This window comes from Bubalus kerabau, chromosome 4, assembly GCF_029407905.1.
Source record: "Bubalus kerabau isolate K-KA32 ecotype Philippines breed swamp buffalo chromosome 4, PCC_UOA_SB_1v2, whole genome shotgun sequence".
NCBI classification, from domain to species: domain Eukaryota; kingdom Metazoa; phylum Chordata; class Mammalia; order Artiodactyla; family Bovidae; genus Bubalus; species Bubalus kerabau.
Window position 1 is genome coordinate 154,733,363 of NC_073627.1, and position 72,089 is coordinate 154,805,451.

Genomic DNA, 72,089 nt, shown 5'->3' on the forward strand with positions numbered 1-72,089 from the left:
TCTTCTGGACCTGGGAATTGAACCCGCGTCTCCTGCACTGCAGGCAGATTCTTTACCACTGAGCCAGCAGGGAAGCCCTGACTGAATTTAGGAGTTGCTTATATTATTTATATATTCTTTCCATTGTCAGATATATGCATTGCAAATATCTTCTTCCATTTGGTATCCTGATCTTTTTCTGTCTTATAGTGGTTTTTTTGGACATAATTTTTGAACTTCAGTTCAGTTCAGTTCAGTCGCTCAGTCGTGTCCGACTCTTTGTGACCCCATGAATCTCAGCACACCAGGCCTCCCTATCCATCACCAACTCCCGGAGTTCACTCAGACTCATGTCCATCGAATCGGTGATGCCATCCAGCCATCTCATCCTCTGTTGTCCCCTTCTCCTCCTGCCCCCAATCCCTCCCAGCATCAGAGTCTTTTCCAATGAGTCAACTCTTCGCATGAGGTGGCCAAAGTACTGGACTTTCAGCTTCAACATCATTCCTTCCAAAGAAATCCCAGGGCTGATCTCCTTCAGAATGGGCTGGTTGGATCTCCTTCCAGTCTAAGGGACTCTCAAGAGTCTTCTCCAACACCACAGTTCAAAAGCATCAATTCTTAGGCGCTCAGCTTTCTTCACAGTCCAACTCTCACATCCATACATGACCACTGGAAAAACTATAGCCCTGACTAGACGGACCTTCATTGAATTTAAGATATTAAGATATTTCAATTGGTCATTTTTTTCCTTAGAGTTACTATTTTTTGTGTGTGTCCTTAATAAGAAATCTTAACCTAAGTTCATTAAAATGAATTATTTTTTGCCTTTTATATTGAGAACAGCAATCCATCTCTAATTGCTTTTCTTTATGTGTGAGGCAGGGATTAAGATTTAATATTTTTCATATTGGTACTTACATGGCCCAGGATGATTTATTGGAAAGGCTCTTCTTCACCTCATTGCAGTATCATAAACATGAGTCTGCTTCTGAACTCTGCTTTTCCCTTTGGTGAGTTTGTAATCCTTGCAATAATACCACATTTTTGTTACTTCTTTTAATTAAATTTGTAAGATTTAATTGGTTTTGTAAAAGATCTTGATAAATAATAGTGTAAGTTTTGTCCTTTAAGTAGAAATGCAACAGGATCTATAAGTAAACTATTATAATTAAATAATAGCAAAGTAAAATCTCTGCATATAAGGTCATATATAAAAATATGTTTTATCACATCAGCAATAAACAAATTGAAAACAAATTTTAATAAGTATTTTTTCATCATTGTGATTTCAAAATAATCAAATACATAGTAATAAATCTAAAAAAAAAGTTATGCAAGATCTCTCCCCTGAAAAATTTAAAACACTCTTGAGAGAAACTGAAGAAAGTATATATGTGGAAGAAAGTACAGAATTAGTGGATTGAAAGACTCACTGTTTTAAAGATGTCTGTTCTCGCCAAAGCTGAGGTATATGGTATACTCTTAAAAAACTCCGAAAGTTTGTTTGACTGTGTATATATGCACACGTGGAACTTGATAAGCTATAATTGTAAAGTTTATATGGAAATACAAAGGGCAAAAAATAAAAGATTTATTTGAAAATTATTTACTTTTTAAAAAATTCATTCTTTTAAGGTTTATGTTTATTTCATGTTACATTTTATGCTTTGTTTTTGTGATTTTTTTTCTTCTTTGTTATTGTTATATTATTTTATAATATTTATTATAGATCTTATTATAGATTTTAATATCTTGTAATCTAAGTGCCTATAACCTGAAAGATTGAGAGACTTCAATGAAATTGTCTGGATCAGTTCCATATAAACACCTCCTTGTTTTTGTTTTTTTGCTAGATTATGGGGTAGTTTTTTCACAGTGATATCAGGGTTTTAAATTCTGTTTTTTTTTCTGTTGGAATTTTATGTCTCTTTTGAGGACAATCATGTTAACATTTTCTCCCAGAAATTTAGCCATTTATCTAAATTTTTAAATGTGCTTGCACCTATATTTACTCATTAAATTTTTATTATTCTTGAATTTTATTTCTGAGGTTTCTCAGTTTTTTTTTTTTTTTTCAAATTTGGTGATATTTGCCTCCTCAGTTAAGTAAACTGTGATTATCTTAAAATTTCTTTCTTTTTTGGATGTAGGTTCTGAACTGCACTGTTCTTTGGAGGAAACAGTTTTGTGCTGGTGCCTTGATGATCTTACAGGTGTATATTCACAAAGACCACATAAGCAAAGATTGACCCACGGTTGGTAGGAGTCCAGACAGAACATTTTGTGAGCGTACGAGAACATAAGAGGATGGGAGCCTTGTAAGTTGCTTCTATAAATCCATTTCTCATGTTTCCTGGTCTATGAAGAGGCTGGCATGACATAGTTTCTTACTGCCAGCTGGGTCCTGACAAGGGTCAGCCTCTGCCTTGTTGACCTCAGATTACAGCTGCATGCTGTAAAACTGACTAGTAAAGCATGTCTTTGGTTCCTCAGCAACAGAGACTCTCATCCCCTTACTGTCATCTGACTCGTTTCCATGCAGCCCTGTGCAAGGGCTAGGAAGCAGCATCTGGCTCACCTTTGCTTTCACTGTCAATGTGAGAAATAAACAGCTTGAACCTAAAAAAGGGCTTGTTTCTTTATCAGATGAATCCATCAAGCTTGGCCTTGCCTTGTGTATGATATGTTTTACTCTTTTTCAATATATAAGTTTTATGTTTTGTTTTTTTTTTTAATTTAATTTTATTTTTAAACTTTACAAAATTGTATTAGTTTTGCCAAATATCAAAATGAATCCACCACAGGTATACATGTGTTCCCCATCCTGAACCCTCCTCCCACCTCCTTCCCCATACCATCCCTCTGGGTCGTCCCAGTGCACCAGCCCCAAGCATCCAGTATCGTGCATCGAACCTGGACTGGCAACTCTTTTCATACATGATATTTTACATGTTTCAATGCCATTCTCCCAAATCTTCCCACCCTCTCCCTCTCCCATAGAGTCCATAAGACTGTTCTATACATCAGTGTCTCTTTTGCTGTCTCGTACACAGGGTTATTGTTACCATCTTTCTAAATTCCATATATATGTGTTAGTATACTGTATTGGTGTTTTTCTTTCTGGCTTACTTCACTCTGTATAATAGGCTCCAGTTTTAAACTTTTGTTTTTCTTGACTTCTTTCTGTTTCTTTTGTTTAAACATTTTGAGTTATACTTAAGGTTGAATTTTGTTAGTCTCCTTCATCTCATAAGAAAGTTCTTAGCTATAAAAGTGTTTTAAGAATTTTCTTCTGAGCACAGTTTTAGCATATCTTGTAAGATTTAATGTTTTATTTTCTTTATAATTGTTTTCTAGATTTTTATGTCTTTCTTGACTCAACTTTTACCTATTCAAAAATACCTAACCATTCTTTATTCATTTTGTGTGATTGCTTTCTGGTTATTTCACAGATCAGAGAATGTAATTTGTATAGTTAAGATTCCCTTCATTTGATTTTATTGGATTTTTCTTTGTGATCTACATGGTTCAATTTTGTCACTATTTCATGAATGCTGGAAACACACTCATTAGTTTCTTCAGAATGTCTGTCTTCTCATTTGTTTGTGTCTGTTGGACACAAAGTCTGACAGTTAACGATCTCCCCAACTCTCTTACTGTTGTGTTTAAATTCATCTCTCCTTCATTTCTTGTCCCTGAGGATTTTTATAAGAGTGACTTTATTACTGAGCATAACTTTTGTCATGATTCCTTGTCTTAACAGCTTCTGCCTTCAGTCCAAGCTTATTTGATTTTAATATCACAAACCCTACCTCTGTTTTTCTTGGGATTTTCTACTATGTGTTCCTAGATCCTTTTGTTTATAAACTTTGGTAGAACTGCCAGCAAGAAATAACATACTGTTGGATATTGATTTATTTCCTCTGTGGCATTAATTGACTTTACTTCCCTTACATATAAACATACAGGCATAATTTTACACACAGGAATAAGCTTCATGAACAACTGTGATTCATTAATTATCTCCTCTGCATTTTTGGTCTGGTTCTTCCCTTCCCCTGATCTTTCCCTTCCTTCCAGTTCAGGTCCTTCTTTCATGCAGAGAAACCATGATGATAGGTACTGTTTATCTTCTGATTTCCCCCATGCTGCACACACACATCATCCTTGTTTACCTCTGTGTCTGTGAATATATCTGCATTTACACGCCTGGTCCCCTGCACACCCACTTCAAAATTCATATCTTACTTAGCCTCTGCATGTCTCCTGCATTTGTGTGCTGGCATCTCTGAATTCCATATTTCACTTTTTCCCCTTTAATTTCCTAAAGTCTTAGGAAACTTAAACATTTCTAAAAAAAAAAATTAAAAATTTTACCCACTTTTAAAAATTGGTTTCCATCGGATGATTACTCTAAATGACTTTGTCTACCATGTTTGGAAACTAGAAGTTCTACTTTGAATTTAGCTTCATTTTTTATTAGTTTTTGTAAAATTGGTATGTCTATGAAAAGAATTATTATCCTTTCCTCTTGTTCATTTCTTATTTTTGAGTCTCCAGCAACATTATATGGTTTCTGTATATTTCCTCTAGGAGTGACTGGTTTGATCTCCTTGCAGTCCAAGGGACTCTCAAGAGTCTCCTCCAACACCACAGTTAAAAATCATCAATTCTTCAGTGCTCAGCCTTCTTTATAGTCCAACTCTCACATCCATACATGACTACTGCAAAAAACATAGCTTTGACTAGACGGACCCTTGTCAGTAAAGTAATGTCTCTGCTTTTTAATATACTGTCTAGTGGTAAAGTACCCGCTTGCCAATGCAGGAAACAGAAGAAACACAGGTTTGATCCCTGGGTTGGGAAAATTCCCTGGAGGAGGGCACAGCAACCCACTGCAGTACTGTTGCCTGGAGAATCTCATGGACAGAGGAGCCTAGTGGGCCAAAGTCCATAGGGTTTCACAGAGTCACACATGACTGAAATGACCTAGCATACCTGCACATCTGAACTTAGAATTTAGTTATATTTTCATATATGAGATTTTCCTATTTTACAATATTAATGTAACATATATATGGTCTTAATATCTCTTCTGATTTTGTTTCCTTTTTTTCCCCTATCTTTTGCTATTTAGCCTTATCTGTAATTTTAGGATTGTTTTATGTATGTGTACATGTGGGTCCATCTGTTAGCGATGTGGAATTCATAGATTCTGCTTTTGGGTTTTGTAGTGGTTCTTTTTTTAATTCTTTATATCACACTTAGCCCTCTGCTCCTGAATTTAGAACTCTTACAGAGCATCTGTTGCCTCTGTTATGACTAAGAGACAATTACCACTCTCCCACTTCCTCTCTCTTCCCTCCACCTCCAGACTTTTCTTGGTTTTCCACTTATTTTTAGTCCTTTTGGTGGTTCCTTTCACAACTCCAAGTAAAATTCAGAGGTTCCTTTTCTTGACTTACCCACTCAGTGCTGCAACAGATGAAGAAATGGCTGCCCTTACATTGTCTTCTTCCTGCTAAGATCCTGCTGATTTTGGAGTGAGTTTTACTTTTTTGAGGTTCTTCAAATATACCTTCTGGAACCAATTTGTCTTCAGAATATTGTCTAAACTTCTACTGAAATATTTTCCTCTTCACTGCCACTCCATTTACTGGTATTTCTTTCATCATTTGGATATTCATATTCAAGTTGTTGTGTTGTTTTTTTTTTAACCAACAATGGGCTATGCTAATATACTCCTGATCTATTTCCTAACATGAGCTCTTCCACCTCATGACATATATTTAAGCTACAGCTTCTTTTATGTGATTTCCTGTGTCCAAGCTTCTTTCCTGCAGCATATAACATGAAAATGCTTTTGTTGCTTTCTGAGGGAGATCCAAGGCAGGTTGCTGCCTTGTCTCTGTCCTTATCTGTTATTTGTTTTGTTACATCAAGAATGGATGAAGAATGGTTTTCTTTTTTTTAATATAAATTTATTTATTTTAATTGAAGGTTAATTACTTTACACTAATCTCAGCTGTTTTCTGTATCTACGTAGATAATTTTGTGCTAGTTTTGGAGTGTAATAGCTTTCCTTTTAGGTTTGCAGACTTTTTTTGTTTTTTTCCAAGTTCAGGAAAATATTTTCTATTATATCTTTGAATGCACTACATTTTTTCTCTGAAGGGGTCCTGTGTATGGACAACTATGATCTTGTGTTAAATGTGTCTGCACTCCATCTTATGTTATCTCCCCTTCAACTGCATTCATCGGCCTGCCTTTTCCCTTCTGTACTCATAGAGAAGGTCTCAGATGTTTCCTGTTAATGAGTAACTTGGCTTTACCACAATTTGTTCTGTTGTGTGGGTGTGCCAGTCACTCAGTCGTATCTGACTCTTTGCTTCCCCATGGACCATAGACTGCCAGGCTCCTCTGTCCATGGAATTCCCCAGGCAAGAATACTGGAGTGAGTAATCATTTCCTTCTCCACGGGATATTCCTAACCCAGGGGTTGAACTTGTGTTTCCTGCATTTCAGGCAGATTCTATACCATCTGAACCATATATATATATATATATATATATATATATATATAATCCAATGGAATTCCCAAACCAACTTTTTTGCCAACTCAGTGTATACTTTTTCAGATTCTTTTCCATTATAGGTTAATTTAAAATATTGAAAATATTGAGTATAGTTCCTTGTGCTCTACAGGAGGTCCTTGTTGGTTACCTATTTTATATAAAATAGTCTGTATATGTTAATCCAAAAAAAATTTATCCCTCTCCACCTCTCTCCCATTTGGTAGCCATAAGTTTGCTTTCTGTGTCTGAGGATCTGTTTCTGTTTTGTATATAAGTTCATTTGTGTTATTATTTTTTAGATTCCACAAATAAGTGATATTACATGGTGTTTGTCTTTATCTATCTAGCTAACCTCAGTATGGTAATCTCTAAGTCTTTTCATGTTGTTGCAAATGATATTATTTCATTCTTTTTATGGCTGAGTAATATTCCATTGATGCTTTTGAACTGTGGTGTTGGAGAAGACTCTTGAGAGTCCCTTGGACTGCAAGGAGATCCAACCAGTCCATCCTAAAGGAGATCAGTCCTGGGTATTCTTTGGAAGGACTGATGCTAAAGCTGAAACTCCAATACTTTGGCCACCTCATGCAAAGAGTTGACTCATTGGAAAAGACTCTGATGCTGGGAAGGATTGGGGGCAGGAGGAGAAGCGGACGACAGAGGATGAGATGGCTGGATGGCATCACCAACTCAATGGACACGAGCTTGAGTGAACTCCTGTAGTTGGTGATGGACAGGGAGGCCTGACATGCTGCAATTCATGGTGTCGCAAAGAGTCGGACACAACTGAGTGACTGAACTGAACTGAATATTCCATTGTATATATGTACCACGTCATGTTTATCCATTCATCTGTTGATGGACACTTAGGTTGTTTCCATGTGTTGGCTATTTTAAGTAGTGCTACTATGAACATTGTCGTGAATGTATCTTTTTCAGTTAGGGTTTTCATCTTCTGGATATATGCCTAAGAGTAGGGTTGCAGGATCATATGGTAGCTCTATTTTTAATTTTTTTAAGGAACCTCCGAATTGTGCTCTGAGGCTTCCCTGGTGGCTCAGTGGAGGCTTTCCTGGAGTAGGAAATGACAATCAATGCTAGTAGCCTTGCCTGTAAAATTCTATAGACAGAAGAGCCTTGTGGTCTGTAGCTCATGGGGTTGCAGAGTTGGACACAACTGAGCACACTGGCATGCATGCTATGTCTCATAGTGGCTGCACCATTTATTTATTTATTTAGTACTATATTTATGTAGGTCTAAACAGAACCATTCAACTTCAGATTCTTCGGCATTACTGGTTAGGGCATAGACTTGGATTACTGTGATATTGAATCATTTGTCTCAGAAACGAATAGAGATCGTTCTGTTGTTTTTGAGATTGTACCCAAGTACTGCATTTTGGACTCTCTTGTTGACTATGAGGGCTACTCAATTTATTCTAAGGGATTCTTGTCCACATTAGTAGATATAATGGTCATCTGTGTTAAATTCACACATTGCAGTGCATTTTAGTTCACTGATTCCTAAAATGTCAATGTTCACTCTTGCCATCTCCTGTTTGACCACTTCCAATTTACCTTGATTAATGGACCTAATATTCCAGGTTCCTATTCAACATTGTTCTTTACAGCATTGGACTTTACTTCCATCAGCACGCATATTCACAACTGGGTGTTGTTTTGGCTTTGGCGCTATCTCTTCATTCTTTCTGGAGTTATTTCTCCACTGATCTCCATTAGCATATTGGGCACCTAACGACCTGGGGAGTTCATCTTTCAGCATCCTATCTTTCTGCCTTTTTTTAAAATTGTTCATGGGGTTCTCAAGACAAGAATACTTAAGGGTTTGCTATTCCCTTCCCTAGTATCATTCAGTTAGACAAGGCTGTGGTCCATGTGATCAGTTCGATTAGTTTTCTGTGATTGTGGTTTTCATTCTGTGTGCCCTCGGTTGGATGAGAATAAGGGGCTTATGGAAGCTTCCTGATGGGAAAGACTAAAGGGGAAACTGGGTCTTATTCTGATGGATGGGGCCATACTCAGTTCAGTTCATTTCAGTCGCCGAGTCATGTACGACTCTTTGCAACCCCATGGATTGCAGCATGCCAGGCCTCCCTGTCCATCACCAACTCCAGGAGTTCACCCAGACTCATGTCCATTGAGTTTGTGATGCCATCCAGCCATTTCATCCTCTGTCGTCACCTTCTCCTCCTGCCCCCAATCCCTCCCAGCATCAGGGTCTTTTCCAATGACTCAACTCTTTGCATGAGGTGGCCTAAGTATTGGAGTTTCAGCTGCAACATCAGTCCTTCCAATGAATATTCAGGACTGAACTCCTTTAGGATGGACTGGTTAGATCTCCTTGCAGTCCAAGGGACTCTCAAGAGTCTTCTCCAACATCATAGTTCAAAAGCATCACTTCTTCGGTGCTCAGCTTTCTTCACAGTCCAACTCTCACAACCATAAATGACCACTAGAAAAACCATAGCCTTGACTAGACGGACCTTGTTGGCAAAGTAATGTCTCTGTTTTTTAATATGCTATCTAGGTTGGTTATAACTTTTACTCCAAAGAGTAAACATCTTTTAATTTCATGGCTGCAGACACCATCTGCAGTGATTTTGGAGCCCCCAAAAATGAAGTCTGACACTGTTTCCTCAACTATTTAGCAAGACGTGATGGGACCGGATGCCATGATCTTAGTTTTCTGAATGTTGAGCTTTAAGCCAACTTTATCACTCTCCTCTTTCACTTTTATCAAGAGGCTTTTTAGTTCTTCTTCACTTTCTGCAATATCTGCATATCTGAGGTTACTGATATTTCTCCCAGCAATCTTGATTCCAGCTTGTGCTACCTTCAACCCAGCGTTTCTCATGATGTACTCTAGATATAAGTTAAATAAGCAGGGTAACAATATACTGTACTTGCTGTACTCCTTTTCCTATTTGGAACCAGTCTGTTGTTCCATGTCCAGTTCTAACTGTTGCTTCCTGAGCTGCATACAGGTTTCTTAAGAGGCAGGTCAGGTGGTTTGGTATTTCCATCTCTTTTAGAATTTTCCACAGTTTATAGTGATCCACACAGTCAAAGGTTTTGGCGTAGTCAATATAGCAGAAACAAATGATTTTCTGGAACTTTCTTGCTTTTTCCATGATCCAGCGGATGTTGGCAATTTGGTCTCTGGTTCCTCTGCCTTTTCTAAAACCAGCTTGAACATCAGGAAGTTCATGGTTCACATATTGCTGAAGTCCAGCTTGGAGAATTTTAGGATTACTTTACTAGCGTGTGAGATGAGTGCAATTGTGCCCTACTTTGAGCATTATTTGGCATTGCCTTTCCTTGGGGTTGGAATGAAAACTGACCTTTTCCAGTCCTTTGGCCATTGCTGAGTTTTCCAAATTTGCTGGCATATTGAGTGCAGCACTTCCACAGCATCATCTTTCAGGGTTTGAAATAGCTCAACTGGAATTCCATCACCTCCACTAGCTTTGTTTGTAGTGATGCTTTCTAAGGCCCACTTGACTTCATATTCCAGGATGTCTGGCTCTAGGTCAGTGATCACACCATTGTGATTATCTGGGTCATGACGATCATTTTGTACAGTTCTTCTGTGTATTCTTGCCACCACTTCTTAATATCTTCTCCTTCTGTTAGGTCCATACCATTTCTGTCCTTTATCGAGCCCATCTTTGCACGAAATGTTCCCTTAGTATCTCTAATTTTCTTGAAGAGATCTCTAGTCTTTCCCATTCTGTTGTTTTCCTTTATTTCCTTGCATTGTTCACTGAGGAAGACTTTCTTATCTCTCCTTGCTATTCTTTGGAACTCTGCATTCAGATGTTTATATCTATTTCCTTTCCTCCTTTGCTTTTCTCTTCCCTTCTTTTCACAGCTATTTGAAAGGCCTCCTCAGACAGCCATTTTGCTTTTTTGCATTTCTTTTCCGTGGAGATGGTCTTGATCCCTGTCTTCTGTACAATATCACCAACCTCCATCCGTAGTTCATCAGGTACCCTATCAGATCTAGTCCCTTAAATCCATTTCTCACTTCCACTGTATAATCATAAGGGATTTGATTTAGGTCATACCTGAATGGTCTAGTGGTTTTCCCTACTTTCTTCAATTTAAGTTTGAATTTGGCAATAAGAAGTTCATGATCTGAGCCACGGTCAGCTCCTGGTCTTGTTTTTGCTGACTGTATAGAGCTTCTCCATCTTTGGCTGCAAAGAATATAATCAATGTGATTTTGGTGTTGACCATCTGGTGATGTCCATATGTAGAGTCTTCTCTTGTATTGTCAGAAGAGGGTGTTTGCTATGACCAGTGCGTTCTCTTAGAAAAACTCTATTAGCTTTTGCCCTGCTTCATTCAGTACTCCAAGGCCTATTTGGCCTGTTACTCAAGGTGTTTCTTGACTTCCTACTTTTGCATTCTAGTCCCCTATGATGAACAGGACATCTTTTTTGGGTGTGAGTCCTAGAAGGTCTTGTAGGTCTTCATAGAACCATTTGACTTCAGCTTCTTTGCTTTACTGGTTGGGGCATAGGCTTGGATTACTGTGATATTGAATGGTTTGCCTTGGAATTGAGCAGAGATCATTCTATCGTTTTTGAGATTGCATCCAAGTACTGCATTTCAGACTCTTTTGTTGACCATGATGGCTACTCCGTTTCTTCTAAGGGATTCCTTCCCACCATAGTAGATATAATGGTCAGTTCAGTTCAGTTCAGTCGCTCAGTTGTGTCCGACTCTTTGCGACCCCATGAATCACAGCACGCCAGGCCTCCCTGGCCATCACCAACTCCCAGAGTTCACTCAAACTCACGTCCATCGAGTCAGTGATGCCATCCAGCCATCTCATCCTCTGTCATCCCCTTCTCCTCCTGCCCCCATTCCCTCCCAGCATCAGAGTCTTTTCCAATGAGTCAACCCTTTGCATGAGGTGGCCAAAGTACTGGAGTTTCAGCCTTAACATCATTCCTTCCAAAGGAATCCCAGGGCTGATCTCCTTCAGAATGGACTGGTTGGATCTCCTTGCAGTCCAAGGGACTCTCAAGAGTCTTCTCCAACACCACAGTTCAAAAGCATCAATTCTTCGACATTTAGCTTTCTTCACAGTCCAACTCTCACAACTATACATGACCACTGGAAAAACCATAGCCTTGACTAGACAGACCTTTGTTGGCAAAGTACCATCTCTGCTTTTCAATATGCAATCTATGTTGGTCATAACTTTTCTTCCAAGGAGTAAGCATCTTTTAATTTCATGGCTGCAGTCACCATCTGCAGTGATTTTGGAGTGCAAAAAATTAAAGTCTGACATTGTTTCCACTGTTTCCCCATCTATTTACCATGAAGTGATGGGACCGGATGCCATGATGTTCGTTTTCTGAATGTTGAGTTTAAAGCCAACTTTTTCACTCTCCTCTTTCACCTTCAACAAGAGGCTTTTGAGTTCCTCTTCATTTTCTGCCATAAGGGTGGTGTCATCTGCATAGCTGAGGTTATTTATATTTCTCCCAGCAATCTTGATTCCAGCTTGTGCTTCTTCCAGCCCAGAGTTTCTCATGATATACTCTGCATATAAGTTAAATAAGCAGGGTGACAATATATAACCTTGACGTACTCCTTTTCCTATTTGGAACCAGTCTGTTGTTCCATGTCCAGTTCTAACTGTTGCTTCCCGACCTGCATACAGATTTCTCAAGAGGCAGGTCAGGTGGTCTGGTATTCCCATCTCTTGAAGAATTTTCCACAGTTTATTGTGATCCACATAGTCAAAGGCTTTGGAATAGTCAATAAAGCAGAAATAGCTGTTTTTTCTGGAACTCTCTTGCTTTTTCCATGATCCAGCAGATGTTGGCAATTTGGTCTCTGGTTCCTCTGCCTTTTCTAAAACCAGCTTGAACATCAGGAAGTTCACAGTTCACATATTGCTAAAGCGTGGCTTGGAGAATTTTGAGCATTACTTTACTAGCGTGTGAGATGAGTTCAATTGTGGGGGTAGTTTGAGCATTCTTTGGCATTGCCTTTCTTTGGGATTGGAATGAAAACTGACCTTTTTCCAGTCCTGTGGCCACTGCTGAGTTTTCCAAATTTGCTGGCATATTGAGTGCAGCACTTTCACAGCATCATCTTTCAGGATTTGAAATAGCTCAAATATAATGGTCATCTGAGTTAAATTCACCCATTCCAGTCCATTTTAGTTCACTGATTCCTAGAATGTCGATGTTCACTCTTGCTATCTCCTGTTTGACCACTTCTAATTTGCCCTGATTCATGGACCTAACATTCCAGGTTCCTATGCAATATTGTCTTTACAGCATTGGACCTTGCTTCTATCACCAGTCACATCCAAAATGTGGATGTATGTCATGGCTGTATATTGTTGCCCTGCTTATTTAACTTATATGCAGAGTACATCATGAGAAACTCTGGTCTGGATGAAGCACAAGCTAGAATCAAGATTTCCAGGAGAAATATTAATAACCCCAGATATGCAGACAACACCACCCTTATGACAGAAAGCAAAGAAGAACTAAAGAGCCTCTTGATGAAAGTGAAAGAGGTAAATGAAAAAGTAGGCTTAAGCTCAACATTCAAGAAACTAAGATCATGGCATCTTGTCCCATCACTTCATGGCAAATAGGTGGGGAATCACTGGAAACAATGAGAGAGTTTATTTTTGGGGGCTCCAAAATCACTGAAGATGGTGAATGCAGCCATGAAATTAAAAGATGCTTGCTCCTTGTAAGAAAAGCTATGACTAACCTTGACAGCATATTAAAAAGCAGAGACATTACTTTGCCAACAAAAGTCCATCTAGTCAAAGCTATGGTTTTTTCATAGTCATGTATGGATGTGAGAGTTGGACTATAATGAAAGCTGAGTGCTGAAAATTTGATGCTTTTGAACTGTGGTATTGGAAAAGACTCTTGACAGTCTCTTGGCCTGCAAGGAGATCAAACCAGTCTATCCTAAAGGAAATCAGTCCTGACTATTCACTCGAAAGACTGATCCTGAAGCTGAAACTCCAGTACTTTGGCCACCAAATTCGAAGAACTGACTCATTGGAAAGACCCTGATTCTGAGAAAGATTGAGGGCAGGAGGAGAAGAGGATGACAGAGGATGAGACTGTTGGAGAGCATCACTGATCCAATGGACGTAAGTTTGAGTAAACTCTGGAAGTTGTTGATGGACTGGGAGGCCTGGCATGCTGCCAGGTCTCAAAGGTTTGGACAACACTGAATGACTGAACTGAACTGAATGATATTTATGTAAATACCATTTTTTTTTTCATCTTGTATGTGCTTGAAGTGTGTAGTCTGTCTTGATCATCTTTCTGTCTTATGTAGTTGAAACAGATTTTCTTAGATAACTTTCCCCTCCCCTCTGAGACCTGCTTTTGTTTCTCATGGAGCTCTAGTTTTCCCTGAGGTTGTACTGACTCTCTGGGTTTCTGTATCAGGGGGGGACAGTGTGCTTGGCCTGGGCTGTGGTGACTTTCCTGCTGCTCACTTGAGTACTATGCATCCAGCTTCCTTCATCCTGTCAGGGGGAAGAATTCCCTTCAGAATTCCCCTCTCCCAGAAGAGAGGTCTGAAGTTCTTCTGCTTCTGATAGCTGTTTCTCCTTGGTGCTGGCTCTCTCTGGAGACAGAGAGGCTGCTAGGTTGTATTTATACCCAGTTCCCCTACTTCTGCAGCATTCTTTCAGATCCACTTGGAGTAGAAGCCTGAAAAGATATTTGGAAGTGGGTCTGAGTCCCCTTAAAGAAGCCTGCAGGGAGTGGAGAGGTTTTACATGATCTTCTTCTAGTTTTCTTCTCCCATTTCCCACTGACTTAGATTGTTTTCCTATATATTTTCTCTTTGACTAATTGCTGCTTAATTTTTGGAGTTAGTTTCCTCTGCTTTTGTGTTTTCACTCCTCTGCTCTGGGGAAAAATGGCAGTGACTGGGGGAAGTTTTCCCTGGGTGGACATTTTCTAGTGATTTCTCAGCCCTGCCCAAACCACACTTACTTGACATTTCTCTCCTTGCATTATACATAATCCTCCCTCAACCTCTCACACATAATTATGCATTTAACCTTTCCTCTCTAATGTTTCCTTCACATGCAGGGTGGGGACTGTGGTAAGACATTATGCCACCCTGAGGGGCTCCCTGGAAGTTTCTATCTCTGTGATAGGACAGCAGCCCTTTTGGTTGTTACACTGTGGGTGTGGGGTTGTTTTTTTCCACCATTCAATATTTTAGGTTTCCTGGAATATAGGCTTTGGTTTCTCTCTTTACTCTGTAATTTTAAACTGTAATTCCTGAAATTTGGCTTTTTGAGGGTGACCAAGATGGCATCTCTCACCAGAAGACTTAATTATAGGTCACAACCCAGCACAGCTGTGGTGTTGGAGAAGACTCTTGAGAGTCCCTTGGACTGCATGGAGATTCAACCAGTCCATCCTAAAGGAAATCAGCCCTGAATATTCATTGGAAGGACTAATGCTGAAGCTGAAACTCCAATACTTTGGCCACCTGATACAAAGAAGTGACTAATTTGAAAAGACCCATATGCTGGGAAAGATTGAAGACCCGTATGCTGGGAGGAGAAGGTGACGACAGAGGATGAGATGTTTGGGTGGCATCACCAACTCAATGGACATGAGTTTGAATAAACTCTGGGTGTTGGTGATGGACATGGAGGCCTGGTGTGCTGCAGTCCATGGGGTCACAAAGAGTTGGGCATGACTAAGTGACTGAACTGGACCCATCACACATTTGTCAGAAGCCCATGTGATTTTGGTGAGAATATATAAGAGACTTATTACTCACACGTTGTTCAATTCATTTAAACCTTGCAGCTGTTAGATTGTCAAAAATACTTAAATAATATGTTTTAAGAGAAAATAAAATCAGAGGACCCTTTGGAAGGGTGAGCCATGGTTCTGGAAACCATGCCATGGAAGACAAAAAAGCCACTAACCTAAAAATCTGGAAAGATCAGTAGATAAATCAACAACTGTAAAGTGTCCAGGTGTAACGCAAAGGTAACAAGGGAGGAGCTGCAGTGAATTATAACATACATGGTACACCTAAATCATTCATAATATGGTCATTTATATTCACTGTTGCAGGCCGAAGTTGGAAGGAGTACTCTTCATGCTCTGGGTTAGAGAACGTGTACTGGCTTAATGCATCTAACAAACTCTAGTATGACCAGTTAAATTATGGAGCCATATACAGTGCACACATATCTAATATAACCTATAATGTTATCTATGTTATTACACATAAGCACAAATTTACCCTTTCTTCCTCATAAATCATTCATTTAGGTTTGTATCTTTTAGTTGATTGATAATCAAGAGCCAATTTTCTATCTGCTCCTATGACGGGCTATTGTTTTTCCTCTTAAAACCCTATCAGGGATAATTCAAGATTTTGGAATGGGTACATAGAGAAGTTTCTGACTTGATCTTCTTTTCTGTGGTTGCTCATATTGTCAATGTTCCCATATAGCCACTTACCACATTTACCCAAGACTTCATTAACAGATGTGCAAATAATTTTTAAAAGACCAAAGTGAAAAATGAGGCTGGAGGGAGAAAAGAGAGTTTTCTTCAGAAAAGGTTGTTAAATCTAGAAATCATTGAATTTATATATATATATATATATATATATTTTTTTTTTTTCTTCTTCAAGCAGAATACAACCCAAGAGCTATGCCTTATTTGGTGTCTATAGTAGGCCTTGGTTCTTTACACTGACCATTTTATTCAATGCTGATCCCAAGCAGACAGTGTGACTTTCATTGCACAGTGGACCATGGAGACAAATTCATTCTTTTGTTCACTCTAACCCAGTGACTGGACCTTGTTAAGCAATGTGTCTCCAACCCTGAGCTGCTTCTAACACTCATTTGATTGTTCAATTAACATTCTTAGTTGATGAAAGAGAAAATCCCTGGAAGAGAAACCGGACTCTGTTTTATTACTGCACTATTATTTAAATTATCATTAGTTTTCTTGAGTAACTGTTTTCCTTTTGTTTATCCATTTTCTTACTTCTCTAATTGTTAATTTTGCATCTCTGCTCTCTGGAACTCAGAAGGTCTAGGAGACAGAAGCATTTTCTACAAATAAGAAATGGGAGAGAAGGAGGGGCTATTGTGCCCGGGAAGGCCTTGCTGAATCCTGCTTGCTTTCAGTTCCTACTTTCCTCTGATACTTCTCAATTCTCAAACCAGGGGACAGGACAATAAAGAGAATACATTTTGGATAGAAAGATTAATTATAAGTTGGCAGGGGAACTCAGTTTTAGGAGGTTTCAGTTTCAGTAGCAGAGCCAAGATTGAAATTCAGGACAGCATGACTCTAGACACAGTGATCTTGTGATGATTTCTAGCTGTTTCTCCTTAGTTCCTTCCTTGATGGCTCCAGACACTCTTTTAGGCCCAAACCTTTGATAATGACAGTTCATGATATAGCTAATGGGTCTGCGCCTTGCAAGTTACAAGGTTATTTCTTGAAAACATTTGTTTAGTTCAGTTCAGTCACTCAGTCATGTCCGACTCTTTGCAGCCCCATGAACCGCAGCACACCAGGCCTCCCTGCTCATCACCAACTCCCGGAGTCCACCTAAACCCATGTCCATTGAGTCAGTGATGCCATCCAATCATCTTATCCTCTGTTGTCCCCTTCTCCTCCTGCCCTCAATCTTTCCCAGCATCAGGGTCTTTTCAAATGAGCCAGCTCTTTGTATCAGGTGGCCAAAGTATTGGAGTTTCAGCTTCAACATCAGTCCTTCCAATGAACACCCAGGACTGATCTCCTTTAGGATGGACTGGTTGGATCTCCTTGCAGTCCAAGGGACTCTCAAGAGTCTTCTCCAACACTTCTCCAACACAGTTCAAAAGCATCAATTATTCTGTGCTCAGCTTTCTTTATAGTCCAACTCTAGCCTGCCTTATTTCTCTCCTTTCACCTTTCGCTACATTTCATATTGATCCCAATAACTATGTGATTTGCTCTGGAAGTCTTTCATCTGTAGCCTCTGGGAGAGGACGAGATGATGTATTTTGAGGCTACCAAGGCATCTATCTACATAGTTTCTTACAAGCAAATCAAGCATTTTCACTATGCTTTTTCACTATGCTGAACAAAACAGTTCTATTCCCTCTGAGCATGAATGAATCAATGATTATTGACTGTTGTCTCTCTTTGCAAGCAGACATTACATCTTTAGTTCAAAACTATTTATGGAGCTTGTCATATGGATGAGATGTTGTGCTGGATTCTAGGAATGAACAAAGATTTTCCCAGAGCTTATGGGCAGATGGTGGAGAAAAAGTAGGACCTTCTTATCATGCTTGAGAGAAGCTCCAGATTTCCTCTGTGATAACCTGCCCTGACCCCCTGAGGCTCCACCTCCTCCTGCTTTGAATGTCCCTGTGGACTGTAGCCTGCCAGACTCCTCTGTCCATGGGATTTTCCAGGCAAGAATACTGGAATGGGTTGCCATGTCCTTCTCCAGGGGATCTTCCCAACCCAGTAATTGAACATGGTCTCCTGCATTGCAGGCAGATTCTTTACCAACTGAGCTATGAGGGAAGCCCCCACCCACAGCATCCCCCTCCTTTCTGCTGCTCTCTGCCTCAGGACTCAGCATCTATGATTCCTCTCCCTGTGTCTTTTCTGACTTGGATCTTCTCATGTCTCACAGCTTGATCCTTCAGATGCCTGGTCAAGGGCATCCCCTTAAGAAATCACTTCCTGAACACTGTAGTAAGATAATCCCAGTTGCTTCCTTCCTTCTTTTCATTTCCTCTCCATTTGCTTGGTTTTCTTTTTCCACAGAAATGTTATTGCCTGAAATTAAGGTGCTTCTTCATGTGTTTTCTTTTCTTTTTTTTTTTTTTCTGCTTCTTTACTATAATGTTTCCCCAGGGACTTAATCTTGCTTACTTGTGTCCTCCCAGTATTGGAATGACTACCTTAAAGGGGGCACTTGATATCTACTTGATAAATGAATAAAGCAATGAGTAAATAAATGTGTCATTTATAAAGGCATTTGGCTGAAAGTTACAGAAAATGCATTCACAAGGACTGAAACAAATTTGGGTTTATTTCTCTGTGTAATATAAGTTCAGAGAAGATTTTGCAACCTTAGGTCAATTCATGGTTGATTGATGTAATTTCTGATGTCTTTGAAGTTCATTCAGCATGCCTCTCATTGAATTAAGTCTCTCAAGAAGTTGCAGTATTTTGATGACATATATTTGAATATTAGAAGTCATAATTAAAATAACTGAAAGAGTTTTCTCTGGTCCTGTAACTTATGGTATGCAATTATAAAATATTCTGTATTTTAACATTTATTTTCTGGAACTAGTTTTTATCCTGCCTTTGATGAAAGCTTGAGCAGGCCCATAAATGTGTTCTTGGACACCACAAAATCCTCTGATCAATAATTAAAATTGTTGGTAACAAGTAGTTAAAACATCAATGCTTGCTGCTGACTATACAGTCTACATTCTGGGAAAGAGGCTGGATTCCTTCTCTCTGTGCTAATTCTCCTTCTCCTTGAACATGGGGAAGACTAAAGGGCACAGGGAATTTTTACTTGATTGGTCCTTTCTTGATTTGAGCTCAAACTCTCTGAATTTGCTGATGTTTTAAAGTAACTTCATTTCTTGTGAGTGTCTTTAATGGTTCCTCAAAGTGGCTTGTTTGTTGCATAGCAAAGCATCCCAGGAGATATGGGCTTAAAATAACCACAGTTTTATTATATCTTACAATTTTGTGGGCCAGGAATTTGGGCAGTACTCAGCTTGAAGATTCTCCAGTTCCTATAGTCTGGATTGGGGTCAGTTTTACTTTGACACTGAGCTGGTGCTCAGTCTCAGGTGACCTGTCACCTGTAACTCCTTTGTTTGATAAATGACCACTCCCATGGCTCACAATGTACCTCACCCTCCGTCCTCAGTCCCTAACCATTTGTAGCTTCTCTTTGCTAGGACCTGCCTTCCCTTCCAGCTGGCCCTCATGAGCAGACCCTAAGGTGGCCCCGGCTGGCTCTCTTCCACCTGGACAGAACATCTGGTCCAGAGGAAACAACTCAGGTTCCTTTTGTCCTGATGACTTCCCAGATGTAACCACTTCCCCACAGCTCATGAGTCAGCACTCTGAGTCTGTCTCTGACTCTGGATTCCATGGGCTGAAGTCAGACTCCCCATCACAAGAAATCATCTGGTTAGAGGGAAGGGAAAGCCCATACAGAGACAGGTATAACCTTGTTTTATACTGACAGTGTGGTTAATGCAGGAACATTGGGCTATATAAATAAATCATGCTATATTTATAGCTTTCTTAGCTAGAAGGTTTCCCTGGTGGCTCAGACGGTAAAGCATCTGCCTGCAGTGTGGGAGACCCGGGTTTGATCCCTGGGTTGGGAAGATCCCCTGGAGAAGGAAATGGCAACATACTCCAGTACTCTTGTCTGGAAAATTCCATGGACTGAGAGGCTCCTCAGAGCCTGGTAGCAGAGTCTGGTAGGCTACATTCTATGGGGTCGCAAAGAGTCAGACACGACTGAGCAACTTCACTTAGCCCTTAATATACATAGGAAGTTGCATACTATGCATACTTAATTAGAGAAGGAAATGGCAACCCACTCCAGTGTTCTTGCCTGGAGAATCCCAGGGACATAGGAGCCTGGTGGGCTGCTGTCTATGGGGTCGCACAGAGTCAGACATGACTGAAGCGATTTAGCAGCAGCAGCAGCAGCAGCATGCATACTTAAAGTGTAAGTTTTTTTAAATTAGTTTTTTATTGGAATGTAATTGATTTACAGTATTGTGTTCATTTATGTTGTACAGTAGAGAGTTGGTTATACATAAATATATATCCAATATTTTTTATTCTATTCCCATATAGGTTATTACTGAGTACTGAACAGAGTTTCATGTGCTATAGAGTAGGTTCTTATTAGTTATCTATTCTATATATAGTAGCTTGTATATGTCAATCCCAATCTCCCAATTAATCTCTCTCCTTACCTTTCACCTTGATAACCACAGGTTTGTGTTCTACATCTATGAATCAACCTTTGTTTTGTAAATAAGTTCATTGGTACCGTTTCTTTAGCTTCCCCATATAAGTGATATCATATGACATTTGTCTTTTTCTGTCTTACTTCACTCAATAGGACAATCTCCAAGTCTATCCATATTGCTGCAAATGGCATTATTCCATCCTTTTTATGACTGAGTAATATTCCATTGTATATATGTACCACATCTTCTTTATTCATTCCTCCATGGACATTAAGGTTGCTACCATGTATTGGCTATTGTAAATAGTGCTGAAATGAACATTGGGGTGCATGTATCCTTTCAAATTATAGATTTCTTCAACACAGTAGGAAGGTTCTCTTTTCTCCACACCCTCTCCAGCATTTATTGCTAGTAGATTTTTTGACCATTTTGGCCAGTGTGAGGTGATACCTCATTGTAGTTTTAATTTTCATTTCTCTAATAATTAATGAGGTTGAACATCTTTTCATGTGTCTCTTGGCCATCTGTATGTCTTCTTTGGAGAAATGTCTTTTAGAATACACTGTGGGTTAAGATTTAGCCTTTGGAGTGATATGCCTGAATTAGATGATCATGCCTCATTTTTTTATCCTGGATCTAGCAATTTATTTCATTTTCTCAGCCTGAATTCCCTCCTTTGTAAAACTGGAAAAATAATGTATGCTTCATGAAGATTAAATAAGACAGACATGCAAAGTATTATAGTGTTTTATGCCTTCATTTAAAGCAGGCAATAACAGTAATAATCTTTGATTAAATTTTCACACATTGTCAATTAGAAAGAGCTTTTAAAATCTTTCCCTGAAAATTGTCATTTCAAATGCTGTGATATGTCATCCCATCATATTTCATGTGAAATCTCATTGTCAGTTTTATCACTTTAAGAATTAATTGAGTGTTTTGTGATGAGTTGCCCAATCTATCCATCAAACTCTTTTAATTTGCATTTAAACTTTTCTTTTTGATTGTGAAGAGTTTGAGTAGAAACTGACTTTATGGGAAATGATGCAGTTTCTGAATATTAAAAGATCAAATTAGCAAAATACAGTTCAATCTGATTAATTTTCCAACCATCATAGCCAAAAAAATGACTCTGCAATAGCAGTGTGACTCATCATCAATTCACAAAACATAAGGAAGCAATCAAGACTTATTCAATTAAAATAGCAGCAATATTTGCCTCACTAGGAGACCCTGGAAAAGGTCAATTTTCATTCAAATCCCAAAGAAAGGCAATGTCAAAGAATGCTAAAACCACCGCACAGTTGCACTCATCTCACACTCTAGCAAAGTAATGCTCAAAATTCTTCAAGCCAGACTTCAACAGTACGTGAACCATGAACTTCTAGATGTTCAAGCCGGATTTAGAAAAGGCAGAGGAACCAGAGATCAAATTACCAACATCCGTTGGATCATTGAAAAAGCAAGAGAGTTCCAGAAAAACATCTACTTCTGCTTTATTGACTATGCCAAAGTCTTTGACTATGTGGATCACAATAAACTGTGGAAAATTCTGAAAGAGATCCAGACCACCTGACATGCCTCTTGAGAAATCCGTATGCAGCTCAGGAAGCAACAGTTAAAACTGGATATGGAACAACAGACTGGTTCCAAATAGGAAAAGGAGTATGTCAAGGCTGTATATTGTCACCCTGCTTATTTAACGTACATGCAGAGTACATCATGAGAAATGCTAAGCTGGATGGAGCACAGGCTGGAATCAAGATTGCAGGGAAAAATATCAATAACCTCAGATACGCAGATGACACTATCCTTATGGCAGAAAGCAAAGAAACTAAAGAGTGTCTTGATGAAAGTGAAAGAGGAGAGTGGAAAAGTTGGCTTAAAACGCAGCATTCAAAAAGTGAAGATCATGGCATCTGGTCCCATCACTTCATGGCAAATAGATGGGGAAACAGTGGAAACAGTGGAAACAATGAAAGACTTCATTTCTGGGGGCTCCAAAATCACTGCAGATGGTGACTGCAGCTATGAAATTAAAGATGCTTGCTCCTTGGAAGGAAAGCTATGACAAACCTAGACAGCATATTAAAAAGCAGAGACATTACTTTGCCAACAAAGGTCCTTCTAGTCAAAGCTACGGTTTTTTCAGTAGTCGTATGGATGTGAGAGTTGGACTATAAAGAAAGCTGAGTGCTGAAGAATTGATGCTTTTGAACTGTGGTGTTGGAGAAGACTCTTGAGAGTCCCTTGACTGCAAGGAGATCCAACCAGTCAATCCTAAAGGAAATCAGTCCTGAATATTCATTGGAAGGACTGATGCTGAAGCTGAAATTCCAATACTTTGGCCACCTGAAGCGAAGAACTGATTCACTGGAAAAGACCTTGATGCTGGGCAAGACTAAAGGCAGGAGAAGGGGATGACAGATGATGAGATGTTTGGATGACATCACCTACTTGATGAACATGAGTTTGAGCAAGCTCTGGGAGTTGGTGATGGACAAAGAAGCCTGGCATGCTGAAGTCCATCATGGTGTCACAAAAAGTCAAACACAGCTGAGCAACTGAAATGAACTGAACTGAACTGATATTTGCCTCCAGTGGTTTTGAGTCCATCCAAGAGAACATGCTAGATTCAAAAAATGTGAAATCACCTTGTAGTATGGCTGTAGCATCTTCAAAAAGATAAAAGAGGTTACTGGTGTGGATCTCTGTATGTCACTGCTAGGGCAGTTTCAGTTGCAAAAGATCTGTAAGGTCAAATTATAAATCATTTGTTCATTAGTTATTTTTTTGTTTACCTGTTTGTCCATTTAGTCAGTCAAATCAGTCAACACCAGCATGATGTAGTGGAAAAGGTTTGACTCTGAAGTAGACAAACCTGATTCTTAAATCTAGCTCTACCATATATTAGCTGTGAAACCATAATAAGGCATCATTTCCATTCTCGACCTCAGTTTCCTTTTTTGCAATTTGCAGAACCAATTACCTCTGATGTTGCTAAGAGGATTGCATAATATTAATGGTTCCCATCTGAGGCAATATCACCTCTTATGCAAAATCTGAAAATTCGCTGGACATTTAGAGAATACGGATTGAAATTCTAGATGGTCTGCAATGCCTAGAACCCTTAAAAATCTGGAGTATACGTTTCTGTAGCTTAGAAAGCCATGCTTGTCCCAAATTACTCTTGAATGTTCCAGTGAAAATGATGGAGCTTTGAAACCTGAGTCTAGACCCTAGCACTATTTTGTGTATAATAAAGACAATATTTTGTCACAGTTGTGATATGCATTGAACTTTCAAATGAACCTGCCATATAAACCAAGGGAAGATTGCACATTGTTTATTTGGTACTTTACTAAGAATTCATCATTATTTTGGAAATGTGTTGCCATCAAGAATTTTATCCTGGTTCAGTTCAGTTCAGTCACTCAGTCGTGTCTGACTCTTTGTGACCCTGTGAATCACAGCACGCCAGGCCTCCCTGTCCATCACCATCTCCCGGAGTTCACTCAAACTCATGTCCATCGAGTCGGTGATGCCATCTAGCTATCTCATCCTCTGCTGTCCCCTTCTCCTCCTGCCCCCAATCCCTCCCAACATCGGAGTCTTTTCCAATGAGTCAACTCTTCGCATGAGGTGGCCAAAGTACTGGAGTTTCAGCTTTAGCATCATTCCTTCCAAAGGAATGCCAGGGCTGATCTCCTTCAGAATGGACTGGTTGGATCTCCTTGCAGTCCAAGCGACTCTCAAGAGTCTTCTCCAACACCACAGTTCAAAAGCATCAATGCTTCATCGCTCAGCTTTCTTCACAGTCCAACTCTCACATCCATACATGACCACAGGAAAAACCATAGCCTTGACTAGACGGACCTTTGTTGGCAAAGTAATGTCTCTGATTTTGAATATGCTATCTAGGTTGGTCATAACTTTCCTTCCAAGGAGTAAGCGTCTTTTAATTTCATGGCTGCAGTCACCATCTGCAGTGATTTTGGAGCCCAGAAAAATAAAGTCTGACACTTTATTTCCCATGAAGTGATGGGACTTAAATCATCAATAAAACACACTTTATCAGCCTTCATTTTTAGCTATCAAATTTACAGTTGTGTGTGTATGTGTATATATATATATATATATATATATATAGTTATGTGTGTGTGTGTGTGTGTGTGTGTGTGTGTGTGTGTGTATGCTGCTACTGCTGCTAAGTCGCTTCAGTCATGTCTGGCTCTGTGCGACCGCATAGATGGCAGCCCACCAGGCTCCCTGTCCCTGGGATTCTCCAGGCAAGAACACTGGAGTGGGTTGCCATTTCCTTCTCCAATGCATGAAAGTGAAAAGTGAAAGTGAAGTCACTCAGTCGTGTCTGACTCTTCATGACCCCCATGGACTGCAGCCTACCAGGCTCCTCCACCCATGGGATTTTCCAGGCAAGAGTACTGGAGTGGGGTGCCATTGCCTTCCCCAATATATGTATGTGTATATATATATGCATATAAACACACACACATATATCTCTCTACATATATATGTAGAGAAAGAGAGAAAGGCAACTTTAGCCATTATTTTAAAAATATTAAAATGCCAAATACTGTTCAGTAAAGTATTTTATATTGATTTTATCCTAATATTTACTCTACCAAAACAGAGTAGAACCAAAATTAGATAAACATTTCCCCAAGAAATACACTAGGGTTGTCAGAGATATACAACATTTTCAAGGTGTAAAAAAATGATTTGAAAAAGGTCATAATAAAACTGAAATATTGCATTTGACCAGAAAAAAAAAGATTTCATTGGTTCTTAGATAAAACCACAAATTAATCTAAAATATGGCAAATTGCACAATATTAGACACAATTATTTTATTAGTATTATATTAATATTTTACTATCAGTATAATATTAGTATGCAAAAGTGGAAAGAAATTAAAAAATGTAATTTTCAACCAAGCATTTATCATGTTTCAGAAGAAAGGTAAAGTGGGGAAAGAGGTAAAATACAACTTTAAAATGTGCTTTAGTGACATAAATGTTCATTATAAATGAACAATTTTTACATGATAATGAAGATTTGCTGTTGCATATGTTATGTTTGTAAGAAAGGACAAGTTTTAAATGAAATATTATTTTCAAAGTTGCTGTGAATGGATATAAAGAAAATTTCAATACTCAAAAGCCTTAAAATGTATACAAATAGTTCATTTCTCCATGCCATTGCTTCTGCTGCAGATGGAGCAACAGCCGTGGTGAATCAGGTGGAGACCATGGCAGGACTTTTAAATGCTGCACCAGGTGTCCTTAGCACTTACTTGCCTTCTGCTCAACGATGCTTCAGGGCCAAGGGTTGTAGTGAAAAGTCACCGAATGGACAACATTGCCATTGCCCCGAAGGCATGAAGACTGCTCCCGTGTACCTCAGCTAGTTTCAAGGTCTGTACATTACCACTGAAGATGTGTTTGGATATCTCCTTCTACACGACAAAGGAAGTAACTATCCCCAGGAAGTGGTTGTTGCTGTTGTTCTAAGATTGTTGTTTTTAAGATCCTATTCACTTTTGGATGTTACTGAATAACTTTTAAGTTGAATTATTAAAAAGGTGTACACTGAAATTGTATTATTGAGAAAGTATGCAGCATATGTTTTAGACTTAGTTTAAAATGTTCAATGGTTTTTTTTCCCTAAACTATAAGGAAATGAAATCAATTTTATTAAAGTGAAGGAGAATATCAAGGTATTTATCTCACTCACTAAGAATGACATATGGATACACTTAAAGGTTCTAATTTGGAAACATTTTCTCATAAATAAAAACCATTTAATATGTATAAATAATTGATTTAAAGATCTTTATCAGACTAATTTACTAATCTACTAAAAATGGCTAAAGACTATGTTAAACATTTGCAGGAAGTTAAATAAGTTAAAAATAATGCCTTTGAGAACAAAATATCTTTTAATGGATATAGTTAGAAAAGATTTTGTGTTTAAGATTTCCCCACACACTCATTTGGAAAGAAACTACTTATTTAGACCAATTTCCAATTCTGTATTTAACTAAAGATAGTTTTAGCACAGTGGGGTGGTTACTTAAAAAAGCTGTGGAACCAATTGTAATGTCTAAGGAAAGGATGTTAAAGACTCCTTTTAACAGTTGGAGAACCAAATATCATTAAGTTACCGAAAACACAGGAAACATGGGGATCTTGGTGTATTTCATCAATGCAGCTTGCTTTAGAGATATTTTGAATTATGTATATATTTACATATAATAAATATACACACACTATTGTGCAGTATGATGATCGGTAACCCATATTAAGAAAAATGTGCACTAGGGAGCTGCCTCCCAGGTCTACCACATTATTTATGTTGTGCTGTTCACTTACACTTTCTTCTCTTACTTTGTGTCACCAGCTGAGGGATATGGTCCCCAATATATGGTCCATCATGGTGTGAGTTGGAAAGAGGTTTCCTGGAATAAACTATGATAACACAGGGTCTTATTTCATGTCTGCATCTGTAAACAAGACTAGGCTCATATGTATGAATTTCATGCCTCATTACTTTTTTCCCCATTTCATCAGTCTGTAATTTGCCTTGGATTATTCCCCCATTTCAATTAAAGGTATTTCCTCTTTCTTTTATTGTATAATTACAACTTGTAGTTATTTCTTCTAACATTAGATTTTATTTTAATCTCAGTTTTTCCCCTTGCATTTTCCCTATCCCATGCCTCTTGCTAGACTGGGCTCTGAGTATCTTTCTTCTCTTACTTACAAATTTATTCATTATAAAAAATTTGAATTATTGGTCTGTTTTATTATGTTCTTCAGGATAGCTGTATCCAAACCTTTGCTTCTTGAATGTATGCTGTATAATTACAACTTAGTTTCCTTTTATATCTCTGTCATATCTAATTTCTGATAGGTCACATCATTTGACATTTTGTTGGTTAAACACTGTTAGATTTTGGCAAAGTTATACAGTTCAATGATATACCATTATGGCATTATATTGTTATTTTTGTGGGTGCAGCCTCAAGACCACCCTCAGTTTCAATAATTCACCAGCAAGACACACAGAACTTGCTGAAAGCTCTTATACTCATTGTTGGAGTTTATTATAGCAAAAGAACATGAATAATATTCGCTCATGAAAGAGACATGGGATGCAGGGTCCAGGAGGATTCTAGCTCTGTAGCTCCCAGTCATCCTCTCCTGCTGGAGTCATAGACAGCCGCAGCTCCCCCCTTTACCACAGGATAGGAGGTGAAGTTTCATTTCAGGAATACAATGGGAGCATCACAACATACTCATTATAAAAAAAGAGCTTTGATCTGATGGAACTGAGAACCACGAAGCAGGGATGTAGCTTGCCAAGTACTGGTAGAGAAGTTCTGCTGCATGGCCATCTCTTTCATGATTGTCGTTAAATCATGCAAGTCCTCATTCTGAAGGTGACTGTATTTCTCCCACTTACATTGCAGCCTCTCTCAAAGTGAAGAAAGTAAGATAAGATGATATTAGCTTCATGTTGCTAGGGAGCTCACACCATGAAAGCATCACACTTGTCAGAGGCTCAAAACAGTCTGATGAAATGTTGGATATGCACTGTATATTATGTATGTATTCAATAAGCTCACAGCTTCATTTTTTCCTAAACCTGAAGAAATAAAAATCAAAACATTCATTTAAATCTCTGTGTCAAAGCTTTCCTTTTGTGGAGTCATGAGCAAATGTCTTCTGTGTAGATGGTCTAAGTTTCAGGGTGACAGCAGGAACAAACTTAAGAATATTAATTATAATCTCTTAGAATAGTTACAATAAATTGGATTCTATGAACTCTACCCCTCAAGCCTAGTGAATCTGTAGCAACTTGTTTCTGCTTATCAAGAAACCATGAAATTACCCTAAATATATTCAATCCAGCAAGAGTTTAGTTTTTATTTCATCCTAAGGGATAACAAAAATATAGTGTTTTAGGCAGCAAAAATCTAGCAACAAGATGGTCATCCAGGGATGCACATGGTAGATAATGTTGGTAACACTTCTCTTGGCTGATGACATTTGTATGAGAATCGTCCATCACACATCAACCCCATGCTGATCTTTCCTCCCCAGTCCTGATTTAAATGCACATGTCTAATTTGCATTAAATCCCAGTCTGGAACCCAAACAGTGAGGAAACATCATATTTACTTACTGATATCTTGCCTTCCACATTAAAAATATTGTTATTTAATAGATTCAGTGCTATACATTTCAAAGAAAAAATTGAAATGTATGCTAAGTCACTCCAGTCATGTCCAATTCTTTGTGACCCTATGGACAGTAGCGCCTACCAAGCTTCTCTGTCCATGGGACTCTCCAGGCAAGAATACTGGAGTGGGTTGCCTTGCCCTCATCCAGGGGATCTTCTTGACCCAGGGATTGAATCCAAGTCTCTTACAGTCTCCTGCATTGGCAGACAGGTTCTTTACCACTAGCATCACCTGGGAAGCCCCAAAATTGGAATAGTAGGTATCTAACTTTCCCCAGGCAATACTTTACCCATGTATGTTAATTATATTGTGCCTGTCTTCACACACACTGTCCCCCTATCTGGGGAGCACTTTCTCTTCCCCACCTGCCAACTTTGTTGACTCACTGTTTTAGATCCAGACTGTCCAATGGGGCTCATCCAGGCCGCACCTGAGCTGTCACCCATGACGACGTCCTGAGAGCTGTGGTCGAGCACACGGCTTTATAACAAGACTCCTTACAGGCACTATAGCATCTGACTTATGTGCTTGTCTCCTCTTAGATACTGTGGATTCTTTGAAAGCAGAGGTGAGGGCTTTTCATCTCTGGAGCCAAAGCACAAGCATGGGGAGGACACAGGGTAAATCCTCAGTTAATGTTCAATGAATGGAAAAAAAAAAAAGTTTTCCTTGAAAAACTTGCAGCCTCCATATAATGGTATGAAGATGAGGGCCTTCTGGCCCCTGAGGGACAGGGCTTAGATACCCAGCACTAGCCAGGCAGGACACTGTACAAGCACTGGGAAATGATGCCCTGACCCTTCAGGATACACCCTGGATGCAGAGCCCTCTGATCAGGATCCTGGCCTCTCCATCAGGGAGTGCCCTCACCATGATGTCCCACTGCCAAGCAGAGAGCTAATGGGAAGAGACAATTATCAAAATTCAGCTGAAGGCCTGAATATAACAATAAAGATATTGTTATATTTCTTGTGAAATAAATTATGGCATACCTTGAAATAGAATATGCAGTTATTTTTTAAAAATTGGGGCAAATCTATGAATACAAGATAAAGATCAGTGGTTTCCAGGGTTTAGGAGGGAGGAAGGGATAAACAGGGGTAACAGAGAGGATGTTTTAGAAGAAACAATTCTGTGTGATCCTGTAATGGTGGAAACAGGTCATTATGCGTGCATGCGTAGTCACTTCAGTCATGTCCAATTCTTTGCAACCCTTTTGGTCTATAGCCCACCAGGCTCCTCTGTCCAAGAATTCTCCAGGCAAGAACACTTGAGTGGTTGCCATGCCCTTCTCCAGGGGATCTTCCTAACCCAGGGATCAAACCCACATTTCTTATGTCTTCTGCATTGGCAGGCAGATTCTTTACGACTAGCACCAACTGGGAAGCCCACATGTCATTATACATTTGTTCAAATTCATAGAACATACAACACCAAGGGTGAACCCTGAGGTAAACTATGGACTTTGGATGATTATAATGAATCCGTGTAGCTTCATTGATTATAAAATATTTACCACTTTGGTGAGATATTTAGATGATGGGAGAGGCTGTGTGTGTGTGTAGAGGCAGGGAGCATATTGGAAATTTCTGTACCTTCTGCTCACTTTTACTGTGAACTTAAAATTGCTCTAAAATAGTCAGGATTTTTTATTGGTTAGTTTTTTTTTTTTTTTTTTAAGGATAAAGTGGATTTGTTACTGAACTCAGGATTGGCTGCTTGCATCTCAAACCGAATACTTGAGAGAGAACCATTGGTTGGAAAGGAACCTTTGCTTTATTCAATTGCCAACAACTCAGAGAGAAGATGGACTCATGTCCAAGAATCAACACCAAAGATTCTGCTGGACCATGAAAGCTTTTTGAAGGGAGAAAGAGAAGTTAATCATTTGAGGAGGGGTTCAGAGTTTGTTATCCTTACTGTGTGTAGGCTGATTGGTGGTGAGGTAATATGGTGGTGTTCCAGGACTCTTTTTCTTAGCCTGAATTTATCATCCTCCACCTGGATGGGAGCCTTCATTCCTAAAACAGAACTCAAAAGTATCACTATATATACTCCTTGCGGGGAGACCGGGACCCTGCTTTATCCCTGCACTTTTGTTCCTTGACTTCTCCTCTTTTGTTTTGCGTTCCCTCCCTTCCCATAGCCTAAGAAAAGAATCATCATGTTAAGCAAAGCAGAAAAAGGCGTTGGAAAATGAGCAGAAGCCTCAGGGTCCAGGAATATGTCTAGTGTAACAGTTAGAGTTTAAAGTGTAAGTGGGCTCTAGGGCTGAGGGACTGATTACAGATCCAGTTACTGACATGAAAAGATGCATGTGCTGTGTTTTAATAATGCCAAAGCATCATTATCTGTATAAATTTTTGGGGGGTCCTTTCTTCATGGATTCAATTGTTTCCTAGTAAAAATTTAGTAATATGTTTTCAAGTGTGAAAGAATTTCAATTTAAAATATAACTGGAGGATATAAAATAGAGAATCTCATAAATGTGCCCCCAGGAAAACTCAAGGATTGAGAAACTTTTTCCCAGTAATCCCTAATACACAGAAAACTGATAGTGTTGGAATTTTCTTGGATAATGGGGGACTGATCAGAGGTAATCATATTCAACCTTGGGCTGTTTTGCCAAACGCAGGTGAGTTGGTCTCACAAAGTGGACTGAATTGAACTTTGTGACTGGACTGATTTTGTCTGTTTGGAAAAATTTCAGAGTTGGTTTCCATTTCTTTTAGATTTGAACCAACTTTAATTGAACTCTCCCCCCTTTCCCTTCCCTGCCCATGAGTACAACCTGCTCCAAACCCTCATCTGTAGCTTGCTACAGTTTTCTTGTCCTGAATTAATCTGCTATTCTCAAATACTAGTTTCTTCTGAGCTTGTCTCAGTTTACCTCTCTATTTAGGCCAACAAGCTATTTTAATTTAGAAAAAATAAATCTGGCTTTTAAAAACATTGAGTTGATATAATTGTATAAATTAAATAGGTGATGACACAGATGCTGGCAAACGACAATATTTCATTTTGGAAAGTAAGAACTTTAAGTGGGAAGTCAAAGCAGGTATGTAAAAATCTTATAATCTTAACTTTAAATTAGGTGTATCAGGAACATTAGTGTTCATTTTATCACTGTAACAGTTTTGTATGTATTTCCGGTTTTAATCCACTTGAAAGTTCCAGGAGCAGTGAAAATCCAGTAGCATGGAGCATACCTACTACCCAAAGTGTGATCACCAAATATCCATTACCAAGGAATCCAACAAAGGCTCTTAAGAAAAAGGCAGTTTGCAGCACAATGTTAAAAAATGTGGAAGATAAGTCTGGGACTACACATTATATTAGAAAGAAATGAAAGCTCACTGGGGTCAGGGGAAAAGGACCCAGGACTTTATCCAAAAACTAATAATAACAGGAAAAGGTCAAGTGCTTACCTTGCTTCTCTGATATGAAAGGTTCAGTTCAGTTCAGTCACTCAGTTGTGTCCACCTTTTTGTGACCCCATGCATAGCAGCACGCCAGGCCTCCCTGTCTATCACCAACTCCCAGAGTTCACCCAAACTCATGTGTATCGAGTTGGTGATGCCATCCAGCCATCTCATCCTCTGTCGTCCCCTTCTCCTCCTGCCCCCAATCCCTCCCAGCATCAGGGTCTTTTCCAATGAGTCAACTCTTCGCATGAGGTGACCAAAGTATTGGAGTTTCAGCTTCAGCATCAGTCCTTCCAATGAACACTCAGAACTGATCTCCTTTAGGATGGACTGGTTGGATCTCCTTGCAGTCCAAGGGACTCTCAAGAGTTTTCTCCAACACCACAGTTCAAAAGCCTCAATTCTTCGGTGCTCAGCTTTCTTCACAGTCCAACTCTCACATCCATACATGACCACTGGGAAAACCATAGCCTTGACTAGACAAAGGTAGTTCAAGGTAAACAAATAACTATTTAATTATATGCTTTTATAAACATTTGATAAACTTAAATTTGAATTATCATTATGAATTCATTTTTTTTCACGCATCTATTTACTGAAATACATGAAAAGAAAGGCAAGCCAGTAGTATGCCTGTTTTTCAACAAAAGGAATAAGATTTCTTGGAGAAATTGGCAGGAAATATGCAAATGTATACAATTCTCTATTCACGGCTCGGTCAAGAAATGTGAACCTAGGATATCATATTCTGCCAGAAAGCAAGGAAGTGTTCAAAGACAAATAGGATCATGATAAGATAATGTACTAACTCGATCAGATTCTTACTGCTAAAAATGTTACACCTTAATCAATAAGAAGAAAGTGATGACTGTGGACTGAAAACTGATCATGTGTAAAATCTATGATTACTTTTGCTTTCATTTTGAATATTTAAAGAGTTTGGAAAATTGTCATTTCCATCATCACAATGGGAAAAACCTAGACAAACTGAAAGTCAGCAGCTTTCTTAGGATACATTAGAGAACTAAGGTCACAGGTCAAACTACTACCCTGAATTTGAAGATAGATCCAGAAAGACAGAGCAACTGAGATCTACTTATCGACAGCAGACACACTCTAACCATCAACTGCTAGCACTTAACATGGTAATTTTGACAAATTTCTGAAGGTTTAATGTGAACTAGAGTGAGAGAGAGAAAAACCCAGGGCTACAATCTTAGGGGGTGCTCTGCATTCATGGGATTTTACTCTAGGAACCCCTATGAAAGATCCCAGTGTGGCCCTGGCCCAGGGAGAAGAGTAACTATTGAGAATGTCTCAGAACCTTCTTCATAAATAAGGCCTACTTTCCAATGGAAAGAATTTCACCAGAGTCACCTTTATCTTAGCTAGAGAAAGGGAATTCCTCCCACACCAGTCACCCTTCAATATTCCTGTCTCACCCAAGAGGGGAAAATATAGTCAACAGGGGAGAGAGATAAAGGATATAGATTGACAATGCCATACCCAGAAAGAAGAGGATGGAGAGAAGGGGGAAATTGTACCACAGGAGGAGGGACATAAATGCTTATGAAGGCCATAGCCCTGAGACACAGACCCACAAAAAGACTGAGACTTGATCAGAACAGCATAAAATGCTCCCCAAAACCCACACTTCACCACCACATGGACCAGGCTCCAGGATAACAACAGGACATTGTGGCTGAATTGCAAGATTCACGCTCTATCTAAGCAGGAAAACTTAGAAACCAAAGTCCAGAAAAGAGAAGTCCCTGACAACTGCAACGTCAAACAGTAAGCCCAGTTACTTATCAGCCAGGTGAACAAAGATTCTCACAGTAAGACTTATTTATCTCTGTTAACATTACCTGAAATAACATGTCTTGATTTCGACAAAAAAATTATAAGATATACAAAGACAAGAAGCAACACCACTTTGTGAAGAAATAAGCCAATCATTAGAAACAAAACTCAGGTATAACACAGATGTTGAGATTATGTCAGGGAATTTAAAATAACTTCTGATTCATATCTTAATGGCTGTAACTAAAACATACAACAGATAAGAACTGATAGCATATGTAAACAGAGAGATGGGAACTAAGAAAGAACTGAAAGGAAATGCTAGAAGTAAATGATATGGTAATGAAAACAAAGTGTGTCTTTGATTGGTTAATCATGCCCACTCTGATGGGGCATGCCAAAGAGTCATAGGAGCAAAACAAAAGATCTCCCAATGGCCAAGCCTGGAACAATTTAAGCAATAAAATAAAGTAATGTTGGATTATAGCCCAAAGTTTAAAACAGGTGTTTCAACCCATACTGCTTAAATATATGTTAAGGATTGAATACATAAATAAATGGAGAAAAGATAAAAATCTGTGGAACAGAATAAATACAAATAATTTACATAGATAATGTTCCACTCCTCAAGTTCAGCCTGTGTGTAATAACTTTCTTCTTCTACTTTTCAGTGGAGAATCCTGAGAAACTCTACCTCAGCCAGGTGATCAAAGTCAACGTGCACAGTATCAGTCATGCTGAGGGCATGTACTCTTGCTACGAGGTGATTAAAATGACACTGCCTCTGTAGTCTTCCTTCCAAAAATACGTAACTTTGGTCTAATCATGAGAAGAGTATGAGATAAAATCCAATTGAGGAGTATTTTATAAAACACCTAACTAGTACTCCTCAGAACTGTAAAGGTCATGAAAAGCAGAGAAAATCTGAGAAATTATCACAGTCAAGAGTGGCTAGGCACACCCAGGGTTCATTCAGTCCGTGGAAAGGCCTTAAAAGCAAAACTGTAGCCTCTCTCAACCCTGAGCTCTCCAGTCTAAATTAGATCAAAAGATTCCTAGTTCCAATCTGAGAATAGTATAATTTTATCCCACACCTGATGTTAACTAAATTTTTCTGAGCAAAAGCGAATTAAAATACAAAAAGCAAAATTAGTGTTTCCTGAGGAAATTCTGCTCCAAGACTGAAGCATCAACTTCTGTCTGAGATTCCAGCCTGCTGGTCTGTCCTACAGATTTTGGACTTGCCAGCCCTACAATGACGTGAACCAATTTCTTGAAATAAATCTCTATAAATAGGGAGATAGGTAGATGATCCTATAGATGTAGATGATATAGATAAAGATGTAAATACAGATCCTACCAACTCTGTTTTTTGAAGATACACTATCTTCACAACTTTTCTATCTCAATCTAGTCTAAATAAAAAGCATAATTTAAAAAAACTATTATTTCAAAATGATATTTAAAAAGATTGTATTGGTAACTATTGGTAATTGCTAAGACTGACTGTTCTAAAACTTTAAAAACAATTGGAAAGAATTAAATATATTTTTCTGTTTTCCAACAATTACATAATAAAAGATTCTTTCTATATAAATTATTTCCAACTAATAAATGAAGAGGAAATAATGGAATGAGAAAACCATCATTTTGTAAACTCCAAAGGATTAAAATCACCCAAAGATTTGTTGGTGTGAAATTGTTTTTTGGACGGATCACACTGACACAACCTGAATGTTCCAGAGAATGTTAGCACCACTAGGAGAAGGGAAGGACAGAGGATGAGATGGTTGGATGGTATCACCAACGCCATGGACTTGAGTTTGAGTAGGCTCCGGGAGTTGGTGATGGACAGGGAAGCCTGGTGTGCTACAGTCCATGGGGTTGCAAAGAGTCGGACACAACTGAGTGACTGAACTGAATTGAGTTAAATTTCTCATAAAAATAGGAAATTTGCAATAGCATGTATGATGTCTTATTGAAAAAAATTTACTTAAATTTTAACTGCACCTCACTACCAGTGTATAGGATACACACTGAGAAAGAGAAATATGTTAAATGATGCCACAAATGATTCATTGTGGTATGCTGTGCTTAGTTGCTCAGTCATGCCTGACTCTTTGTGACTCCATGGACTGCAACCCACCAGGCTCCTTTGTTCATGGGGATTCTCCAGGCAAGAATACTGGAATGGGTAGTTATGTACTCCTCCAGGGGATCTTCTGAACCCAGGGATTGAACCCAGGTCTCCTGCATTGTAGGTGGATTCTTTACCATCTGAGCCACCAGGGAAGCTCAAGAATACTGGAGTGGGTAGCCTATCCCTTCCCCAGGGGATCTTCCCAACCCAGAAATCAAACCAGGGTCTCCCTCATTGCCAGCAAATTCTTTATCAGCTGAGCTACCAAGGAAGACCAAAAGACTCATTAATCAGATGCAAAATGTGAGAATTCTACAGAATAAATAATGGATTCTTTCCTAACCCCTCAGAAACAGCCAATGGGAAAATCAGAGAAGACATAAGAGCCAAATACAATTTATGGATATTGTTTGAATTCTGATTCAAACAATCTCACAGTGAAAAAATGGTTTTGAGATAATCAGGCCAATCTGAGTATGAAATATTGGTGTGAAATAGTGCTTCATTTTAATTTTAGATGTGTTAATGACATGATGAATGTGTAAAAAGAAAGTGTATGTTAGCAGTGCATGATAATGTATTTAGAGGTGAAATGGCATAATGCCTGGCATTTTGCCCTGAAAAAGAATCCCCAAAACCATAAATGAAAGTGGGGAGATTAGTGAAACAAAACTGTTTATAAGCTGGCAATTGCTGAAGATGAATATTGAGTAAAAGGGATTTATTTTACCATAATATCAGCTTTTGGTATGTTTGAAATTGTCTATATTAAGAAATCGTTAAAAATGTTTCTAAAAATATGTTTAATTTTGATAATGCTACATTTTCTGAAAAATGAAAAAAAGTAAAATTAAATTAATATTGTGACAGCTTACTTTTCTGAAATGACAACTTTTTCCCAAAAATGTTTGGACTATGAAAATGCAGTGATCATCCTCTAAAGTTACAGAGCTCTAAAATAAATAATATAAACACAAAAGGGGAGCAATGGCTGAAAATAACAAAGGAAAGAAGAAAAGCAGAAGAATGAAGGAGAGGAAAGTAACAACATTATTGACTGATAAATTTTTATCTTTAAAAAATATTGCTTCAGCAGTAAGCATTATACCTATTTTGTGTGTGTGTGTGTGGTAGAGGTGGGGTACCAGGACTGATGATTACCAGCTGCCTAAGTACAAAAAAATATGCTTCCAAAATTTCTTGATATCGATTCCTCAGGAAGAACAAATTGCCCTATGTGCGGCACTCATAACAGAAAACCCCTTTCTTAATATCTATTTTTTAAATCTTCAAAACCCATTATTTTGCCTAAAAGCATCCTAGCAAGAGATTCTTGCAAAGCTATAATTTGATTATCTTCTTATTAAATATTTATAATGCAAGACAAGCAAGTGGCTTAATGATGAAGCAGAGCAGGACCCTGAGGGGCCCTTCCAGGTACAAAAGCTCCTTCTTGTCTCCTCTTTCTTGTTTTTAGATAAAAACTTTGGTCTCCAAGGCCTTCTCTGTGTTCCAGAGAGCAAACACATGCAGTTATTAATTAGAGGAGTGAGAAATGAAAAGACAAAGGAGAAGCAGTTAAACAAGAAAAGTAATGATGATAGTTCAGTCAGAGTCCTAAATTCAATAAAGACATAAAAATGATCCACATCAAAAAATCTAAAACAAAGAAAAACTGCAACAAAAAACCCCAGAGTCCTAGTTCCCCCTGAAGCAATATACGTAACAATTTGACACAGATCTTTGAGTTGTTCTGCAGTAACTAAGAACCACCCCCTTCCTAATTTACTCAAACTGGTAGATGATGGTGACAACATGCTGAGCAGAAGCATGTGACCTCCAGACTGCAACCAGAAGTTTGATGATCAAGATTCTTGAAACATCACTCTTTTACCTCACCATCAACCAATCAGAAGAAAGTCATGCACCATGCAGCCCTCACACCAAATGTTGCCTTTAAAAATCTTTCCTTGAAAACTTTCAGGGAGTTCAGGTTTTTGAGCATAAGCCACCCATACTCTTTGCTTTGTGCCTGTAATAAGCACTGTATTTTTCTTCACCACAACCTGGTTTCAGTAAATTGGTTTTGCTGCAAGGCAAACCCAAGTTCATTTCAGTAATGAAGCTAAGGATAATTACATTGTGTACCCTAACCATCATTGAAGTTGCACAAATACTTTCAAATAATGCATTAGGAGAGTAGTTATCACAAGTTTGTCTCTTACTTGAATGGTGCTGGAATTTAATACAAGGCATAGAAGGAAACAGATTTTTTACTCTTTGAGGGAGAATAAGGACAGTCAAGTCATTATGTAGAAGTCCTGTAACCATTTGTTTTCTGAGAGTCCGTGTATTAGCAAGCATTCTGACAGCACTGAGAACTTCTGACAGTTAAAGTGACAAAGAAACAGAGGGAAAAATTAATGATTCAACAGAAGAGAAAGATGCTAGAAAATTTGTTGCTGATATGAAATAATTAAGTATGTTATATTTGCAAAAGAATTTTGTTTTTTAATTTGTAGTCTCAATTCAAATTTTAGTACTGGAATTTAAATAATTATATTGTCCTTGAAATGCACTGTCAGACCACCTGCCTCTTGAGAAATCTGTATGCAGCTCAGGAAGCAACAGTTAGAACTGAACATGGAACAACAGACTGGTTCAAAATAGGAAAAGGAATATGTCAAGGCTGTATATTGTCATCCCGCTTATTTAACTTATATGCAGAGTACATTATGAGAAACGCTGGGCTGGATGAAGCTCAAGCTGAAATAAAGATTGCCAGGAGAAATATCAATAACCTCAGATATGCATTTGACACCACCCTTAAGGCAGAAAGTAAAGAAGAACTAAAGAGCTTCTTGAAGAAAGTGAAAGAGGAGAGTGAAAAAGTTGGCTCAAAGCTCAACATTCAGAAAACTAAGATCATGGAATCCGGTTCCATCACTTCATGCAAATAGATGGGGAAACACTGGAAATAGTGGCTGACTTTATTTTTGTGGGCTCCAAAATCACTGCAGACGGTGATTGCAGCCATGAAATTAAAAGACACTTACTCCTTGGAAGGAAAGTTATGACCAGCCTAGACTGTTACCCCAACCAGCAATGCTGAAGAAGCTGAAGTTGAACAGTTATATGAAGACCTACAAGACGTTTTAGAACTAACACCCAAAAAAGATGTCCTTTTCATTATAGGGGACTGGAATGCAAAAGTAGGAAGTCAAGAAACACCTGGAGTAATAGGCAAATTTGGCCTTGGAATACGGAATGAAGCAGGAAAAGACTAAGAGAGTTTTGCCAAGAAAATGCACTGGTCATAGCAAACACCCTCTTCCAACAACACAAGACTCTACACATGGACATCACCAGATAGTCAACACCAAAATCAGATTGATTATATTCTTTGCAGCCAAAGATGGAGAAGCTCTATACAGTCAACAAAAACAAGACCAGGAGCTGACTGTGGCTCAGATCATGAACTCCTTATTGCCAAATTCAGACTGAAATTGAAGAAAGTAGGGAAAACCACTAGGCCATTCAGGTATGACCTAAATCAAATCCCTTATGATTATACAGTGGAAGTGAGAAATAGATTTAAGGGCCTAGATGTGATAGAGTGCCTGATGAACTATGGATGGAGGTTTGTGACATTGTACAGGAGACAGGGATCAAGACCATCCCCATGGAAAAGAAATGCAAAAAAAGGAAAGTGGCTGTCTGGGGAGGCCTTACAAATAGCTGTGAAAAGAAGAGAAGCGAAAAGCAAAGGAGAAAAGGAAAGATATAAGCATCTGAATGCAGAGCTCCAAAGAGTAGCAAGGAGAGATAAGAAAGCCTTCCTCAGTGATCAATGCAAAGAAATAGAGGAAAACAACAGAATGGGAAAGACTAGAGATCTCTTCAAGAAAATTAGAGATACCAAGGGAACATTTCATGCAAAGATGGGCTCTATAAAGGACAGAAATGGTATGGACCTAACAGAAGCAGAAGATATTAAGAAGAGGTGGCAAGAATACACAGAACAACTGTACAAAAAAGATCTTCATGACCAAGATAGTCACCATGGTGTGATCACTGACCTAGAGCCAGACATCCTGGAATGTGAAGTCAAGTGGGCCTTAGAAAGCATCACTACGAACAAAGCTAGTGGAAGTGATGGAATTCCAGTTGAGCTCTTTCAAATCCTGAAAGATGATGCTGTGAAAGTGCTGCACTCAATATGCCAGCAAATTTGGAAAACTCAGCAGTGGCCACAGGACTGGAAAAAGGTCAGTTTTCATTCCAATCCCAAAGAAAGGCAATGCCAAACAATGCTCAAACTACCGCACAATTGCACTCATCTCACACACTAGTAAAGTAATGCTCAAAACTCTCCAAGCCAGGCCTCAGTAATACGTGAATGGTGAACTTCCAGATGTTCAAGCTGGTTTTAGAAAAGGCAGAGGAACCAGAGACCATATTGCCAACCAGAGACCAGATTGCTGGATCATCAAAAAAGCAAAAGAGTTCCAGAAAAACAGCTATTTCTGCTTTATTGACTATGCCAAAGCCTTTGACTGTGTGGATCACAATAAACTCTGGAAAATTCTGAAAGAGATAGGAATACCAGACCACCTGACCTGCCTCTTGAGAAATTTGAATTCAGGTCAGGAAGCAACAGTTAGAACTGGACATGGAACAACAGACTGGTTCCAAATAGGAAAAGGAGTACTTCAAAGCTATATATTGTCACCCTGCTTATTTAACTTTTATGCAGAGTACATCATGAGAAATGCTAGATTGGAAGAAGCACAGGCTGGAATCAAGATTGCCGGGAGAAATATCAATAACCTCAGATATGCAGATGACACCACCCTTATGGCAGAAAGTGAAGAGGAACTCAAAAGCCTCTTGATGAAGGTGAAAGAGGAGAGTGAAAAAGTTGACTTAAAACTCAACATTCAGAAAATGAAGATCATGGCATCTTGTCCCATCACTTCATGGGAAATAGATGGGGAAACAGTGGAAACAGTGTCAGACTTTATCTTTATGGGCTCCCAAATCACTGCAGATGGTGACTGCAGCCATGAAATTAAAAGATGTTTACTCCTTGGAAGAAAAGTTATGACTAACCTAGATGGCATATTGAAAAGCAGAGACATTACTTTGCCAATAAAAGTCTGTCTAGTCAAGGCTATGGTTTTTCCAGTGGTCATGTATGGATGTGAGAGTTGGACTGTGAAGAAAGCTGAGCATCAAAGAATTGATGCTTTTGAACTGTGGTGTTGGAGAAGACTCTTGAGAGTCCCTTGGACTGCAAGGAGATCCAACCAGTCCATTCTGAAGGAGATCAGCCCTGGGATTTCTTTGGAAGGAATGATGCTAAAGCTGAAACTCCAGTACTTTGGCCACCTCATGCAAAGAGTTGACTCATTAGAAAAGACTCTGATGCTGGGAGGGATTGGGGGCAGGAGGAGAAGGCGACGACAGAGGATGAGATGGCTATATGGCATCACTGACTCGATGGACATGAGTCTGAGTGAACTCCGGGAGTTGGTGATGGACAGGGAGGCCTGGCGTGCTGTGATTCATGGGGTCGCAAATAGTCGGACACGACTGAGCAACTAAAGTGTACTGAACTGAAAACTGTATATTAAAAAGCAGAATCATTACTTTGTCAACAAAGGTCTGTCTAGTAAAGGCTATGGTTTTTCCAGTAGTCATGTATGGATGTGAGTTGGACTATCAAGAAAGCTGAGTGCCAAAAAAATTGATGCTTTTGAACTGTGGTGTTGGAGAAGACTCTTGAGAGTCCCTTGGATTGCAAGGAGATCCAACCAGTCCATCCTAAAGGAGATCAGTCCTGGGTGTTCATTGGAAGGACTGATGTTGAAGCTGAAACTCCAAGACTCTGACCACCTAATGAGAAGAGCTGACTCATTTGAAAAAACCCTGAAGCAGGGAAAGATTTAGGGCAGGAGAAGAAGAGTATGACAGAGGATGAGATGGCTAGATGGCATCACCAACTCAATGGACATGAGTTTGGGTAAACTCGGGAGTTGGTGATGGGTAGGGAGGCCTGGCTTGCTGCTGTTCGTGGGGTTGCAAAGAGTTGGACACGAATGAGCGACTGAACTGAACTGAACTGAACTGAAATGCTCTGATTTATTGCAATTTTCTTTGTTGTCTTTTTTCCCCCCTTGGACATAACTTTAAAATTATACTTCACCCCTTTTGTGATTTATTAACTTTCTACCAAAGGATTACCTCCTTGGCCGAATTTTGGTCAAGCTTCTCTGAATTCTTTTAGCTATTCATTGTCCTTGGCCTGCCAAGCCTGGTTTTAGCAAAGAATCCTGCTGTCAGTTTCTTGAGAATCCCCCAACCCTCCATAGCCAATCAACCTCCTCTTCTCCTTCATCTTTGATTAGTAACTAAGTTCCTCTTTGCAATTGTCCCTCCTCTCTTTTATTCTGCCCACTGGTGATAAATCCCCACTTATACCGGTTATATTTGGAGTTAAGGTCAATCTCTCTTCTTTATTGCAATAGTCTCTCCCCCCTTGCCATAATCTTGAATAAAGTCTTCCTTGTCATTTTAAACAAGCATTAGAATAATATCTCTTATTATTCTATACCCAATCTTAACCTTATTATTTTTCTGGTGGCACTTGGAGAAACTTGAGGAAACAAATAAATATACTTTTGAATTTTCAAATACTTTTAAGTTGAAATAAGGATAATAGCACATTTTTTTCTTGTATTATAACTTTTACAATTATCAGGAAAAGTTATGAAGGATTAAAATAGGAAAAAAGAAAAAAAAAAACTCAGTAAATACTCTGTCAAGGTCATCTATTTCAGCTGTCTCTGCCTTTCATGGTCTTTGAACTGTTTTACAGCTCTGTAAGTTATAGAAATCTGACAATAATATAAATGATTCTTGTTTATAGAAACACAAATGAATTAGGCCCAGTGTGTTGCAATTGATTATTGACCTGTAAACAGATCTGTTTTACATCAATTTGCAACTTGATTTCAGAATTATTTTATTCCCTATATATATGTGTATATTGAATTCTCTTTTGAACTTGTTATGACGTATTACAGATTCTCTCATTAATTATGAGTTATTTTTGACATATGTTCCATATGGTAGTTACAAATTTCCTTTAAAAACTTATCCTTTAACACAACATTGGAATTTATAATAGTTGTTAACCTTTTGAATCATATTTCCCACAGCTTAGTCATTTTTCAACATAGAAGTGTTTAATGCCTTATACCAGACATTTTTCCTGGCTTCTGGTTTGAGCTTTTGCTTGGCTAAATTCTGCTTTTATCTGGTTCTTTTTCAGAAAATGCTTATGGGTGTCATAAGTTTCTTTATGTTTGAGAAGGTCTGACTGCTTTCTTCACCCTTGAATGACAAAGTCACCAGGAAGAACATCATGGACTCGAATTGCTCTAGTCAGTTTGTTTCTTACTCTTTATTTATAATTATTTACATCCTTTTCCTATAGCAATAATTCAGTACTAAGCTATTATCATTTTTTGCTGGGTTTATTTTCTCTTTTTATTTAGTAGTATATTGATTTTATTTGTAATTTTCTGTCTATAATCTCTCCCTTTACCTATTTTTATTTTAATGCCCCTCATTTAAAATCCATTAAAATAAACCCATTATTAATATGTTTTTCTGTGTACAGTAAAATATTAGTGTTTCATATTTCCCAGGATTAAGATTTTTTTCCTAATTAGACGCTTCATCTTTCTTTTGCCTGCCAACTTCTTTTTTCCTGACTTCCTTTCCTTCTTCTCTCCTTTCTTGTGATACACTCCCATACCCTCTGTTCCCCTCCTTTTTTGTATTTTTAACTGGAGGATAATCACTTTACAATATTGTGTTGGTTTCTGCCACACATCAACATGAATCAGCCATAGGTGTATATATGTTCCCTCCTTCTTGAACTTCCCTCCCACCCCATCTTACCCCTCTAGGTTGTCACAGAGTACTGGATTTGAAGTCCCTGCATCATACAGCAAATTTACACTGGTTATTTTTACATATGGTAATGTATATGTTTCAATATTATTCTTTCAGTTCATCCCTCTCTCTCCTTCCCGCACTGTGTTGACAAGTCTGTTCTCTATGTCTGCATCTTAATTGCTGCCCTGCAAATAGGTTCATCAGTACCATCTATCTAGATTCCAATATATGAGTTAATATATGGTATCTGTTTTTCTCTTTCTGACTTATTTCACTCTGTATAATAAGGTCAAATTTCTTCCAACTCATTAGAACTGACTCAAATATATTCCTTTTTATGGATGAGTAATACCCCATTGTTTTACCCCATTTTATGTATCAATTGCTTCATAATTGCTGCATAAACATCATGCTGTTAGAAGTGGATAAGTCTGTCCAGAACTTTACTTGTTCTGATATGGTAAATTCTCCTTGATTTTCCTTTCAAGATTCATGGGCATGCTTCACCTCTTCTATGAAACAATATGGCTATTTGTTCAGGGCCTGAGGTAGTATATTCAAAAGCAGAGACATTGCTTTGCCAACAAAGTTTCGTCTAGTCAAGGCTATGGTTTTTCCTGTGGTCATGTATCAATGTGAGAGTTGGACTGTGAAGAAGGCTGAATGCCAAAGAATTGATGATTTTGAACTGTGGTGTTGGAGAAGACCCTTCAGAGTCCCTTGGACTGCAAGGAGATCCAACCAGTTCATTCTGAAAGAGATCAGCCCTGGGATTTCTTTGGAAGGAATGATGCTAAAGCTGAAACTCCAGTACTTTGGCCACCTCATGCAAAGAGCTGACTCATTGGAAAAGACTCTGATGCTGGGAGGGATTGGGGGCAGGAGGAGAAGGGAATGACAGAGGATTGGATGGCATCACTGACTCGATAGACGTGAGTCTGGGTGAACTCCGGGAGTTGGTGATGGACAGGGAGGCCTGGCGTACTGCGATTCATGGTGTCGCAAAGAGTTGGACACGATTGAGCGACTGAACTGAACTGAACTGATGTTTCAGGGGTATGAAGGTACAGGGCTCAGAAAGGACTACATATAGTGATGGCTGGCAGTCCTAGACTCTGCCCTCTTTTTTGTAATTATCTTGAATACCTTAAATTAAGGGGAACACATCCTATTCTATGATGTCCTGAAGTTTATTATTTGACATTTGACTTGACCGTGTACCATTTCTGGGTTGTGCCCTACTTTAGGGGTTGGAGCTCTCTCCCTGTAGCCTCCATCCAACTGAAAGGGACTGGTCCCTGCCTTCATCTGGCTCTCTCACTCTCATGGTGATAGCCCTTTCTGCAAACAGAAATGGGCTAATTGGAAAGTGTTTGGGCCTCTCTGAGACACTGTATGTATGTTACACTTGCCTAGTTTTCCATTTATTGCTCAAAATAATTAAGCCCTTCCTTTTTCCCTCCCCCTTGAGAAAATCATTAGCATGAAATTTCTGTGTCTGGGAGATTTTTATTGCTGTTCTTGCAGAATGAGAAGGGTGTAAAAACCTTCAACATTCCTTTTCTTTTTACTTCTCCCCAACCTAGGGCTCATGATGAGATTGTCTGGACCTTCCTCAGCTCTCTCCAAGGTGCCTCCATGGGACACAGAGTAGAAAACTATGTGGAGAGGTACCATGCTGAGTTTTGAGGATTTCTGGACAATCTTTTTTTGCTTAATTGTAAGCCACCAGCCATCAAACCATTTAATTTAAATTTGAGTAAGTGTACTTTTCACTGCTTCTCCTCAGGGGGTCTCTCCTTCCCTCCTCTTTCCATCATAATTGATTTTTTTGTTGTTGTTGTTCACATTGTTTGGTTCTGAGGTAGGATGGTTTTCATACTCAGCTTCACTTTACTTATTTAATTCCCAAATTACACAATGCTTTCATGCATTCCTCTGGCTACAAGGCTTGGTGGCAATTTTAAGACATCTACAGATGTTAAAATGCATACAACAGCTTGGTGCCTTCCATGTGGCCCAGAGGCACTTTTAAAAAGCAGACTGTGAGCACGTTTATTTCCAGCCATCTCTGGAGAAGAAATGATGGTTTTGAAATGTCACTTTTAGATTTTTAGAATCTATGTTCTAAAAAAAAGCATTTTTTACCCCCTCTATTCATTGTTACCTGGCAGTCAAAAATTAGAGTTTTAGAAAAACTGGTAATGGCTAAGGCACTTTTGAGTTCAAGCCTAATCTTCCAATAATACAACCTGAAAATGACCACTGCCCCTTTCCTTGACCTGTTGGCCATGAGTGAATTTATAGCCATTGAAAGAGGTACAAGAAGGTGTGCGTATGCCCATGCTAAGTTGTTTCAGTCATGTCCGACTCTTTGCGACCCTATAGCCTGCCAGGCATCTCTGTCCTTGGGATTCTCCAGGCAAGAATACTGGAGTGGATTGCCATGCCCTTTTCCACGGGATCTTCCTGACCCAGGAATCGAACCCACATCTCTTGCAGCTCCTCCATTGCAGGTGGATTCTTTACTACTGAGCCACGGAAGAAGCCCACAGGAACACGTGGGGACAATCATTGGAATGTTCCTGGTTGCAGGAGCAAGAGTGTGGCCTTCCTGCCTTAAACAGACAGGAGACACTAATGAAGAACATAGACCTTATGTTCAAACAAGCAGTGGCTTCTCTTTCCTTAATGCCTTGGCCTTGCTATCACAGAAAGTTATAAAATATTATGTTCTAAGTTACCACTTTATTATTATTTTATTACATCAGATCAGATCAGATCAGTCACTCAGTCGTGTCCGACTCTTTGCAAACCCATGAACCACAGCACGCCAGGCCTTCCTGTCCATCACCAATTCCCGGAGTTCACCCAGACTCACGTCCATAGAGTCAGTGATGCCATCCAGCCATCTCATCCTCTGTTGTCCCCTTCACCACAATGATACTATTATGCATTACATGTTTCTTATGACAGGCAGTATTTCAGATACTTTATCAATACAGTCTCATGTAATTTCCAGAACAGCCCTAAGATAAGTATATGGGTTTGGTTGCGAGAAACTGAGACATTGAGCAATTAAATCATCTCTTTCTGTTCACACTGCTAATGTAGAAGCTGGATTTAAACCTTTGTTGACTCCACAGGACACAGTCTTCCTCTCTCGGATGCTTACAGAAGGCATAGCTCCTTGCATGGTGCTAAGCAGATCATGGAGGGAAAGCAAGTAGAGTACAAGACAATCTGAAAGACCTTTTGGGGGTTCCCATCCTGTAGCCACCAGCATCATAGGACTGAGGCCTTCACAACTTCTTTGCACCTGTTTTCTATTGACTATAAAATGCCCTATGCTATCCACTCAGCAGAGTCATACTAGGAATTTCAGAGATGATCTCTGTGGGGTGTCTAACTGTGCCCTGCATCTCCTAAGTATTTGGTTGTTGACTGACCCTTGGTGTAGAATTGACATTGTCTAGCTTTTATAAATACATACATTCCCAAAGAAACAATTCTTACACAAACTTTCCATATGCTATACAATGAAAGATGAGCAGTTGTATAAATACTGTCAGTAGAAAATAGTTTAATATATGTTTTCAGAATTATGCTGGTGGTTTAATGATATTCAGAAAGTAAAGATACATTAACACCTTCAAATTGCATGACCTAAAAAATGAGTCATGCATCCACAACTCTGGTAATTATTTTAGCGAACTGTAGTCCCTTCCTCTGGCCACATTTCTAGCTAGTGAGAACAGAGGACCTATTCCCAGAGAGAATGAGTCACCTATAGGGATTGTGAAATTTGCCTCCAGCTGCTCCTTCTTTTGTGCAGATGGGAGAACTGGCATTTGAGTCTGTGTCCTGTGGGCCCCACTTATTGACAGTCTTCTTTATAAATGGGAAAGATAAGGACAGTTAGCTTGGCCACAGAGAACAAATATGAAGTAGTCTGTTATGAGATAAAGTACGTCACCACAAAAGATGTTGACATTCTAACCCCAGTACCTGTGAATGTGACGTTATTTTCAAATAAAGTCTTTGCCGATGTAGTCAAGATCAGGTCATTAAGGTGGATCCTAATCCAATATGACTGGTGTTTTTAAAAAAAGGGTACATTTGGTTACGGAGATAGACATACCGGGGGAATGCCATGGGGAGGGGAATGCAGAGATCAGAGTGATGCTTCTGTAAACCAATGGAGACTGAAAATTGTCAGAAAGCACCAGTGACTTGGAAAGAGGCCCAGGACAGTTTATCCCTCAAAGACCTTGGAGTCCGAGGGACAACCAGTCCTGCTGACACCTTGATTTCAGAGTTGCAGCCTCCAGAACTGAGAGACTCTACATTTCTGTTGTCTAACTGCCCAGTTTTTTAATACTTTATTAGGCAGCCCCACGCCACCAGTGCATGGTCCTCAACAGTGAGCCAAATTTCCCTTCAGCTCATCTCAAGGTCAGAAGCACTAAAATGCTGTGCCCGACTCCAAACCTCAGAAGACTTGAAGTTTGGGAGTTTCAGGTGGAAGCCTGGAAATAGCTGAAGAGCATGGGATAGAACAGTGAGTGTGGCTAGACTGAGCACAGCAGCATCCTCCTGTCCTTGAATAGCTGAGATACAGGTTGACGAGTGAGGACAGGGAGCTAGTGAAGGCAGATCAGACCATTTCCAACCTCCTGGCCCGGGGCCTGCTTGTGGATCAGCTGGTCAAGATTCATCCCTCATGTGCAAGAGCATAGAAGATTTACTGAGAAATATTTAACCAATTAGAGCACATATTTAAATGAAACAAAGTCATGGATTAAGGTAAAGTTGGAGAAAATTGGGGCAGAGAAGCATAAAAGTGATCTTTACCTGATAATGTTGAATTATTCATAACCTTTGATACATATTCCCAGCTAGAACTCAACATAACTTTAAAAAAAAAAAAAAACAGAAAGAATTTTTCTTCATACTTTATCATAGAACTTTTTGCAAGAAAAATGAAAGAGTGGGTCTAAGCCTACAATAAAGTTATCCTGCAAGTGGGAAAGACATTATGGAGAAAACTTGGAATAATAAATACTGACAATTATATCACTAAAACAATAAAAGCAATTCCCTATAAGGAAAGAAAGAAGAAAAGTAAGATTTATTGCTATACACATTGCTCTCATATATGATGAAAACTTTAATTCTCATAATGTAAAGAAAGATATGGTAATAGTATACTGGAATAATAGCAAAAAGGCATGGATTATCCCTGTTTTACAAATGAGAGATATGGTGCTCACAGTCATTAAGTAAATTGCCTCAGGTCACAAAGCTGTTAAGATTCAAAATCAGAAATCAAACCCAGGTATATATTCCAGGGATATATTGAATATCCCTGGAAAGCCAGGGATTTGGGGTCATAAGGAAATCATGACTTTCACCTTTGGGGCAATAATTAACATTGTATAGATAGCTAAATTTTTCTGCCCAACATATTCTTGAAACCACTCAACTTGAAATCCATTTTCATCATAAAAATGAAGTGTCTAAAAATAAAACTTGAAATCAAAACTAATTCAAAGCAAATGCATTCTGAGGTATTTTCTGGGAAGGGGGAAGCCCATTTCAATCTAGATTTGGTAGCATTTGCCACTATGGCTAAATTTCCAGGGCATCAGATGACCAATTGTCTAAAGTTGGTTTCATATCAAGTGAATTTCACAGGACATTAGAATCATAAACTGGAGAAGGCAATGGCAACCCACTCCAGTACTCTTGCCTGGAAAATCCCATGGATGGAGGAGCCTGGTAGGCTGCAGTCCATGGAGTTGCGAAGAGTCGGACACAACTGAGCGACTTCACTTTCACTCTTCACTTTCATGCATTGGAGAAGGAAATTGCAACCCATTCCAATGTTCTTGCCTGGAGAATTCCAGGGACGGCGGAGCCTGGTGGTCTGCTGTCTACGGGGTCGCACAGAGTCGGACATGACTGAAGCGACTTAGCAGCAGCAGCAGAATAATAAACAGGCTTCCAAGCAGCTGTCATGAATTAAGTCTATTTGATCGGAAGCTGGGGAGGCCAGAGAAATGTCTTAAGAATTCACAGAAACACAGCCTCAAGTCCAATAGCATCAGTGCAACAATGACTTGGAGGCTAGCTGGATACACAAACATAAGTTATGAGAGAAGCCATAGAGATAGTAGTTACCACATAACAAGCACCTAAGCGCCAGGGACTTTGCACACATTATTGTCAACCTGCATATCAACAATGGAAGGGGAAGGTATTTATTACTTCCTCTACACAGAGGAGAAAACAGTTTCAGAGATGACTCACTTCCCCAAGGACAAACACTGTCAGGAAAGATGCAGTGTAATTCTCTTTGGAGCAATGACCTTATGTTAGTATGGAGCCTTAGAGCCATCGGCAGTGACAGTTCTGCAATGGTGGCTTTAGACGTCAGTCCATAGACAGAATTTGGGCTTGGAGGAACTGGCCTGATGTGGAACTTCTCAGCAGTGGGTGGTCACACAAGTGCACTTTCTTTCAGAACAAATACTTTTTTATTATTGTAGTCCCAGACAAAAAAGTAAAGTGTAATGAACTGCCATTTACATGTTTCCCATCTCAACAGCCATCAACTCATGGCTAATCTCAAAGGATGGTAAAGTAAAGTGAAGTCGCTCAGTCGTGTTCGACCCTCAGCGACCCCATCGACTGCAGCCTTCCAGGCTCCTCCGTCCATGGGATTCTCCAGGCAGGAGTACCGGAGTGGGATGCCATTGACAAAGGATGCTATCTGTAACTAAAAGAAAAATCTAGATGTGCCCCTGTACCAGCTTTTCTTTTGTCTTAGCTTATCCACTTGCAGTGACCAATATTTTAGGTGTGGATTTGAAGGGGGAGAAACTGCTAAAACAAAGGGTAGCAATTCCTGATTTAAGAGTTAAACTGATCATCTTTGACTACCAATTTGTTAACATGGGCAAAACCTAAAACATTCAAGAACTCTGCACATTTGGATCTGAAACAAAAACTGGGCATGTTTTAGCAAATAAAATGTCTTCCTTGTTATTTGTTCATTTAAGACTATATTCAGCATCCTTCTTGACACAACTGGTATTTATTGAATGTCAGTGAATCTGTTATTCACCCAGAATCTCAAATTGTAATGCCCAGGGCTATCAGACCAACAAAATTGAGGGTCTTAGGCAGTACTCAGGAGTCCTGGGGAGCTTGGTGTTTCTTAAGAATGTATGCTTATTGAGAGAGTCATTTCCTAGGCAGGTTGATAGGAAATCTAGGGGTCCTCAAGGAGAGAGGGGTCTCCAAATGGAAGAAATAGCTTGCAAGTGTCAGACATTTTTATCTCTCTTAAGCGGCAGGAGGAAACAAACTAGCAATATTTTTTTCCTTCTCTATACAAATTTAAAGGGAGGTTTCTCTTAAAATACTGTGTAGCCATAATGACACCTGGTTTCGCCTGAAGTTAGCTATTCTTGAGCCTAGAGATAATCAATGCCTTTTTCTTATGGAAATGTTTGTCTTAAGCCATGCTAATGTACTATGCCTTTACCCCAAACTCTGTCTCCAAGTCGGTTCCGCCTCTTGGGTTCCTACTTGACAAACCAGTATGTTATACTCAGATATTGTTCCCCTAATCTATGTAAATGAAACTGTTTGTATGGTGGTCTGCCCTTCTTTAAGATTCAAGTTAATCATTTTATGGCCCAGGATAAACCATTTGGTGCCATTCTGAATTTTAAGACATTCCTTTCTTTCATTAACAGACTGCTAGTGACTATATAACATCCAGTTAAAGACTACCAGGGGGGTACTCTTTCTGCCCTCTTCTGATGCCTATGTCAGAAGCTTTCTCTATCTCCTTTATACTTTAATAAAACTTTATTACACAAAAGCTCTGAGCGATCAAGCCTCGTCTCTGGCCCCGGCTTGAATTCTTCTCCTCCAGGGCCCAAGAATCCCGGTGTATTCGCGTGATTCGACAACAACCTTTCATTATCAACAGTGTTCGAATTCCAAGCCAAATTCATCGTGCAGGCTGTTTGTCCTACAAGATGCCAGTCTGAGACATTTATTATATCCCATCAGTTGTGCAGGGATGTACTTGTTCTCATTTCACAAAAATTCAAAGGGAAACTCAACCTCAAAGCAGATGACACAAATCATCTTTCCTTCCTTCACGTCAGCCAATCCCAAGGCTGCAAACTAGACCTTGTGAGCAGCGGATATCCAACAACACTGGCATCACAGTCTCCAATGGTCCCAGTTTTTGCCTCTTTTGCAGGGCACATGTTTCCAACTTCACAGAGATTTCAGTCTTTTGGTTCTTCTGTTATTTACTCATGACCTTACCTCCAAGATACAGATATGAGGGTGCCCAGCTGTCTTTCCTCCAGGCATGATTTACAGATGGTTAATTTCATACCACTTTGGCTGTCTGCTGCACACCTGAGGAAAGCAATGTATGATCTGGTGGTTTGGTGGCTGGAGTAAAGCCATCCACAATCTCCAATCCCAGATGAGAGGACAGCTTTGCTAGGTCATCTTCTCATCTCTCACTGACCACTTAATCACACATTTAAAGACTGGATGAGGTTTTTTTTGTTTTTTTGTTTTTGTTTTTTTTTTTTTCCCATTTCTGGGCCATAACTTCCAGACTTTGTCTAATGTTTTCTAAAGAAAGCAAAAAAAGTTCTTTGTCTTTCTGCCCCTGCTCCCAATACAATATATTCCTTCCCTTTCTTACAGCTCAAGGGTACACTCAGCCTTGCCCCTTGCTTGTGCTTTGGGTAGGGCACCTTTCTACTAAGGAGTTCCTCATACCTGATCTGCAATTCTTCTCTCAGTTCTGTTCTTTCCTCACAAGTTCAATTCCTGATTGTGGTTTATTTTTTTCTATCAGTGAAGGTCCTTTCCCTATTCTACAGTTTCTACCTCTTATCACATCTATCTCAGATCTCCCAGAAAAGGGAAACCAGAATAATGGGTCCTCAAAAATGTCCGAGTCCTAATCTTCAGGACCTGTGAATATGTTATATTTTGTTACATTATAAGGGGAATTACCATTGCTAATCAGCTGATCTACAGATAAAGAAATCATCCTGGATAATCCAAGTGGATTCAGAAATCCTTAGAAGAGGAAGAAGTAGGTAGAGAGAATGACAAAATAAGTCCATGTGAGAAAGACTCAACCAGCCACTGCTGACTTTAGATACAGAAGGAGACATGAGACCAGGAATATAGGAGGCTTCTAGAAGCTGGAAAAAGCAATCACATTATTCCTCTCCTAGAATCTCCAGAAGTACAGCCCTGCTGATATCTTGCCTGATAATAGATATAATCAATATATTTTGTTTTAAGCCAGTAAGTATGTGATAATTTGTTATAGCACCAATAAGAAATTAATACATACTCCAGCCACACTGGGCTTCCCTGATAGCTCAGTTGGTAAAGAATATGCCTGCAATGCAGAAGACCTTGGTTTGATTCCTGGGTCAGGAAGATCTGCTGGAGAGGGGAAAGGCTACCCACTCCAGTATTCTGGCCTGGAGAATTCCATGGACAGTCCATGGGGTCGCAAAGAGCCGGACATGACTGAGTGACTTTCACTTTCACTTTCCATCACATCATCCCTCTCTACGACTGGTCTCCTTTTGACTCAACTGCTCAACCAAGAATGATGTAATCAGTATGGTCTTACATGCATTTAAGTATCACAATAGCTTTTTCATATATTTGGAAAAATAATATATTTACATGGATGAAAGTGAAAGTGTTAGTGGCTCAGTTATGTCTGATTCTTTGTGACCCCATGGGGACTGTGCCCACCAAGTTCCTCTATCCATGGAATTCTCCAGGCCAGAATACTGGAGTGGGTAGCCTTGCTTTCTCCAGGGGATCTTCCCTACTCAGGGATCAAACCTAGTTCTCCTGTACTGCAGGCAGATTCTTTATTGTCTGAGCCACTAGGGAAGCCATGAATATATGTGTGTAAGTAGGATTAATTATATGAAATTGCTGCTTACCGAGGTCAAAATTGACATTTGCAATTTCATATTATTCAATTATGTGTATATATATATTCTAAAAATTATTATTCCATGTGCTGACAGTGGTTCTGAGGACAACTCGTAATGTTTTTGTCTCCCCAGAATTGAGGGCCAGACTTTGGGAATCATTGCTCTAAGGATATAGCCAGATAAAAGATACTTCCATTTACAAATCTCTTTGCCTTTCCTACTGTATCTTCATGGATTATTTAAGTGATATGTCTGTGAGAAGAAAAAAGAATATATTTTGTGGTAAATGTCCCAACTGTTTTTATTTTCTCCCAACTCAGCAGGAGAGGGAAAAATAGCCAAAAAAGGAAGGAAAGAAAGGGAGGAGGAGGAAGGGAGGAAGCAATGAAGGAAAGAAAGAAGAGAAGAGGAAGAAAAGATGGATAGGAGAGAGGGAAGGAGGGAGGAGGAGGTGGGAACAGAGAGAGAAAGATAATAGGCAAAAATATAGAGGTAAGAGAAGTTTTAAGTATAACACAGTTCAAATTCCTTTGGTATATTTTGTCCTTTTGAAATATGTTTGAAAATAGGCATATGATCCCAGGTAATCATATTTAATATCATTAAATCATTGATAATGATATGTGTTTCACTGCTGCTATTGAATACATGTCATTTAACTAGCACAATGGCTTAAATTGACAATAATAAATGTCACTGAGTGCAGCTAAATCTACTTTTTAGCATCATCTGAGAAGACTAATTTAGCTTTAGGATTAAAGTATTCATATCTTATTTGTCACTGTTAGAAAAGCTGTGTCATTCTTTGATATATTTCCAATATAATAGAAGTCTCAGTTTATCACTGAAATTTTTTAACGTGAACACTGGGATTATTTATAGTTAGAACATTACAAAGTGAAGTACAGTTCTCAGAAAAAAAATAATGACTTTGGTATGTAGTAGAATTTACAAAGAGCATAAGCTTCTTACACTATTGTTAAAAATGAAGTTAGGTGAGGTATTTCATAAGTTAATTTTTTTCTGTCTTAATATACTTTACTTTTTCTATTTTATATTGGATTATAGCTGATCTAAAAGGTTGTTTTCATTTCATATGTACAGCAAAATGATTCAGTTGATACAAATATGTACATACATATATATACTTTTTCAGATTCTTTTCCCAAATAGGTCATTACAGAATATTGAGTAGAGTTTCCTGTACTATGCAGTAGGTCTTTATTGATTATCTATTTTATACATAGCAGTGTGCATATGTTAATTTCAAATTCCTAACTTATCCCTGTCTCCTAACATTTCCTCTTTGGTAATCGTAAGTTTGTTTTTGAAGTCTATGAGTCTGTTTCTGTTTCACAAATAAGTTTATTTGCATCATCTTTGTTGATTCCACATATAAGTGACACCATACGATATTTGTCTTTCTCTTACTTTATTCATTTATTATGATAGTCTCTAGGTCCATCTATGTTGCTGCAAATGGCATTATTTCATTACTTTTTGTAACTGGGTAGTATTCCATTGTACATATCTTTTTTATCCATTCTTCACATTTAGATTATTTCTGTATCTTGACTATAGTAGGATTTGTTTTTTTTTTTAAAGAGCATTTTCAGGTTCATAGAAAACGAGCAGAAACTGTAAAGATTTCCCATATACCCTTTCCCCACACACAGGCACAGCCTCTCCCATTGTCAACGTCCCCCAACAGAGTCATACATTTGTTACAATTGATGAGCTTCCATTGACACATCTTTATCATTCAGGATTCATAGTTTACATGAGGAGTCATTCTTGGTTTTGTACATTCTGTGGGTTTCGGAAATTGTATGATGACATAAATGCATCATCGCAGCATCGTACAGAGTATATCTACTGCCTTAAAAATGCTCTGTGCTCTGTGTATTCATCTCTCCCTATCACTTCTGACAACTACTGACAGGCACTTCCTACTCTCTTCAAGGTATTTTCTTTTCCAGCACATCGTATAATTGGAGTCAAACAGTGTATGTAGTTTCCAGATTGGTTTCTTTCACTTAGCAATATGCATTAAGTTTCCTTTATGTCTTTTCCTGGTTTGAAAGAACATTTATTTTTTAGTGCTGAACAAAAATCCTTTGTCTGGATATATCATAGCTTATCTTTTCACCTGTGAAGGACATCTTGGTTGAATCTAACTTTGGGCAATTTTGAAAAAAGCTGCTGCAAATATCTGTGTGTAAGAGTTTGTGTGGACTTACATGTTTTATCTTTTAAAAGAACAGATGAACTCTTTATGATGTATGATAAAGTACAGTTACATGATTATACAAAGTTGATGGACAGAGGAGCAATGTGACAGACTCCTACTGAAATCAACACTCACTTGAATCAAATTTGTTCAATCGATAAAAATACATAAGTTTATAATTTTATAAAAAAAAAAGTAGTAAAGCAAACAATAGAAACAAGAGACTTAGGTAAAAGGTGAATGGAAAATATTTTAAAGAAGAGATTAGTACTCACCACTCTCATCCATTGATGTTTCTTGGCATCCCTTGAATGTGGAAAAGCAGATTGTAAATGCCTCATTAATGTGATACAACATGAAACACCCCATCATCTAGGAGGCATACTTGATAGCAGAGCTGAATCTGGGTTTAATAAAACCTTTCAGTTCAGTTCAGTTCAGTCTCTCAGTCAAGTTCGACTCTTTGAGACCCCATGCACTGCAGCACACCAGGCCTCCCTGTCCATCACCAACTCCTGGAGTTTACTCACACTCATGTCCATTGAGTCGGTGATGCCATCCAACCATCTCATCCTCTGTTGACCCCTTCTCTTCCTGCCTTCAATGTTTCCCAGCATCCGGGTCTCTTCAAATGAGTCAGCTCTTCGCATCAGGTGGCCAAAGTATTGGAGTTTCAGCTTCAGCAACAGTCCTTCCAATGAACACCCAGGACTGATTTCCTTTAGGATGGACTGGTTGAATCTGCTTGCAGTTCAAGGAACTCTCAAGAGTCTCCTCCAACGCCACAGTTAAAAAGCATCATTTCTTCTGCACTCAGCTTTCTTTATAGTCCAACTTTCACATCCATAAATGACCACTGGAAAAAAACTACCATAGCCTTGACTAGATGGACCTTTGTTAACAAAATAATGTTTCTGCTTTTTAATATGCTGTCTAGGTTGGTCAAAACTTTTCTTCCAAGGAGTAAGTGTCTTAATTTCATAGCTGCAATCACCATCTGCAGTGATTTTAGAGCTCCCAAAATTAAAGTCTGACACTGTTTCCCCTGTTTCCCCATCTATTTCCCATGAAGTGATGGGACCGGATACCATGATTTTTGTTTTCTGAATGTTGAGCTTTAAGCCAACTTTTTCACTCTCCTCTTTCAATTTTATCAAGAGGCTCTTTAGTTCTTCTTCACTTTCTGCCATAAGGGTGGTGTCATCTGCATATCTGAGGTGATTGATATTTCTCCCGGCAGACTTGATTCCAGCTTGTGCTTCATCCAGCCCAGAACTTCTCATGATGTACTCTACATATAAGTTAAATAAGCAGGGTGACAATATACAGCCTTGATGTACTCCTTTTCCTATTTGGAACCAGTCTTTTGTTCTATGTCCAGTTCTAACTGTTGCTTCCCGACCTGCATACAGATTTCTCAAGAGGCAGGTCAGGTGGTCTGGTATTCCCATCTCTTTCAGAATTTTCCAGAGTTTATTGTGATCTACACAGTCAAAGTCTTTAGCATAGTCAGCGAAGCAGGAATAGATGTTTTTCTGGAACTCTCTCACTTTTTTGATGATCCAGCAGATGTTGGCAATTCTCTAGTTCCTCTGCTTTTTCTAAAACCAGCTTGAGAATCTGGAAGTTTTCAGTTCACATATTGTTGAAGCCTGGCTTGGAGAATTTTGAACATTACTTTGCTAGCTTGTGAGATGAGTGCAATTGTGCAGTATTTTGAGCATACTTTGGCATTGCCTTTCTTTGGGATTGAATTGAAAACTAACCTTTTCCAGTCCTGTGGCCACTGCTGAGTTTTCCAATTTGCTGGCATATTGAGTGCAGCATTTTCACCACATCATCTTTTAGAATTTGAAGTAGCTCAACTGGAATTCCATCACCTCCATTAGCTTTGTTCATAGTGATGCTTCCTAAGGCCCACTTGACTTAGTATTCCAGGATATCTGGCTCTAGGTGAGTGATCACACCATCGTGATTATCTGGGTCATGAAGATCTTTTTTGTTCAGTTGTTCTGTGTATTCTTGCCACCTCTTCTTAATATCTTCTGCTTCTGTTAGGTCCGTACTATTTCTATTCTTTATTGAGCCCATCTTTGCATGAAATGTTCCCTTGGTATCTCTAATTTTCTTGAATAGATCTCTAGTCTTTCCCATTCTCTTGTTTTCCTCTATTTCTTTGCATTGATCACTGAGGAAGGCTTTCTTATCTCTCCTTGCTATTCTTTGGAACTCTGCATTCAAATAGTATATCTTTCCTTTTTGCTTTGCTTTTGATAACTCCTGTTAATCATTGTATATGTATTATGTTGCTTAATTCTGGTAACAAATCCACATGGAAAATGTTAATGCCCTCATTTTCATTAAAGGCTTTCCTGATAGCTCAGTAAAGAATCCACCTGAAATGCAGGAGACCCTGGTTCAATTTGTGGGTTGAGAAGATCTACTGGAGAAGGGATAGGGAGTTATTTTATGACTTAACTAGGAAAACATAGGAACATAGTAAATAGCAGAAGATTAAGGATATAAATTCATGATAGACCACACACACACACATATATATATATAGTTTATTATGATTAATATTAATAGAATATTTGGTTGAGATTGGAAAAAATAAATTAAGGTAAGGAGAAAGAGAGTGAAGTATACTATTTTTTACACAGCAATTTGTAAGGCCTCCTCAGACTGCTTTTTTGTATTTCTTTTTCTTTTTTTTAAATTTTATTTTATTTTTAGACTTTACATAACTGTATTAGTTTTGCCAAATATCAAAATGAATCCGCCACAGGTATACATGTGTTCCCCATCCTGAACCCTCCTCCCTCCTCCCTCCCCATTCCATCCCTCTGGGTCGTCCCAGTGCACCAGCCCCAAGCATCCAGTATCGTGCATCGAACCTGGACTGGCAACTCGTTTCATACATGATATTTTACATGTTTCAATGCCATTCTCCCAAATCTTTCCACCCTCTCCCTCTCTCACAGAGTCCATAAGACTGTTCTATACATCAGTGTCTCTTTTGCTGTCTCGTACACAGGGTTATTGTTACCATCTTTCTAAATTCCATATATATGCGTTAGTATACTGTATTGGTGTTTTTCTTTCTGGCTTACTTCACTCTGTATAATAGGCTCCAGTTTCATCCACCTCATTAGAACTGATTCAAATGTATTCTTTTTAATGGCTGAGTAATACTCCATTGTGTACATGTACCACACCTTTCTTATCCATTCATCTGCTGATGGACATCTAGGTTGCTTCCATGTCCTGGCTATTATAAACAGTGCTGCGATGAACATTGGGGTACACGTGTCTCTTTCCCTTCTGGTTTCCTCAGTGTGTATGCCCAGCAGTGGGATTGCTGGATCATAAGGCAGGTCTATTTCCAGTTTTTTAAGGAATCTCCACACTGTTCTCCATAGTGGCTGTACTAGTTTGCATTCTCACCAACAGTGTAAGAGGGTTCCCTTTTCTCCACACCCTCTCCAGCATTTATTACTTGTAGACTTTTGGATCGCAGCCATTCTGACTGGTGTGAAATGGTACCTCATAGTGGTTTTGATTTGCATTTCTCTGATAATGAGTGATGTTGAGCATCTTTTCATGTGTTTGTTAGCCATCAGTATGTCTTCTTTGGAGAAATGTCTGTTTAGTTCTTTGGCCCATTTTTTGATTGGGTCATTTATTTTTCTGGAGTTGAGCTGTAGGAGTTGCTTGTATATTCTCGAGATTAGTTGTTTGTCAGTTGCTTCATTTGCTATTATCTTCTCCCATTCTGAAGGCTGTCTTTTCACCTTGCTAATAGTTTCCTTTGATGTGCAGAAGCTTTTAAGGTTAATTAGGTCCCATTTGTTTATTTTTGCTTTTATTTCCAATATTCTGGGAGGTGGGTCATAGAGGATCCTGCTGTGATGTATGTCAGAGAGTGTTTTGCCTATGTTCTCCTCTAGGAGTTTTATAGTTTCTGGTCTTACGTTGAGATCTTTAATCCATTTTGAGTTTATTTTTGTGTATGGTGTTAGAAAGTGTTCTAGTTTCATTCTTTTACAAGTGGTTGACCAGATTTCCCAGCACCACTTGTTAAAGAGATTGTCTTTAATCCATTGTATATTCTTGCCTCCTTTGTCAAAGATAAGGTGTCCATATGTGCGTGGATTTATCTCTGGGCTTTCTATTTTGTTCCATTGATCTATATTTCTGTCTTTGTGCCAGTACCATACTGTCTTGATAACTGTGGCTTTGTAGTAGAGCCTGAAGTCAGGTAGGTTGATTCCTCCAGTTCCATTCTTCTTTCTCAAGATCGCTTTGGCTATTCGAGGTTTTTTGTATTTCCATACAAACTGTGAAATTATTTGTTCGAGCTCTGTGAAGAATGCTGTTGGTAGCTTGATAGGGATTGCATTGAATCTATAGATTGCTTTGGGTAGTATACTCATTTTCACTATATTGATTCTTCCAATCCATGAACATGGTATATTTCTCCATCTGTTAGTGTCTTCTTTGATTTCTTTCACCAGTGTTTTATAGTTTTCTATATATAGGTCTTTAGTTTCTTTAGGTAGATATATTCCTAAGTATTTTATTCTTTCCGTTGCAATGGTGAATGGAATTGTTTCCTTTATTTCTCTTTCTGTTTTCTCATTATTAGTGTATAGGAATGCAAGGGATTTCTGGGTGTTGATTTTATATCCTGCAACTTTACTATAGTCATTGATTAGTTCTAGTAATTTTCTGGTGGAGTCTTTAGGGTTTTCTATGTAGAGGATCATGTCATCTGCAAACAGTGAGAGCTTTACTTCTTCTTTTCCAATTTGGATTCCTTTTATTTCTTTTTCTGCTCTGATTGCTGTGGCCAAAACTTCCAAAACTATGTTGAATAGTAATGGTGAAAGTGGGCACCCTTGTCTTGTTCCTGACTTTAAAGGAAATGCTTTCAATTTTTCACCATTGAGGATAATGTTTGCTGTGGGTTTGTCATATATAGCTTTTATTATGTTGAGGTATGTTCCTTCTATTCCTGCTTTCTGGAGAGTTTTGATCATAAATGGATGTTGAATTTTGTCAAAGGCTTTCTCTGCATCTATTGAGATAATCATATGGTTTTTATTTTTCAATTTGTTAATGTGGTGTATTACATTGATTGATTTGTGGATATTAAAGAATCCTTGCATCCCTGGGATAAAGCCCACTTGGTCATGGTGTATGATCTTTTTAATGTGTTGTTGGATTCGGATTGCTAGAATTTTGTTAAGGATTTTTGCATCTATGTTCATCAGTGATATTGGCCTGTAGTTTTCTTTTTTTGTGGCATCTTTGTCAGGTTTTGGTATTAGGGTGATGGTGGCCTCATAGAATGAGTTTGGAAGTTTACCATCCTCTGCAATTTTCTGGAAGAGTTTGAGCAGGATAGGTGTTAGCTCTTCTCTAAATTTTTGGTAGAATTCAGCTGTGAAGCCGTCTGGACCTGGGCTTTTGTTTGCTGGAAGATTTTTGATTACAGTTTCAATTTCCGTGCTTGTGATGGGTCTGTTAAGATTTTCTATTTCTTCCTGGTCGAGTTTTGGAAAGTTGTACTTTTCTAAGAATTTGTCCATTTCTTCCTCGTTGTCCATTTTATTGGCATACAATTGTTGATAGTACTCTCTTATGATCCTTTGTATTTCTGTGTTGTCTGTTGTGATCTCTCCATTTTCATTTCTAATTTTATTGATTTGATTTTTCTCCCTTTGTTTCTTGATGAGTCTGGCTAATGGTTTGTCAATTTTATTTATCCTTTCAAAGAACCAGCTTTTGGCTTTGTTGATTTTTGCTATGGTCTCTTTTGTTTCTTTTGCATTTATTTCTGCTCTAATTTTTAAGATTTCTTTCCTTCTACTAACCCTGGGGTTCTTCATTTCTTCCTTTTCTAGTTGCTTTAGGTGTAGAGTTAGGTTATTTATTTGACTTTTTTCTTGTTTCTTGAGGTGTGCCTGTATTGCTATGAACTTTCCCCTTAGGACTGCTTTTACAGTGTCCCACAGGTTTTGGGTTGTTGTGTTTTCATTTTCATTCGTTTCTATGCAAATTTTGATTTCTTTTTTGATTTCTTCTGTGATTTGTTGGTTATTCAGCAGCGTGTTGTTCAGCCTCCATATGTTGGATTTTTTAATAGTTTTTCTCCTGTAATTGAGATCTAGTCTTACTGCATTGTGGTCAGAAAAGATGCTTGGAATGATTTCTATTTTTTTGAATTTACCAAGGCTAGCTTTATGGCCCAGGATGTGATCTATCCTGGAGAAGGTTCCACGTGCGCTTGAGAAGAAGGTGAAATTCATTGTTTTGGGATGAAATGTTCTATAGATATCAATTAGGTCTAACTGGTCTATTGTATCGTTTAAAGTTTGTGTTTCCTTGTTAATTTTCTGTTTAGTTGATCTATCCATAGATGTGAGTGGGGTATTAATGTCTCCCACTATTATTGTGTTATTGTTAATTTCTCCTTTCATACTTGTTAGCATTTGTCTTACATACTGTGGTGCTCCCGTGTTGGGTGCATATATATTTATAATTGTTATATCTTCTTCTTGGATTGATCCTTTGATCATTATGTAGTGACCATCTTTGTCTCTTTTCACAGTCTTTGTTTTAAAGTCTATTTTATCTGATATGAGTATTGCTACTCCTGCTTTCTTTTGGTCCCTATTTGCATGGAAAATCTTTTTCCAGCCCTTCACTTTCAGTCTGTATGTGTCCCCTGTTTTGAGGTGGGTCTCTTGTAGACAACATATGTAGGGGTCTTGTTTTTGTATCCATTCAGCCAGTCTTTGTCTTTTGGTTGGGGCATTCAACCCATTTACGTTTAAGGTAATTACTGATAAGTATGACCCCGTTGCCATTTACTTTATTGTTTTGGGTTCGAATTTATACACCATTTTTGTGTTTCCTGTCTAGAGAATATCCTTTAGTATTTGTTGGAGAGCTGGTTTGGTGGTGCAGAATTCTCTCAGCTTTTGCTTGTCTGAAAAGCTTTTGATTTCTCCTTCATACTTGAATGAGATCCTTGCTGGGTACAATAATCTGGGCTGTAGGTTATTTTCTTTCATCATTTTAAGTATGTCTTGCCATTCCCTCCTGGCTTGAAGAGTTTCTATTGAAAGATCAGCTGTTATCCTTATGGGTATTCCCTTGTGTGTTATTTGTTGTTTTTCCCTTGCTGCTTTTAATATTTGTTCTTTGTGTTTGATCTTTGTTAATTTGATTAATATGTGTCTTGGGGTGTTTTGCCTTGGGTTTATCCTGTTTGGGACTCTCTGGGTTTCTTGGACTTGGGTGATTATTTCCTTCCCCATTTTAGGGAAGTTTTCAACTATTATTTCCTCAAGTATTTTCTCATGGTCTTTCTTTTTGTCTTCTTCTTCTGGGACCCCTATGATTCGAATGTTGTAGCGTTTAATATTGTCCTGGAGGTCTCTGAGATTGTCCTCATTTCTTTTAATTCGTTTTTCTTTTGTCCTCTCTGATTCATTTATTTCTACCATTCTATCTTCTAATTCACTAATCCTATCTTCTGCCTCTGTTATTCTACTATTTGTTGCCTCCAGAGTGTTTTTAATTTCACTTATTGCATTATTCATTATATATTGACTCTTTTTTATTTCTTCTAAGTCCTTGTTAAACCTTTCTTGCATCTTCTCAATCCTTGCCTCCAGGCTATTTATCTGTGATTCCATTTTAATTTCAAGATTTTGGATCAATTTCACTATCATTATTCGGAATTCTTTATCAGGTAGATTCCCTATCTCTTCCTCTTTTGTTTGGTTTGGTGGGCATTTATCCTGTTCCTTTATCTGCTGGGTATTCCTCTGTCTCTTCATCTTGTTTAAATTGCTGAGTTTGGGGTGTCCTTTCTGTATTCTGGCAGTTTGTGGAGTTCTCTTTATTGTGGCGTTTCCTCGCTGTGTGTGGGTTTGTACAGGTGGCTTGTCAAGGTTTCCTGGTTAGGGAAGCTTGTGTCGATGTTCTGGTGGATGGAGCTGTATTTCTTCTCTCTCCTTTTGAAGAGTTGGGTTGCTTTTCTGGGTGCCTGATGTCCTCTGCCGGCATTCAGAAGTTGTTTTGTGGAATTTGCTCGACATTTAAATGCTCTTTTGATGAATTTGTGGGGGAGAAAGTGTTCTCCCCGTCCTACTCCTCCGCCATCTTGGCTCCTCCAGCCGCATTTCTTTTTCTTGAGGATGGTCTTGCTCCCTGTCTCCTGTACAATGTCACCAACCTCCGTCCATAGTTCATCAGGCATCCTATCAGATCTAGTCCCTTAAATCTATTTCTCACTTCCACTGTATAATCATTAGGGATTTGATTTAGGTCATACCTGAATGATCTAGTGGTTTTCCCTACTTTCTTCAATTTCAGTCTGAATTTGGCAATAAGGAGTTCATGATCTGAGCCACAGTCAGCTCCCAGTCTGGTTTTTGATGACTGTAAAGAGCTTCCCCATCATTGGCTGCAAAGAATATAATCAATCTGATTTTGGTGTTGACCATCTGTTGATGTCCATGTGTATAGTCTTCTCTTGTGTTGTTGGAAGAGGGTGTTTGCTATGACCAGTGCATTCTCTTGGCAGAACTCTGTTAGCCTTTGACCTGCTTCATTCTGTACTCAAGGCTATATTTTCCTCTTACTCTAGGTGTTTCTTGACTTCCTACTTTTGCATTCCAGTCCTCTATAATGAAATGGACATCTTTTTGGGGTATTAATTCTAGGAGGTCTTGTAGATCTTCATAGGACTGTTCAACTTCAGCTTCTTCAGCATTACTGTTCAGGGCATAGATTTGGATTACCGTGATACTGAATGGTCTGCCTTGGAGATGAACAGAGATCATTTTGTTATTTTTGAGACTGCATCCATGTCCCGCATTTCAGACTGTTTTGTTGACTATGAGGGCTACTCCATTTCTTCTAAGGGATTCTTGCCCACAGTAGTAGATATAATGGTCATCTGAGTTAAATTCCCCTATTCCAGTCCATTTTAGTTTGCTGATTCCTAAAATGTCAGTGTTCACTCTTGCCATCTCCTGTTTGACCACTTCCAATTTGTTTGATTCAGGGACCTAACATTCCAGGTTCCTATGGAACATTGCTCTTTATAGCATCAGACCTTGCTTCCATCACCAGTCATATCCACAACTGGGTATTGTTTTTGCTTTGGCTCCATCTCCTCATTCTATCTGGAGTTATTTCTCCACTGTTCTCCAATAGCATGTTGGGCACCTACCGACCTGCAGAGTTCATCTTTCAGCATCCTATCTTTTTGCCTTTTCATACTGTTCATGGGATTTTCAGGGCAGGAATACTGAAGTGGCTTGCCATTTCCTTCTCTAGTGGACCACATTTTGTCAGAACTCTCCACCATGACCCATCTGTCTTGGGTGGCCCTACACGGCATGGCACTTAGTTTCACTGAGCTTCCAGTTACTGCCTGTACAAAGGGTACTAGAAAAATTTAAACATCAACTTGAGAAAAGTAGGCAAATCCAGGATTCAGGATATTTCTTAGAACAATTGACCAAATTATCTCAACAAATCAATTTTTATTAAAAATCTTTAGGAAGAAAGTTCAATTAAAGAAGGATCAAGAGACTAAATCTTGATACAAATTTGGAAAAAAATATGCATATATACAGGAAAATATTTTAATATTATTGAGACAGTTGGATATAGATCCATTATTAATGTTACTGAGAAATTATTATTAATCTTGTTAAGTGTTGTAAAAACTTTGATATTATGGTTTTCAAAATATTTATTTTGTTTTATGAAATACATGGTGAAATAGAGTTGAAATGAAAAGACAAGAAATATTGGTTTTACTTTCAAACACTTGAACAACAACAAATGAACAAAACAGGGATAAATAAACGAAGCAAATGCCACATAATCTTGATTACTGTTGGAACTGCAGGTCTATCTTAGAAAATTTTCACTGTAGCAGCGACATACGGTATATATCTTACATAAAAACTTGAAATACACTGAGTCTGAAAAAATACTATTCCCTTGTTCTTGTTTGAAAAAAAATTATTTCGTCCTCAACCATACTCAGATGATCTATTGAATTTCAGTCCCGTGTCCTCAGTGCCCCGATGGATACACCTATGCACCTGAATCACGCTTATTCATAACTGGGACTCACTTTCTTCTCTCCACAACTAGAGTCAGAGTATCTAGAGAAGGAGAAGAGTGGGAATGTGCACTTTTACTTTGAATGTGATGTTCTGAGGATAGTTCTTGAAACACTTCAAACTCAGAAAGGCAGCACTTACAAATGTGCCTGAGGTCAGTGCTGGGCCTGAGGGACAAATGTTGTCTTGACAATTGTTTATGGAGTCATTGTCTCTGACTTCTTTGAAACTTTGTACTTTTGGTTCCATTTACTCCTCTATTTACTGTTTTACCTTCAAACCTGTTTAAGTTTCTACCCAACCAAAGGAAACAACTTTTTTTTTTTTCCAGTTGTGCTCAAAAACTCCCCACTTTGCCAGGTGCTATTAATAGTATTTGCTCTTCAATTTTCATTCACTCTCCTGCCTGCTAGAAAGTCTTGGGACTGCTGTTCTCTGTACATTTTCCTTCATTTCAGTTCACAGAATCACTTTTGGGTTCTACAAATAACACGTCCACTTCCCTGTTAGATAGTTTTTCTCTTTCTTTCACTGATTTTTGAGTATATAGCTATTTTGTAAGTGTTGAAGTTAATGACCATAGTTTATTCAGTACATATTATAAGCCTAGAACTCCTGTTAATCATTGTATATGCATTATGTCGCTTAATTCTGGTAACAAATCCACATGGAAAATGTTAATGCCCTCATTTTCATTAAAGGCTTTCCTGAGAGCTCGGTAAAGAATCCACCTGAAATGCAGGAGACCCTGGTTCAATTTGTGGGTGGAGAAGATCTGCTGGAGAAGGGATAGGGAGTTATTTTATGACTTAACTGGGAAAACATAGGAACATAGTAAATAGCAGAAGATTAAGGATATAAATTCATGATAGACCACACACACACACACATATATATATATAGTATATTATGATTAATATTAATAGAATATTTGGTTGAGATTGGAAAAAATAAAATAAGGTAAGGAGAAAGAGAGTGAAGTATACTATTTTAGAAGCCAGACAAGCCCTCTAAATAGATAAATGGCTGAGACCTAAATAAAGTGAGACAACATTTCAGTGGCATTTAGTATAGTCAAAATTCAATGTATTACCTCTTTTCTAGTTCTAAAATACAATTCCCTACCACTAAGTCATCTTTTCTCATTCTTCTCAGCCTTGGAAACCACCAATCTGTGTTCTGTCTCTTACAGATTTATCTATTATGGATATTTCATATAAAAATAGTCATAGAATGTGATCTCTTGTGTTTGGAACCTTTAATTAGTGTGTTTTGAATGTTCATCTACATATAGCACATATCAGCACTTCATTCCTTTTTATGGCATGATATTCCATTTTATGTGTACACAGGGCTTTCTCTTATGGCTCAACTGGTAGAGAATCCACCTGCTATGTGGGAGACCTGGGTTCAATCCCTGGGTTGGGAAGATCCCCTGGAGAAGTGAAAGGCTACCCATTCCAGAATTCTGGCCCGAAGAATTCCATTAACTGAAGAATCCATGGAGTTGCAAAGAGTCAGACACGACTGAGCCATTGTCATTTTCACGTTCAACAATTTGTTGACCCATTCATACATTGGTGGACATTTGGGTTATTTGTACCATTTTGTTGATGTAACTAGTGATGTGTAGATATATTTTCCTGAGTCCCTGTTTTCAATTCTTTTTGGTATATACCTAGGAAGGGAATTGCTGAATCATAGGGTAGTTCTATGCATAACTTTTTGATAAACCACCAAGCTCTCTTCCACAGCAGTTGCACCATTTTATATCACCATCCACAATCAATGCATGAGTGTTCCAATTTTTCCACATCCTCACTCTGAGATTACATTTTAATTGATATTTTCAAGGAAGAGCAAGGGAGGCAGTGAACTGGAATTTTGAAAATGAACAGCAAAGGAATTGGAAATTAATGTGGAGAGTAACTAGATTTAGAGCTCATAATGCCTACTGGCTATAATAAAGAATATGCAAGAAATCATTGCCGAGGACAATGTCAAGAAAACTACCCCTATGCTTTCTTCTTAGGTCTTATGTTTAATGTATTTTGAGTTGATTTTTGCATACAGTGTAATTGTTGTAGTACAGTCACTAAGTCATGTCTGACTCTTTGTTATCCCATGGAATATAAGGTCCAGTTTCATTCTTTTGCATGCAGATATACAGTTTTCCAAGTAGCATTTATTGAAAAGACTATCCTTCTCCATTGTGTATTCTTGGCATCCTAGTTCAAGGTCAGTTGACCATATATTCATGGGTTTATTTCTGAGCTCTATTCTGTTACATCAGGCTAATGATCTGTATTTATGCCAGTACCATACTATTTTGATTACTGTAGATTTGTAAAATATTTTGAAATCAGAAAATACGATGCCTTCAGCTTTGTTCTTTCTCAAGATTGCTTTGGCTAGTCAGCATTGTTTGTCTAGAGGGATGAGAGAATCCAATTAAAGGACATAGATCAGATAGCAATATATGATTTACATTTAGAATGAAAAGTCTGGCTACATTGTGAGAAACAGAATACAGAAAGACATATTTGAAAGGAAGGCATCCAATTAGAAATCCACCAAGATACCTCAGTCTAGACTGGTAGCAGTGAAAGCGGTGAGAAGGAGTTAGATTTGCAGTGTCCTGAGAGTAGTTTGTTAGCAGTAAAAATTGATAAATCTCATATTTATAACTCCCATTCTGATCTCACCTATGACTTTCATATTCCAACTTGCTACCATGACTGACTTTCCTGGGGAAATTCAAAGGGTTATATAAGCATTAAAAGTAATTTTTGTTTTGCTCTCTCCCAGCCTCACAGTATCCAGTAAAAGATGCTCTGCAGCTACCATTTCTCATCCTACCGTATGGTTTCTACATTTTGTTGTCTCCTTTAACTTCTCTTTTCTCTTCTATCCTACTTCTAGTCCATTCCATAAAATCTTTTGGATTGACCTTCAAAATATACTCAAATTTAGATCATTTATAGAACCCCAGAAGTGACATTTAAAGCTATAAATCTGATTATGCTGCTCATACACTCAGAACCCTATGAAGGCTTCTCTTCACCCTCAGGAAAACATATGAATTTCCATTATAGTGGGCTTGGCCCTACCTAACCTGGGCATGGAACACTTCCCTATTCCAACTTCTCCCTCTTATCCCTCACTCATGTGGCTCTAGCCACACTAGAGTCCTTGCCACTCCTTAGAAAATGGCAGGCGTCCTCTCTTTTCAGTTTCTTAGAGCTTACTGTTGCCTCCCGTAGAACATCCTGCCCACACACAACTGCATGTCAAGTCTCTGCTTACATGAAACATTTTGAGAAGTATATTCCCTGACCCCAGTTACCTACAAATTGTATATATTATATTTCCCTTTAATGGAGGATAAATTCCATGAGAACAGAATCTGTTTTATTCACTGCCGTGTAAAACTTTAAAATGTGACCGGTACAGTATAGGTACACAATACATATCTGTTGAATGAATAAATTCATGCATGGTTTAAACACATAGAATCAGATGAGACCACCTAGGTATTAACTGTACACATGGAAAAGAGTAAAGCCAAGGGCAGATCCTTAAATTATGAAACATTTAGGGACAGCACAGGAGGAGGATTCCATAGAGATGAAGCAGCATTTTATGGACAGGAGGAAATTCAGTAAGAACAATAGTACAGTAAATAAATCATTTCAGGGACTTCCCTAATGGTCCAGTGGCTAAGACTCCACACTCCCAATATAGGAGCCCTGGGTTCAATATCTGGTCAGGGGACTGGATCCCACAAGCCACAGCTAAAAATCCCTCATGCCACAACAAAACATGTCACAGTCAAATAAATAAAATAAGTATTTTAAAAAAGAAATATATATATATATACACACATATACACATACATACATACATAAAGAAAACATTTCAAAGAGAAAAGAAAGTGAAAAGTGAAAAGTGAAAGTGAAGTCGCTCAGTTATGTCTGACTCTTTGTGACCCCATGGACTGTAGCCTACCATGCTCCTCCATCTATGGGGTTTTCCAGGCAAGAGTACTACAGTTGGTTGCCATTTCTTTCTCCAGAGGATCTTCCTGACCCAGGGATCGAGCCCAGGTCTCCTGCACTGTAGGCAGACACTTTACCGTCTGAGCCACCAGGGACGTCCCTTCAAAAAGAAAGTATATCATAAACACTTAAGTTTCTTGTTATGATGATAGCTGAAAAGTAGGCTTTGGATAAACTATCGAAACAAAATATTTCTCAAACTCTAATGCCAGTGCTTGCTGACCCTTACTCTACAGTCCATCTTGTGGGATGTCACCATTCCCAAGGCCCAAACTCTATCCATAGACTGATGAACCTCAAGACAGCACCTTCAGGGTCAGCCTGTCTTCAACCTGAGCACATCTGCCTGGGTGTTCTGTTGGGTCTTCAAACTTAGTATGGCCAGAACCATGTTATCCTTTATGCTCCCTCAGTTTTTATGACCTTGAGACTCTTCCCCTAAATTTTTTTTTAAATTGAAGTGTAGTTGAATTGCAATGCTGTGTTAATTTCTGCTGTACAACAAAGTGATTCATATATATTCATATATCATTAATATAGAATATATATTAGAATATAGAAATATTCTACATTATTTTACATTATAGTTTATCACAAGATATTGAGTACAGTTCCCTTTGCTATACAGTATCCTTGTTGTTTATCCATTCTATATATAATAGTTTCCATATGTCAATACTAAATTCGCATTCCATTCCTCCACCATTCCATTCCCCCTTGACAGTCACAAGTCTGTTCTCTATGATTATGGCCTTTAACTATTGATATCATTTCTCACTGTGACCCACCACTCCCAATCTCAGCAATTATTTGTTAGATCCTCTCCATTCTACCTCATAGAACTTGATATGAATGCAATCCTTTTGTTCCAATATTATTTCTTGTTTATATTCTTATAATAAGCCTTTAAATATTTTCTTTTTCATCAATTCTTTTCTCCTTCTGGTTTATTCAATACATTGATATCAGTGTATACTGACTAAACTTAAAAGAGCTAAAACCTAGCAGATTTATCATTTAAATCTCTAGGATACAACTCAATTCTTAAAGCTGTGTGTCTAAACAATTAAGTAAAATTTTTAACAGATAATTTTTATGAGGATAACATTTTTCATCTTTAGTTTCGTGTGCAAAATGCTTCATGAACTAGCCTGTTTTATCCCTAACACCATCTCCAGTTTTACCATCTCTTTCCCATATGTCTGTGACCCTGAACCAATTACAGGAAAATAAGAGATGATTTTCACTATGTTCCTTTATCTGAAAGTCACTCATTCTCTGTGTGATTGCTTGGCAAGCTGCTTCTACACCTTGTACACCCAGGTGAAACAATAACTCACTTGCCTTCCTCAATGCCACCAAACAATTAATCAGTCTGTCTTTGTTGCTATGACAACACTTTGATCACATCCA

The 72,089-nt window shown here is 38.6% G+C and overlaps 1 non-coding gene across 1 annotated transcript; it reads right to left on the minus strand.

The window, feature by feature from the left end:
* Positions 1–37,378: 37,378 nt before the first annotated feature.
* On the minus strand, positions 37,379–37,508 carry LOC129651948 (U11 spliceosomal RNA). Its single transcript, XR_008714438.1, has one exon. It is a non-coding gene; the product is annotated as a U11 spliceosomal RNA (small nuclear RNA).
* Between the last annotated feature and the right edge of the window lie 34,581 nt (positions 37,509–72,089).